General features: G+C 37.0%; 1 protein-coding gene across 1 annotated transcript; it reads left to right on the top strand.

The window, feature by feature from the left end:
- The first annotated feature begins 14533 nt into the window (after window positions 1-14533).
- On the top strand, window positions 14534-55253 carry LOC150080659 (RNA-binding protein MEX3B-like). Its single transcript, XM_090381976.1, has 2 exons — window positions 14534-14773; window positions 53568-55253. The coding sequence occupies exons 1-2, from the start codon at window positions 14551-14553 to the stop codon at window positions 54815-54817; spliced, it is 1473 nt and encodes a 490-aa protein (XP_090238102.1). The 5' UTR covers window positions 14534-14550; the 3' UTR covers window positions 54818-55253.
- Window positions 55254-72089: the final 16836 nt, after the last annotated feature.

Below are 72089 nucleotides of genomic sequence, written 5' to 3'. Positions count from 1 at the left end.
TCCTTGGATGCCTAGGCTACACGAGGGTTCACCCTACCAGAGCTTTCTTCTCTCCTCGTGTGTCTTGGCCCGCCTCCCCAGGGCGGTTATGGAAACTGGGGGTGTTAGTGTCTCTCCAAAGGCCTCCAGGCTAAGTGGTTAGAGGAACAACACAACATACACTAATACTTCACAAAACACACACCCTGGCCTTATACAGAGTATTGTATTCTACACAGAGTAAAAACGTGGAGTTGGGGGAGAACCCTGGTGCCGCCAGACAAAATCACTATGTCACTATGATCGATATCTAATCAGGAAATGGCCTATGTAATTATTTACCTGTGCAGTTGTAGTGGGCAGCATTCTCAAGGTCGAATAAATATCACTATGTAATAGTGATATTTACCTGCATTTACATAGGTCACTTAGGAAAAAACTTTTTGCTTCGGGTTTCATAATGCATGAGGAATATTGTTGCATCCCAAAGAGCAGGACTAAAATATTTCACTGAAATATTTACAAACTATACAAATATTTTAAATATTTACAAATATACAATATTCATTAATATACAAAAAAACGTTACAATGGAACATCAAATGTTATATAGGGAAGCACGTGCACAAAGTTAGTGAACGTTATGGAGGCAGTTGTCAATAATTAATTGCATTTGTAGTGGCGTAATTGCGTCGCCCTCTTCTCCCATTGGCTCGAATAAATATCACTAGGAGGAAAACTTTTTAATGTATAGAGAGATATGCAAATTGTAGACTGTTACAATAGTAATTTTTATAAATTCATAAAGATTACAGGGGCGTAGCAAGGGAGGTGCGGTGGGGGGGGAAATCCCCACCACCACTGCACCTAGATTTTGCAACTCCAGTTGCATAGTTCTATTGGAAAATTTCCTTTCTTTGTATAAGTTGAATTTTTTGGTCATTTGCTGGACCTCACCTTCAATTCTGACTCACATTTCACTATTTCACTTTAAATTCTTATAGTTCTCTTCATGCCGTTTAGAGCTGCATTATCCTTTCCTCTTCTACTCATGATATATATAATTTTGAATATGGTTTTCCAGTGATTTCCTTGTTTTCTCAATTGTGGCTCTCCTTGTTCTCTCAATTGCTAAACGTGATTCACGAATAACATCTTTCTGAAAATCGGAATGATCACTGTCTTCCCCATAATTGGATTGACTATGAAGCCCAAGAAAACGTACAGTATTAACCTGATACCAAGGAACTTTTTATCATGCCATGTGAAAACTTATATTTGTATACATTACGTTTAATTATCTGTTAACGCCAACGGCAAAAGGTTTCTAATTTTTTGGCTTGTGAGTTTATTTTTTTTTAGAATATTTTCTCTTTTATAACTAAGTTAAAAATTCCAAAGTAGCCAATTTGAAATCCTTTGCTACTTGCAGAATCGATTTCAGTGACCCACTCGATTTCGCTCCTCTGTTCTTCTGAGCTTGGAAAAGGTCTGGTTTCGAACTCTGTCTCGACATGAAGAACTATTATCAACCTTTTCACAATGCGTTCGAGTTAGTTGGTCTTTTTACTTGGGTTTCATAATTTAACTCATGGAAAATGGGTTTTTCATCTAAAAAATAACAAACTGACGAAAATTCAAACTTTTACATATTAATACTTCCCAGTCTTGATACTTAATGCACCTCATCACTTTCTGAATATTGCAATATTTTTCACATTTTTTATAGAAAGGTATCCATTCTTCTCTTACTTCTTAAAAGCAACGTTAAGAAAATGAGTACTCGTGAAAAGATCCGAAGCACTTTACTTCTTCATTGGAATACTGTTCAGTAAAAAAATAAAATAAATACAGTAATACAATTGATTTTGAAGAATCATAACTGGGCCATGTGACCATAATCCCTGTTAACATGGAGGATATTACATGCAGGCGTCATCTCTCAAAGTGGTAAAATATTAGTTTTACTGTGCCCTTTTCGTGTAATGAACTACACCTGAAGTGGAAGTTTCTCATTGAAGAAACCAGAATTCTGAGAGGTGGTCCCCTCGGAGAACTAAATATTCAATGGGCTCTCAACGACTATTTCGGTATAGTTGTTGTTAATAGGGCAGGACCGTTTGAGTATTTTGCGAGGGCATTTACAATTTGTTATTTTGCTTCTACAATTTTCGTGGTTTCCTTTAAATTAAGAAAGCTTTAAACACAACCACTGACACCACAACTTAAAATATCTTGTATATTTTGTGTTAAACTTCGCCATCCAGGAAACCATTTTTAGTTATATAAATTTCGAATATTTTTCCTTATAAAACGCATAGGCATTTTACTCAATAGAGAGAAAATAAAATATGTAATATTCTATTTTATCAATAATGATAAAAAGCAAAGAAGATTAGTTGCTTGGTTATTTAAGGGTTCTTAAATAAATCCTTAAATAAGGCTTATTTGAGGCTTCTCTATTTAAGTTCTTCTGCTTGCGTGTTTATTTAAGGGTGCGAAAAGAGCACCGGATGGTGTCAGCGCATAGGGTATGCGAAAGTGAATTATTTCATTGATGCCTTATTAGGACATCCTCGCACTTCTTCAATGTTAGATGTAAAATGTACCAGTGTTGTCACAATAATTATTTCTTACTATTAATATTAATAGTGGTGAATGATACAAGAAAGCAAGCTTATACAGCACCAGCCAAAAAAAAAAAAAAAAAAACCATTTCACTTATCCATTCCCTCCAATAGTTTATTTTGTTCTTTTTGAATTTATTGAAACTATCCACTCCCAAAACAACAACGGATGGGAGAATGTTCTGGCAATCGACCATCCGTTGGCTCAAGGCAAACATCTGCGCATCTGTTCTGAAATCATACCTCCTCAATTTGAATTTATACCCCATAATGTGCCTAGTCTGAGCAAGAGGAAGATCCCATCAGCATCGAGGCTTGCTTAAGCATTTCAGAGCCTTAAACAACTCAGTCTCATCACCTCGCAGGTAATGGCATTCCTTTTTTGCCCCTCACCAATGTCGTTGCTCTTCTCTGTACCGGTTCTAGCAGCTCTACATCCTCCCTAAAATGATGCATCCTGAACTGTATACAGTACTCAAGGTGTGGCCTGACCATTGCCTTATATAATTGGATAATCACTTCTTTATCGCTGCTAGCAACTTTTTTGTACATCATTGACAAAACCCCCAAGAGTTTTCCTGGAAACCTATGTGCAATTCTCAGAGAACTTCATATCAGACTGCGCATTTACCCTCGTCTTTTTTTTTTATTTTTTACTATCCTGAGTGTTTTATCAGGCATTTGATACATTACTCTGGGAATACTGTTAACCATATGCAGTACCCTGCATTTGTCAATTTCCAGCTTCAATTGCCATTTCTCAGCCCATCTGCCTACTTTCTCTAGATCATTTTGCAGCATATATATATATATATATATATATACAGTATATAATCTTTATTGTATACAAAAGTTGCATATACAATAGACCCTTCACAGAAGTAATGCCAGGGGTTTTACACTGGCTGGTGGACAATAGCCTTGGGGGGACGGGGCCCACATAGAAGTTCGGGCTCATCCCCCAGAGCCAACAATAGAATCAGTGTCAGATTATTTACAGAATATTATGCTTTTGACACTATTTACAATGTATTAATAAAGATATTCATAAATACATTCATATTTAAATTTATATTAATATTTATATTCATAAAGATATTCTTGACTTTATTCACAACACATTCATACAGACATCGTCCTTTGAACATTATTTACAATATATTGGACATTATTATGCTGCCCATATCAACGTGCAGTTTGCCTGGCCAAGGCCAGGCTCTTAAGGATCTGTCTTCGGTACCTGCGATCCTTCGCAAACCTACAGAAGTCGCCGTCAATTGATTGGATTCTGGGGAGCATCTCCCTGCTGCACAGTTCCCAGATGTTTGACTCCGAAACCATTCCGGTTGTCATTTTGACAGTGAGAACAAGGCGCTTTTCCAATACAAGATCTGGAAGTCGGGAAAAATTAAGTGAGATCGCCATCGCAGTTGTCCTTTGCTGGAGTGGACGATCTTTATGAGAGATCCAACGAAGAAGTCAGTATTCGGCGGAGTACACGCGCTTGATGTTGGTAGGGGCCACGGATCCCCAAATTTCCGAGGCATGTAATACGACGGAGTATACTGAGGTGTATACTGACGAGTCACATCAAGATCCCTAACGTGGAGCAGTTGTTGTTTTGTGGTCCAGCGCATTTGAGAGAATTTTGCTATGAGCTTGTCAATGTGGGGGTTGAAGCTCAGTTTATAGTCGAAGTTGACTCCCAAGTCCGTATACATTTTGACCACTGGGAAAGGAATACCGTCTAGAGAAGTTTGGATTTCAGTGAGTTGGCGCTCCAGAGAAAAGACAATTCGGGCTGATTTGGCAGGGTTAACCAGGAGGCCAAATTGATGAAGATAGGATCTTAAGTCGTATAACTTTTCACTGATCTTTTTATTGATGTTTGAGATTGTTTGTTATTAATATCATAGTTGATATCTTAATATCATCGGCATAGCAGAGTATGTCTTATCTCTGTTGCACAAACGGAATAATAACTGCAGTGAATAATGCTCTGGAGAGGACTCCACCTTGGAGAACTCCCGCAGCGATATTTCTCCAGTTTGTGTGTGTTGATCTGCTTTAAGAAGAATGGTTCTGTCAGAGAACAGAGTTCTGATAAACCACAACATGTCACCTTTTATGTAGAAGTAGTTTTCTAGGAGATTGGCAATGGTTGAAAGTAATGTCTTCTCTATGAGCTTCTAGAGGCTGAAAGAATGAGAGATTGGCCTGAACTGTTTAATGGAGATTGCAGATTGGAATTTAGGGTGTGGTCTCACAGCATATCTATTCCAGAGAGGGGGAAAGTAGTGCTGCGTTAAGACACAGTTAAAAATTGACAGTAGAGGATCGATGATAAACGAGCTAAGACATTTAATCATGAATTGTGGCACAAAACTGGGGCCTGCAGTTGCAATGGGCGGCAATCCATTTATAGCAGTTATAAGCTGCTTCCTGGTGATGCGAACGGTGGCGAGCATATCAGTAGGAACGTTGTTGATGGGTAAGTTGCCTAGGTGCATCGGGGCCACAGTGTTTGAGAACCGTGCAATGTGGTCCATCCACAGTTCAAGGTCCAGTGTTTTTGGAATTCCTGTGTACTGAGAGTCATAAAACGATTTGCCTTTTCATAGGGTTGCATTTAAATGCTTTTTAATTGCAATTGATTTCTGGAGGTTGAACACTGCCCAGGTTCTGGAGAAGGCAGTACGATCTTGTATGGCGCCTGATTCTTTCCATTTCCTATGCAGACGTTTGTTTTTCTTGAAAGCTGTTGTTCGATGCTGGTGTCTTCATTGCTTGTCATTAACCATCATGCCACGCTTTGTATCATCTGCAAACTAGAGATTAAACCTGATATACTCTCATCAATAAATACAGAAAACAACAGTGGGCCCAGCACGAACCCGATAGGATCCCACTAATTACATTGGTCCCTGAGGAGAAGCGTCCATTGATAACCACTCTCTCTGTGTTCTCCCACTCAACCATCCCTTTATCCTATGGATAAAGGGATGATTAAGGGAGAGAACACAGAGAAAGTGGTTATCAATATCTTTCCTTTAATGCCACACTGCCCCAATTCGTACAGCAGTCTTCAATGCGCAACAGTATCGAAATATTTCCTGAAATTCAAGCATATGATATCAAAATTATTCTTTACATCCAGTTCCTTTGTCAATGCACGGTAGTATTCAATAAAATTAGTCAGACAACATCTCCCCTTAACAGACCCATGCTATGACTGAAGTATAACTTCATTCCTGATTAGATGGTCCTGCCTAAGTGATGTATAACCAGTGACACCATTATTTTCCCTGGAACAGAAGTTAAGCAAACAGGGCTGTGATTACTCATGTCACCTTTTCATCCAACTTTGTGTGATTACTCATGTCACCTTTTCATCCAGTCAATAGGGACTTCCCCCTTAATCAAAGATGCTGTCATAATTATGGCCAATGGTTTGCTTACATCCTTTTATACTTCCTTTAATATACTTGGATAGATTCACCACCACATTTTTCATATTTGATTTCAAAAATTTCCTCTCAGTTATCACAGAATCGTTAACTCCCTCTTAGAGTTTGAAAAACCTCTGGCATCTACTTTCTTAAAGAATTCGCCATATGTAAATGTAGATGCAAAATTCCAATTCAGCCTGTCTGCAACCCGAGCAGGATCATCAACAGTTAAACAATCGATATCAAGTGGACCAATGTAATTCATCCATACCCTTCCTTCTAGTGCTTACATAGGTAAAGAAGCCTTTGCTAAATTTCATGGCATCCTTTGCCACAAACATCTCCTAATCTGCCTTGACTTGCCTAACCTCCTTTGTGACTTGATTACAGATTAGTTTATATCTACTATAGGCTTCTATATCATCTTATAATTCATATGCATCGCATGCATTTTTCTTCTTAGCTACAAGTCTCATCAAGTCATCTGCCATCCATTTACTTTCTTAAAGTAAATAAGCCTGAAATGGTATTTCTTAGTTGGTATGAAAATCCTAGTAGTTTGTACGATTACGTCCAAGGTCGCGTTAACGCTACGGCGAAATCGGCATGGCCGGGGGCCTCATTTTCAGTGTAAATATTTTCTAAAGTAGTGCTAAATTTTCTAATAATAATTTATATATATATATATTAAAGGGACCTCAAATTTAAATATGGCTGGGAGCCTATTTCATCCTCAATCCGGCCTTGATTACGTTCCTGAATGCTTCCCATTTAGCATTTGCTGCCTGCACATTATCAGACGGTCCCCTGTATAGAATTTAAAAACTGTGTAAGACCAATACAGCAAAAGCCCTTACCTTTACCCTGGACAGTAGTGATATCTTTAAGTAAGTAAGTCACACATCAGCACACTATGATGACTGCCACCAACTGGGTCTTTTACCTGCAGCTTTTTAATGCATGAAGAGTCGCTGCTGATAATCAGATCAAGAGTATTACTCTCCCTTGTTGCTTCTCTAAGAGCCATCATGTAACTCCACAAAAGTCTTGCTAGTGTGTATGAGTGACCAACCCACAAGCTCCAGTCAATATCTGGAAAGTTAAACTCCTCCATTTTGAGAAATTCTGATTTATTGGCTCGCTTTATTTCTCTGTACATTTGTTAGTCTTACTTATCACAGTCATTATTCATTACAACGAATTCTGTAATGGATACATAGTGTTTGGGAGTGAGATGTCACCGGTGGTTTCCCACAACTGCACCTTTAGTACTCTTGTGAAGAGAACAGTACTCTGTAAACGCCAGAAGTGTGTGTGTGGAGTGTGGATTTATCTAGATTTATGTCGTGTTCTGTTGTTCTTCTGGCTTCTTGGCAGCGGTGCCTCTGTTGGACCCCCACGTTGCCCATACACATCACTAGGATGTGAGTCAGGCAATAGATTGCTTCTCTGGCTGGTCGCTGCCAAGGTCGTATGAGCTTCCTGGACAGAGACCAAGTTAAGAGACAGAAAAGGGGGGGGGGAATGGATAATGTTATAACGGGATTTCACTGTACAGGACTCTCTCGCCAATCGCTGGAGTCACGTTCCTGAAAAGTACCACATTTGACAAACCCGCGTTTGGCTTGAATAAGGTCTTATATAAAGCAATTTGTCAGGGGAAACAATAATTATGAGAATAAAACATGAAAACATACAGTTTTCATATTATCTGTATCTCGAGTTGGCGGATCGCAACGATTTTTCACGAACTGCGAATAATCTGAACTTAAGCGAATAGTTATTATTATTTTATTTTGCATAAATTAATTATTTTAGTTTGTGGTTTTGTAAGTTCTAATGTGTGTTATTTAAAGAATCGATTGCACTTTATATTAAACGCAACTTTCTTCTTGCTTGTTCTGTCATAAAAGAAATAAAAATATGTTATCGTAATAATTACTTGACATTTCATTCGTTTTTTTCTAAAAAGTGATCTTGACTTCAATGAGGTACAGTTTTCCTAATCTGGACCATCAAGAAAATTAATTGGTTATCTCTTGGTACCTCTGGTACTAGTGTAACAGAGGTACCAAGAGAGTGCATTACTAAGAGAGTAGAATAAATTAGTTATCCAACTTACCCTATGCATTTGGAAAAGCGGATCTACTGAAGTCCAGTGACACAGTTGCACCAACGTCCCTAGAACCGTGGGGGTACTCCTGGAACAGAGCGATTACCGTTGGCCTAGGATTCTGCGGCCTAATTTTAGGGCTTCTAAAATTATGCGCATCAGGATCCACAGACTATCAAATCCGGTATTATCCACTAGGCCTTTGTGAGTAACACAGTGGTTATAATCACCAGCCTCCGCATGAAAAAGGCTTGAGTTCAAATCCCGTAAATGATTCGAATACATTTTTTTCTTGATTTTTTTTCTCTAGGAGACTCGAATATTTCGTCCAGCAAACAGACCGAAGAATAACTGCAATTACAGATACAATATACTAACGCCTCTTAGCCTTAGTTGCTTTGAAGCATAATAACTTTTCGCCCACTATACTCGGCAATGTAATTTACGCAGCAATAATTATCGTTATTATTATTTATTTATTTATTTTTTTTTTTTTTTTTGCGTTTGTTTAAGAACAATGGACCGAACTACGAATGCTTAAAATATATATACAGGGTGTTTAAAAAGTGATGGTCAATAATTTAAAGGTGAACTGTACAGACTACAATATGCAAAAAAAGTTTAGTAAACATGGGTCCTCTCGAGATATTGCACATTTCCAGTTGGGATCCACCACTGACAAGGTGAACTGTACAGAGTTGGGATCCACCACTGACTTGTTTGTTTAGGTTAGGTTATGCTCATTCTCTCCCATTCTCAATGCTCTGAGACGTTGTAGGCATACTAGTACTTGTCAAAGGATAGTCAACATGGAAAGAGGTTACAGCAACGAAGAGTATGCGAACATGCACTTCATGTATGGTAAAGCCAACGGCAGTGCACTCGAGGCTGCACGTTTGCAAGAAGCCTTTCCCCGCTGAAGGCAGCCCAATAATGACACATTCATCAGGGTACACAACGCCTCAGAGAACATGGGCGCTTCGCACATGGAGTACGAGCAGGTATGCCCAGAAACATAACATCTGATGTTGAGGAAAGGGTGTTAGAAAGAATATTTATGATATTAGGGTCTCCATAAATGATTACATCTACCCATATATTTATTTGTTTGTAAATTGCGTGTTCTCTGGTCGATTTGTCTGTTTGCTGGACGAAAAAACTCCAATTTCTGGTGGAAAAAACCTTGCTAACTACGCCTGAGACCGACTAACTCAGCCACGGAGTGAAAAAAGCCCATTAAAATTCCTCACGTCATCGACGGGATTCGCCCGGGCCTTTTCCACCCGGTGTGGGGAGGACAGTGACGATACCACTGTGGCGCGCAGACTATTAGAAAGAATAGAACAAAATCCAGGAATTTCGACAAGGAGGGTTGCTCTGCAAGAGCGTGTACTGAGTAATAGCAGTGTGTGGCGAATTTTACATCGCCAATTACTGTACTCCTACTATATCCAGCGTGTACAATGTCTCGGCAATACAGGCTACCCTCCGAGAGTGCTCCCATAGTCAGTGGAGGATCTTAACAGAAAACGTGCATTATCTCGAAAACGTTCATTTTCGCCCCGATGTTCACTGGGATCTTTTTGCTTATTTTAGTTTGTACTTTTCACCTTTAAATTATTGACCATCATTTTTGAAACACCCTGTATATAAAACCGTATTATTTCAAATCTGTTGTTGGCAAACCTGCCTTTTGCGAGATTCCTACATTAGCATTCCGGTCGTTAATATTTTCGAATTCAAGCACAGTTATAGACAGTGGCGGCTCGTGACTCTGATGTTTGGGGGTGCTGCATCTTAAAGTTACATTGAATTGCCTTGTTTATAAGACATTTAGACATACACAGTAATAATAATAAGCAAGTTAAAAATACTATAAAACATTAACCAAACATTTACCATTAACAGACTTGAACTTTTATTTAAAAACAAAATCCATTTTGCGGTTTTTATTTGTTGAAAATAGATTAATAACTTTTTCATTCAAGTTTGGTGCACTGTTAACCAAGCTTTTCTCTATTGAAAGCATTGCCTTTCCTTATTCAAAGTGCTCCTTAAAAATGTTTTTATTCTTTTTAATGTCGAATGGCAGCGTTCGGGTTCTGAAGTAGTCACCGGAATGGTCAAAAGAACTTTTATGAGTTTTGTAAGTTCACCAAGAACTTCAGCTAGATTATTTTCTGAGATAAATTTCAGAAAGTCAGTTAATTTGCAATAATTGTGTAGATCATATCTGCTAAAGAAAACTTGTAATTCCGTAAGAAGTTTTTCTCTTTTAATCATGGGATATGCTTCAGTAGTCTCCCATACCTCTTCCATGGGCATTTTCGTACGAAAAATAACAAAGTTCTCCTTGTTAAACAATTTAACAGCAATTAATTGCTTTGTAAAAGAATATCTCTCACCTATGTCAACACTTATATAGTCCATTACATCCTTCGCTTCAATCATGAGTGTTTTTGAAGGATTTTCACAGTACATTGAATTCCTGATTTTTATAATGGCATTCTTAAAGTTTCCTATATATTCATGTATTTTAACTGCATCAATTTATCGAGATTGCATTTGATTATAAATAACTTCCACGTGAGGCATTATCTGATGGAAAAGTTATTTTATTATTTTCTGTTTATACTCCGGCACGACAACCAAGTCAGTAAAGTTTACAATAAATCATCAATACAAATATTTATCGTAATTAGTAGTCACGGGCTTGAACCCCGATCACTCAAGGAACGCGTGCTATACACTCTTGCTCCTGACCACACGGCTACGTCAAGCCTGTTTCTAACCAGAACTCGAATTTTTCATTACTGAAGATGTGCAAAGTTACAGTTGCTTCTGAAATCGTCTTACCTGCGTTTGCTGTCGCTTGTAGTTCCTCCATGCACTTTTTTAAGGATTCAAACTTTTCATAAACACTGTTCACGGTGCGTATATTGAAGTTCTATCTTGTAGGGGAAGGTCGGGCAACAAGGCTGTCCATATGCTTTCTGAGAACAGAGAGACGCCGTGGTGACCACGAGAAAAATGTTGGTATGGACATGAGGTTCGTAAAGAATATTCTTGAATCTCGGGTACTACTTGATGCATTTCTCATCATCAGGTTCAGTTGGTATGCATAGCATACTAACTGAACCTGATGATGAGAAAGTTGGTATGCATAGCATACCAACTTTCATTTTTATTTAGTTTGTATGCTATGCATACCAACTGAATAAAAAAATAAAATGTGCATTTTTGTACATCAAATGGCTGAGCAACCAGTTTTTAAGTATTTCCTTCGAGGATTATGTCTAACTGATCTAGAATGCACTTCGATATTTCCGTCTGCCGTTTGATTTTCCGGAGTGAAAAAAATCCCAAAAACGCTCAAAAATGTCTCCATTCACTTCATATCTCAGAATAATTACCATTTGTATATGTTCTGAAACATTTGTTGTGTCATCGGCCATGACAGCTACGTATGAAGCTTCTTTAATTTCTCTTTTTATGTCATCCCGGCATATTTGCAGAAAACAGTCAAGAATATCATCCTGAATAATTTTGAAATGGCTTTAACCGCTGCGTTACTTTCCAAATGGTTCTTTAAATTGGGATCTAATGTACAGGCGAAATTTATTAATCCTCCGAATACTCCTGGATTTTTACAATCGTCTTTTTCGTCATGTCCACGTAAAGGAATTTATAACTGTCCACAAAATTTAATGCAGTCTATTATTTTAGATAATACCTCACAATTCTTGGTAACCTTTCTGTTATATTTGCAGATCGAAAGTCTGTAGGCCTAACTAAGCCGTTCTTTAATATTTACGCTTCCTAAAAGCGATAGTGAAATCACTATCAATATATATTTCTTCGAACTCTCATGTTTTAGAGTTTTTCTTTCATTCTGTTTATGTTTGTAAAGCCACTTTTTGTCCACGTTAAGTCACCTCCGAACAGTAAAAATGGAAAACAAAACAATGCATTTTTAACTTCCCAACCACAAAGCCAACTTTTCCTTTGGTACCATTCAGTTTTAAAACTGCGAATATATTTCTTATTATTACTTATTCCTCGCTGAGAAATTTGAATCTTTGGTGTGGTGCGGCCTTCTTTTTGTAATCGCATTTTTTTTCTTGGAGAGATAATTGTGAAAAACTAAGTTGCTGAATTTGCTGTCACGAGATTTACTTCATGGGGAGCGGTCTGTGTGGTTGACACAGTGGTATCGTCACCGTCTTCCCCATACCGGGTGGTAGAGGCCAGGGTTCGAATCCCGTCTTTGATGAAAGAAACTTTAATGGGCTTTTTTCACTCCGTGGCTGAGTTAGTCGGTCTCAGGCGTAGATAGCAAGGTTCTCCCCCCCCCCGAAACTGGAGTTTTTCGTCTAGCATAACAGACAAATCGACTACACACGCAATTAACAGACATAAGATACACAGCAGGGCAGATGAATTTCTTAAAATAATAGTTTTTTTTTTCTTTTTTTATTTCATGGGGAAGCATAGAGGCCATGTTCGAATCAAATTTCACAAAATCGTGTGTTGCAGAAATAATGTTTTACTTACACGTCACCTCATAACATAACTTCAACTTACCAAATTCAAGCTGAATTCGCAATTAAGCTGTAATCACATAATTACACTGTTGAATGTTGAGTATTAACTTAACACTGATATTATTTAGTTACTTAATGGGAATTTGGGCGAATAACAAAATGACACCGACATTGTGGCTACACACCCATCATGGTCAACCATGAAATCTGCACTGCGCACTTTTACAGTGACAATAAATGTATATTGGCAAGTTGCCAATGGTAACCAACTACCAGATATTCACTGGAATGTAAAATGTGTCACTGCCTGGCGCACAGTGAGGCCTACGGTAATTAAACTTCAAAGTTGGAAATGATTTCGTGTTTTTATTCATTTATTATTGAAATAAACGAATGATTACTGGAAATAGAGGATGCGCATACTATATGCGGGTCCTGTTAATAAAAACATTCATTGCGTTGCATTGTTCTTCACAAAATTTCATATAACTCCGTTCACTGTATAAAGTAAAGTGCAGCCATTATCAACCCACTGCAGGATGGAAGCCTCCTCAACAATTCATGCTGAGGAAAATGGACCATAATCTACCACGCTGGTCCAGTGCGGGTTGGCAGATCGACCGTATTCAGCAGGCAGAGGCTTGAACCCCGCTACTCAAAGAGCGTGTGCTACTGCACTCCCGCCCACCGAGGCGCACTGTATATCTAGATTTAAATACGAGCCGCCCCTGAAACTTATAGAGGAGAATTCTGAAAGATATTTATTCAGTGGAGGAGATGGACCAGCGGCTTCCGAACTACTGAGATCTCCCTACCCCTATACACAGAGTAGTAACATACTTCTCTGTGCCCCTATATATATATATATATATATATATATATAAACACCTATTATTATTATTAGCCATATGGTGCAAGGAAGCCCGAGGCTTATGTTGCACCAGCCAAAAAAAATTCCCAAGCCGCCCTAAGAGAGAGAGAGAGAGAGAGACAAAAGTAGAAGGGAATCGCCAAGAAAGAGAAGTATGATGATATCCAGTTCAGAACCATGAGTGTGCCATATTACTTGACAGTTCGCGGACCCCAGTTTGGGAAACGCTGTTTAGACGATTATAGTAATCGTAGAACGTGCGTCCTTTATTATTTCAATTGAATTATACTGTCAGCACCTCCAGATCCCCAATGGAAAGAGTTAATCAGGCCTGTCAGCACCTCCAGATCCCCAATGGAAAGAGTTAATCAGGAATGAATCTGTTTACAATTGTTATATTTCAAAGAAATACTAGCTTTTGATATGGTACACGATATTTTGGGTACAACTAACTCAAACTTGTCAAGAGTACAGTTAGCAAAAGTCAATTTTGTTATTATAATAGCTAAGTTTCTTTCATAATTACACAAAAGTTTCACTGGATTCATAATTTTTAGTTATGTAGAATAGTAATGTTCTTGGCGATATCTGTTACTTATTATTTAAGCAAAAGATGTGTTTCTTCGGAACAACAAAGATTAAGTTAGAAGTTATAAAGCCGGTTGTTCACCGGAAACACAACTTATGATAGTCCTGCCTTTTATAATACAATCTTCCAATCACATTTGAAAGATTAATCTTACACCCTCCCAGTTCCTCCCAATTCTCTGCGAATCTCGTGTGACGTCACGCTTTGTATTTCTCTGGCTGACGGTTATTTTGGAGCAGTGCGGCTGAAAGGTTGTCGCCGTGCGGGTGGTAATAGTGTTGGTAAAAGTTGTGGCGGAGGCTAATATTTACTAATAATTTTCTTTTTTTTTTTTTTTTTTTTTTTATTTTTACTTCTCATATCTGTTCCTTCGTTGCGATGCCAGCTAGTCTTTTCTCGGATATGGAGTCCACAAATAGCAGTCTTGAAGATCAAAGAGCTTTTCAAGTAGCTTTAGAGTTGTCACTTTTAGGTATTAATGAAAGCGAGAATTTTCATATATCTTATGAGTCAGATGCACGTACTAAAAAGAGCCAAAATACGACGGAATGTGTACCTGTGCCAAGTTCCGAGCACGTTGCTGAAATTGTAGGCAGACAAGGTGAGTTATTACTATGATCCTTTGTGTTACTTCAGTGAAAGTTCTTTGTTCGCCATGACCAGCATGCTGTCCCCTGCGCATGGCGCTTTTCCTTTGTCTATCTACCGGCATGTAACAAAACTTGAAAAGCAATATTTTGTTCTGTGTGGTTGTCAGAATTTATTCGTTGTAGAACGATACGTTTTGAGCATTTGCTGTTCAAAAAAAAGAAAAGTTAATACGTGTATGCTATAACTGGTGAGACAGGAAATATGGAGTATATTTTATTTCCGTTAGTTTTGTGTAAAGTACCTAAACATCTGATCTGATAGTGAACAGTGACATTCGTTTTAGTTATAAACATTTAAATGATAAATAAACGTTTTCATTTAATTTTTGTGCATTATAATAATAATGAGTAAGGTTAGTGTTGTTTCCTAGCACTCAATTTTCTTGGAGATGGAATTGTAGACGTCATTCAATCAATGAAATGCTACTATTATTTTTCATACGGGAAGAAAACTTAGACCTTTTTGTAAGTAAAAGTTGCCTTGGTGCATGTGATAAAAAAAAAAAAAAAACTTTCAAGTTGCACAGTGCTATTCATTTAATTTTAGAGAAGGCATGGAGAGAATAAGTTTGAATCGTGTTTTTCCAATAGTTTGTGTACACCGAACTTGGCCGACAATGTGCGTCTTACTTTGTTGATGCTTAAAGCGGGAAATCGCGATGTTCACTTATTATTTTCATTTCGATTATGCTTTCATTAATCGTGTAGAAGATTCCTACACGGCAAATATGAGAACCAGAAACAGTTGAAAATGAGTAGTTGAATGTAACGAATTGGCAGTTTAAGTACAATATCTTAAACAAATTTGTCCTTCAGTTACTGCAGTGCTAAATTCATGATCCTTGAGACAAATCACCGGAGGTAGTGTCCGGATGGGTGCCACCCCTCGAATATTACACTTTTTTTTCCTTTTTTTTTTTACGTAATGACTTGAATAGAGCCAGCGATATTTAACTTTTTTTTTTCTTTTTTGTTAACGAACTCGTACAGTTTTCAAAGAATACTGATAACTGATATATGCATGTTTACACACGCAGTTACCTCTTATTAACATGAAAACAAACAAACAAAAAATTATGAACAATTATTTTACCGACTAAATTTCAAATTTATTAGTAAGGCGTTAATAAAATATACTTGTGATATTTTTTTACTTCTAATATATCAGCTATAAAAAAATAATTACAAATAAGTATGGCCTATGGGAGAGCGAGCATATACAACCTCCATAAAGAGGGAAGGTTTAAAAAATCACACAGAATTATGTTTTCTCAAGATTGTAGTTTGAAGACACGATGAAAGTCAGTCTTTTGCTAATTTTACTGCAGATCAGACAAAAATCTCCAGAAGTCGTAATGTGATCCTAACTGTATGTATAGGGTGGGTGCATCATCTGGATGACAAACCGTGAATTGTTCAAAAAAGTAATTTAGAATAGACAGTGTCTAGACCGTATGAAAACCTAAGGCAGAATATTATTTGTTGTGGGGGGGGGAAGTTCCAAAGAAAGAGAAATTACAGTACATTTGGTGCTCTTCATAACCACACAGCATAATTTATTTGATTAAGTATGGTAGGAGGAAGTTAACTTTTAAAGAGATTGCAAATATTTCTGGAATACAATATGGTGTGGTCAGTTGTTGCCTGCAGCCCACCGTGGGGAATATTAATATTGGTAACATGCCTAGTAATATAAATATATATATATTTTTGCAAGTCACCTGGAGACTGAATCTTGCTTTTATTAAAAAAGATAAATCCCTGTCCTGGAGTTTTCCCCATGGTCAAAAGATGTCCATAGAATGAGGTAGCCAAGCATTGTCAAAATGTGGAAAATGATGTACAGTTTAATTTTTAAGTTTAACCACCAAGGAGTGGGTATTTGCAAAAACAGTCATCATTGTGATCTTCAGCAGTATCAGAAAAGATTACAGTAACTTTCATCTGTAACAATACACATTTGGGATCACGTGTTTAAATCTTTTTGAAGAAGAATGAGTCCAGTTAATGAATTTTACTTCAACTTAGACCGGGGTTTCATGGGGCACTTTTTTAACGAGTATAGTTGTGGCTAAATTTTTGGTTTTTTTGTACTTGTTTTGGAACTTGGGGGCATGTGAAATTTATGAAAAATTAAGGGAGCTTAAGGTATGTAACCTCTGATTTAGACATTGGAGAGGAACCTTATTAATAACATTGTGATTATGTTCCTCATACCCAGCAATTTAAGCAGCCTGCAGTCAGGAGTGGGAGTGCAGTAGCACACGTTGTACTTGACTGGGGTTCAAGCCCCTGACTGCTAATTACGGTCTATCTGGACCAGTGTGGCAGATTGTGGTCCATTTCCCTCAGCTTGAATCGTTGAGGAGGCTTCCATCCTGCAGTGGGTTGATAATTGCTGCAGTTTTACCCAGCAATTGGCATTATAGTGCTACTTAGCTGGAAATGAGCTTTGTCAGTCCATAAAATTTTCCAAGGACATATCTGCTCTATAGTTTCTGTCTAGAATATAGGTTATCCATCTAGAGCTGCAGTGGCATTGCAGGTGAGATAAAAGCACTTGTAGAGTGATATCCATGGAACATCTAGTTGTGACGTTGCTCTGGCACTAGTAGACAAGAGTCACTGTTGACTACAGCAACAATAATTTTGCAAACAGCTGTCTCAGTGGAGCAACATACTACCATGAATTACAAGATACCCATTTCTTCTTACCATGTCCCTTGGTAAGTCAACTCAGACCATGTTTTGATTTTTAGCTTTGAATTTTATTTCATTAGTTTGCTTTTTTTTTTTTTTCATCAGTTTCCACCAACACGCCCTCCCGTTTGCTCGAAATAATGAAACTGGACTTATCGTACCAGGAGACTCGTTTCCAAGGTCCAGTGCCGATGTTCTTTTGCCCAGTTGAGGCATAGTCCTGTGTCGTGATGTTGGTTGGCAGCTCCCATAACTTATTACGGCTAATGATTGTCTGGTGGTCTTGATGGAGTCGTTTCTGGCACCTCCCTCATTGAAGTCTGTGGTGATTTGTACAACTGTCACTCTGGTTGGCTGAAACAATGCAAGACAGGTGTCGACGGCCACATTCATTCACCATCTTTCTCAGCCCACAGTGCTGTCCACGATGAGATGTTATTCTGGAAATGGCATATTCCCAATACACTCTTGATACTGTCGAACAGGGATAGTGCAGTTTCTGTGCCACCTTCACAATAGAGTGACCCATGCGTCAGGCACCCACTATCATCCCTCTTTCAAAGTCTGTTAACTCATGACATTTATCGAAGAGAGGTTACAGAGTCACATTGCCCAAGAACCAGATATTCCATGAATTCTGGCCTTTCTTATCAAGTGTATGCATCAAGTAATAGCATAACGTAGAATATATTTAAGAGAAGAATGAAATGGGAATTGGAGAAATTTAACAGTACAATAGATTGATACATTTTCACTTCAGTTTAATCTGAGTGTAATGAAATCTAAACCTTAATAGTGTGATGCATTTCTTTGCTTCTTCCAAAATAACTGTGTATGTGCAGCCTAGCCCAGTAACATTCGGGCTGAAATGTTTTCCAGTAAACAGTCCTTTAATTTATATATATATAATGGAATTTACAACGATCAGGGTCACTAGAGTGGAGTTCTATAAGCATTTAAAAGTCATTTGTCAACAGGCAATGTTGATGATCCTTCTCTGGTTGCTGATGTGTTGAATATGTATTTTACATTCACACATGAGAATTCTTTAGGGAGGGGGATGCTAGACATTTAGCAAATTCTAACAGGGAGCTGAATGATTTTGTGATAACTGAGAGGAAAGTGAAAAATGCATTATTGAAGTTAAACATAAAAAAGGCACCTAGGGTGGATTGAGACCTATTCAATTATATTAATGGAAGCAGTAAGAGGTAAGCAAATCCTTAGCCATAATTATTAATCTTTGGGTTCAGAGGAGGTCCCTGTGGACTGGAGACATGTGAATGTATCTCCAGTTCGTATAGGGGGATCAAAGGTTAACATAAGTATTTACAGACCTTTTACCTTAACTTCAGTTCCAGGAAAAATAAATGGAGTCACTTAAAAAGTAATGTAGTAATCTAGAGAAGAGTGCAGTTATACTTCAGTTGCAGCATGGGTTTGTTAAGGGAAGATCTTGTCTGACAAATTTCATTGGATACTTAGATTCAGCGAAAAAAAGAACTGGATGTAAAAAATTAATTTTGATTTATACTTGGATTTCAGGAAAGCTTTTGATACTGTTGCACATAAGCGGCTACTGTACAAATTGGAGCAGTGTGGCTTTAAAGGAAAGTTACTTCTATGGATAAAGGAATGGTCAACTGCATGAAGACAGCGTGGTCATCAATGAACACTGCTCTTCATGGGCTAATGTTATTGGTGGAGTCCCACAGGGTTCAGTGCTGGGCTTTCTGTATATATTAATGATATTGATGTGTATATCAAGCTTAATGCCAAAGTTGGCAGGGTGGTTATGACAGTAATGAAGGTATGCTGCTGCAACATGATCTAGAAAGATTAGGCAGGTGGGCCAAGAAATGCAATTGAAGTTTAACATTGACAAATGCAAGGTACTGCATATGGTAGCAGTAATCTCAGAGTAGTGTATCAAATGCATGGTAAAACGCTCACGATAGTGGAAGGTAAAAAAGACCCTAGGGTAATTGTGCAGTCTGATATGAAGTTTTCTGAGTATTGCAGACAGTTTGGCAAGAAAAGTTCTGGGGTTTTGTCAATGATATATAGGAACTTTGCTAGCAGTGATAACGTGATTATCCCATTGTATAAAGCAATGGTCAGTACTCATCTTGAGTACTGAATACAGGTCTGGAGGCCTCATTTAAGGATGTAGAGCTGCTGGAAAAGGTGCGAATAAGGGCAATAAGATTGAGTGCTCTTACCAAGAAAGTCTGGAGACTAGGCACTTATGAGATGATCTGATTGAGGTTTTAAGGCTCTGAATGGTTCGAGAAAACAATGCTGATGGGATTCTTCCTCTTGCTCACACTATGCACAAGTGATTAAATTCAAATTGAGGAAGGATGGTTGCAGAATAGATATGCAAAAGCTTGCCTTCAGTCAATGGGTGGTTGATTGTGAACAAGCTTCCATACATTGTTGTGGAAGTAAATCGAATAAATTCAAGGAAGAACTAGACAAACTATTTGAGGGGATGGATAGGTGAAGTGGGAAATTTTTTTTTTTTTTGACTGATTCTATGCAAACTTGCTTTCTTGCATCATTTTCCACTATTAATGCTAATATCAATTTGTTAACTGCCCTCTTTTCTCGCTTTCTCATTCTATACTCTATTGCCCATAATATGCAGTATACCCAACTGCTTGGGTAAACAGTGCATTTCTTAGCCCAACAGTACACTCAGAATGGGTGGAATTTTATGAATTCGACCTTGGCCTGTTAGTAGAAGTTCTCTACTATATATAGCACAATTCTTCATCACTTTATAGTGATATAAAGGTACTTGCATCTAGAATGTAAAGATCAGTATAGTGTTCATTGTGTAAGAATCATTTGATTTTATTTGATCTTTTCTTTGTATTTTTTACATATAAGCCTTTTGTTCCTTTCTCTGCCTTCTGTTAGCAAATGATTTATTATACTTGGCAACCTAACAGTTTCTTCTGGTGCTATTGTGGATTAACTTTTGATTATATCAGTAAGATTGTAATGATTTTTTTTTTCCCCCATACCATTTTCTTTATCTGAAGAACATGAAATAGTTATTGTTAAGAAACAGAAATTTAATGCTTGAACTATATTGTTGAGAAATTCATACCATAACATGTTCAATGTGCTCTCCACATTTTTCAATAATATGTCATGTTTGGAGTGTGAAGTTGCAAAGAATATGCCTCAGCATTTCCTCAACACAGAATAAACTTCAATCATTCTTTAATGCAGGAATAGTTAGTGAATAAGAAAGGATCCTTGAGATAATCTCAATAAATACACCGATGAGCCAGAACATTGTGACCAGCGAGTTGTTATGCAAATCGAAGTAACTGCAGATGAACTACTGCGTGGGTTGGGGACAGTATAAAAAAAATCTGATACTGAGCTCCATTAATCAGTGTTACTCTTGTTCTTCAGATGGGAAAGGCAGAGGACTTAAGCAAGTTTGACAAAAGCCAAATTGTAATGGCCAGATGACTGGGTCAGTGCATATCCGAAATGGCACGGCTGGTAGGGTGCTCACGACCAACAGTGGTTAGTACCTATTGAAAGTGGTCCAAGGAGGGAAAACCTGTGAGGTATTGGATGACCACGGCTCATTGATACTTGAGGTGAACGAAGGCTCTTCTGGCAAAAGAAGGGTCACTGTGGTGCAACTAGCTGATGATGGGAGTGTCATGCTAACCACGGTTCACCATCAATAGCCCCTACAATGGGCACGTGAGCATCGAAACTGAACCTTGAGTCATTGGAAGAAGGTCGTCTGGTTCAATGAATCATGTTTCGTGTTTCACCATGTGGACAGCCAGATACATGTGCATCATTTACCTAGGGAAGTGATGGCGCCTGATGCACCATGGGACGAAAACAAGCCGGTGGCAGTGGTGTCATGCTTTGGGCGTGGTTCTGCTGGGATACCCTGGGTCCAGTCATCCATGTGCTGAGCACTCTGACATCTACCACCTACTTAAACATCATTGCTGACCAGATATGCCCTTTCATGGCAACGGTTTTCCCCTCTGGTGGTGTCGTCTTTCAGCAGGATAATGCGCCATGCCACACCACCCAGATTGTTCGAGAGTGGTTCACGGAACATTAGGAAGACTTCCAGGTATTGCTCTGGCTTCCAAATTCCCCAGATGTCAATCCCATCAAGCATCTGTGGTTTGTGTTGGAACAGCAACTCCAATTTGTGTCATCTCAACTATGGACCTTACAGGAGTTAAAGGATCGGCTGGTTACGTGTTGGTACCAGATACAAGACACATTTAGAAATCTTGTAGCATCCTTGCCTTGCCGGCTCTGAGCTGTTTTGGCTGCACATGGAGGACCAACATCATATTAGGTAGATGGTCATAATGTTTTGGTGTAGCAGCCATGAGCAGTAATACAGAAAGACAAATGATACTGAAACTGAAGAAAAGCGATGGTGTACATATAAACAGCAGAGAAGGCATAATTCAAATAGCAGAAGACTACTATAGAGAATTATACAAGGAGCGAGGGAATGATACCAGCAGTGGGGAAGATGGATTGCAAAGTAGCAACACATACGACCCGACATACCCGATATTCTTCCTGATGAGGTATGCATTGAAGAAAATGAAGAATCGGAAAGCCCCGGGGAAAGATGAAGTTACTGTAGAGTTGTTAAAATTGGGAGGAAGAGACATAACACAAAAACTGGCAAGGCTCTTCACAAAGTGCATTAGAAAAGGTGTGATGCCTATGCAGTGGAATAATGCAATCATAGTTTTGCTGCATAAGAAAGGAGATAAATCAGAAATTGGAAATTATATACCAATTAGCTTGCTATCCCATATCTACAAGTTGTTCACAAGGGTCATTACTAACAGATTAGAAAGAATACTTGATGAGAATCAACCAAAAGAGCAAGCTGGCTTTCGGACAGGATTCTCAACTATGGATCACCTTCACGTAATGTCACAGTTAATGGAGAAAGCAAATGAATATAAAACACCATTATGCCTGGCATTTGTGGATTATGAAAAGGCATTTGACTCCATACAGCATAAGGCAATGTTTCGGGCACTGGAAAGACAAGGCATAGATACTCCATATATTATGATTTTGAAGAAAATATATGAGAGTGCTACATCCTTTATTAGACTAGACAAAGACAGTAGCAAATTTAAAATCGAGAAAGGAGTTCGACAAGGAGACACAATATCTCCGAAGCTGTTTACTGCTGCCCTTGAGGAAGCTTTCAGAAGATTAGACTGGTCGCAGAAAGTAGTCAATGTGAACGGAGAGTACCTAATCCATTTACGATTTGCAGATGACATTGTGGTCATAAGCCACAAACCCAAAGAATTAGAGGAAAATCTTAATCAGTTATGCACAGTTAATAAAGATTTTGGACTAAAGATGAATATGGCTAAAACAAAAGTAATGATGAACAAGTATGCCACTGAAAGGGAAATAATGATTGAAGGCGCAGTAATTGAAAAGGTGGAGTCATATACTTATCTGGGACAAGTTATTAGCTGTAATAATGATAAATGGCTGGAAGTCAAGAGAAGAATAAATTTTGGATGGATAGCATTCAGGAAATATAGTCACATACTGAAGAGCAATATCCCAGTTTGTCTGAAACATAAAATAATGAATCAATGTATACTCCCCACCATGACTTATGGAAGTGAAACTTGGGCACTCACCAAAAGAATGGAAGAGAAGCTAAGAACTACACAGCGAAGAATGGAACGAATTATATTGGGAATCGGACTGTTAGATAAGAAGAGAAACACATGGATTAGGCAACAAACTCAAGTAAAGGACATTCTTATCAAAACTAAAGAACTAAAATGGTCTTGGGCAGGACACATAGCTCGAAGACATGATGACAGATGGACTAAGAAAATAACAGAATGGTACCCAAGAGGAGCTAGAAGAAAACCTGGAAGACAAAGGCGGAGATGGATAGATGAAATTCATGAGTTTTTGAGTAGTAAATGGATGGCCAGTGCTCAAAACAGAAGGAACTGGAAAGTTGCTGGAGAGGCCTTCATCCTGCAGTGGATTGAAAATGGCTGAAGATGATGATGTATGTGCGTGTGTGACAGTGACATTGGAGGCCACACACTATTCCATTGCCATATACCTCGAAATAATGATTATAAACCACTCCTGTCAAATTTCATAACTGGTATGCAGACTATTCAAAATTACTGCCAACCAGGTCTTCAAACATTTTTCTAGAGTAATGATGTTGGTACAAAAAAAAGCTGAAGCTTGTGAAACTGCAAAGAAAAGAAATAGTATAATGAATAAAAAACCATCTTGTATTTATAGACACTACTGCTGACTTACCAAAAAAGCAGTATTGTGAAGGCATATTTATTTCTATTGTAGAGCAAGTACACGTTTGATTTGAGTCAGTGAAGTTTCCAGTGCATAGGATTATAATTAATTCCTAAATAGTTCATTAAGTTTCCAACAGTGAAATAGTTCATTTGCTTTCCAATGTTGGAGAGCAAATTTAAATTCTTCTAAAACCAATGGTATTGCTTGCAAAAAAATATATTCTTTAGCAACACACCCATATTTCTAGATGTCCTCGTTTGATTAGCTATCTTCCAATATTTGTTTTCGTAAACCTATCACATGATTGTTGTTTGTTTGTTTCGGGATTTATTGGGCGCATTGGCAACTACGACCATAGTCCGCTTCTTTTTTTGTAGAGACAATACATTTGAACAGAAATGCTGCAGGGATAAGAACAAAAGTGTTGCAAGAATATTTTCTGATTTCTCTGAGAAAATGTAAATATGCATTTCACTGATGACAATCAAATAACACTTGCACACAAGTTTCAAACTGCACATCTATTCATATGCAACAAAAATAGTGTTAAATCACTAAATAAAGTAATGGTTTTGTGAGAGCTGTGTGCATTTCTATTTTTATTAATGCTATAAATGTTTGTTGAATATTTAAAATGTGTTTTGCCATTAGTTAGCGAGCTTTTCATTTTGTGCAAAAAAATTAATATTATTATTCCCATATGAAATGTAGATGTTGGGATAGTGGGCAGAGGAAGATTGTAATACTGAGATGAGTATAATATACAGAGTGACTGCATACTTTCTTGATTTTAAAAAGTTAGAATTAAAAAATATATTAATATTGATTGTTGTTCACTGCATTTTTTTTTATAATACATTTTTAAAATCTGAACAGTCATAATTACCATATAAAGGAATTTGAATGAATCACTGTGTGAACAGTAATATTCAAATATATAGTATAAATTTGGGATTGATAGCCTTTTTCTTTGGTGCCATATTTGTATATTACAACACCAAAAATCTTTGTGCATGCCATTTGGAAAAGTGTATCTGAAATATATGTGAAAATTTAGAAAGTATCATACCACTAGTGGCATGGGGTTGCTGTTGCCTGGTATAAATAGTAGTGTAAAATTGATAAATATAAAACAAAATATTTCATATAGATCAGTGGTTTCCAAAGTGGGTTTACCTATGGGGAGGCAAAGAAGCATGGGGGTGGTAGGGGCATTCGAGGCCAGACCTTCCCGACTGTGTTGATTGCTTATTTACTATTGTTCAGGTTAGTGCATAGCATGAATATTTGATAAGTAATTACACAGGGTGTCACACAAATGGTGTGTAGGATGATGATCTGCAAGTCTTTTGTGACCATTTGGATATGCTGCATAAAGATGAACGTCTGAACTATTTAAGAATCTTCTTTTGATAGAAATTGGTGAAGAATCCATTTTTAGATATTGAACAAGTTGGATGTATTAGAGAAAGAACTAATTGAGTTACAAAATGATATTAAGCTGAAACAGAAGTTTGAGAAATCTTATCAAGAGTTTTGGTTACAGTATAGTGATCAATTTTCTGATCACTATACTGTACTATGGACCTTGGCTAAAAAGCTACTTATTGCATTCCCAACTTCATATTTAGTAAAACTTGGTTTTATTGGTCATCCAACTTATCTCCAAGCAAAGAAATAAACTTCAGATTACTATCCTAGTGATTTAAGACTCCTAAGCAACTTTAAACTGGACATTGAGAAACTGGTATTGTCATCAAGCCCACACCTTGCATTAAAAATTTACAGAAAAATGAACTTGTTACTAAATGTAGTTGTAAGACTTTTGTTAAATGATCGTCAGATTTTCAAAAGCTAGAATCACTAGTCCAGTAATTTCAATATGTTGAATTAAATAAAATAAAACTTTTATTGGATTCAAAATAAATGTGCAATTAATTATTACTGTTTTGAATTATATTTTTTAGTTATCTTCCTCATTGGGTCATGCAATCTGCCACTCTAAAAAATATTTTTATAAGTTAGGATTGGGGATGCATTTATGGAACCAAGGGGGCAGTAACTTAAAGTTTGTGAACCACTGACCTAGATGATATCACAGGAATCTTTAGTGTAGTAAGGAGTTACACACGGATGAACGTTCCAGTTATTGTAAATTATAAGAAAATATCAGTAAAAAGAATTTTTCTACAAGGAGAAAAGATATATATATATATATATAGTTACCATTATGCAGTTAATTGAATAATAATTGCACTTGCGGTGAAGTTAGTAAAGAAAGCCAACATGAGAACCACGTGAAACTTACTGGGCAAACTTGTTTCCCGCTACCACAGTTTCTCCCTGAATTCGCAGTAAGCAGATGGTGCATGTTATCAATAGTGGCAGTAGTGGGAAACAAGTTTGCCCAGTAAGTATTAATTAGTTTTTTCTCATTATTAAAAGCAGATTGTTGGAGTTCATGAGTGTAATGCTTTCGCCGCTGAAATTTACTTACGAGTGCACTCTCCAGACTGCCTTAGTCTTAGGGTGTTTATCTCCCCTTCCCGCTGTTTAAAATAGGAAAACAGATGGTACATGTTATCGGTAGTGACAGTAGAGGTCATTTTCCTATCGGGTTAAAACAGCGGGAAGGAGGGATAAACACCCTAAGACTGAGGCAGTCTGGAGCGTGTACCCATAAGTAAATTTCAGCCCACTCACGAACTCCAATAATCTGCTTTTAATAATGAGAAAAGGCTAATCGGTACATAGTTGTCGACTTCTACTGCCACTACCGATAACATGCACCATTTGTTTACTGAAAATGCAGGGAGAAACTGCTGTAGTGGAAAGTGAGTTTGCCTAGTAAAGTTTCTCGAGTTGGCTTTCTTTACCTTAGCTGCACTTGCATTTAAATTTGTTTATGAATAGCTGAAATCAAGTGAGCAGTTTTATGACTATCCACGAGGTCAACAGAAAAAGATTCAAAGAATAAATTTATTTTCAATTTGAACATCTCTTGACTGTGGAAATCACATCTTGCCACGGAATGCTGTTCCTAATCTAGAATGGTGCCTGATTCCTAAACTGTCTGAAGGGAGATGCAGGGTATATTAATATCTTGTTTCACTCCCTGTTACACAGAAGTTAAGGTTCTGCAATGTGTATTTTCTAGAGATATTTCCATGAGCACTATTCAACTACACAACACATTTCACCTCTTTCTTACTAAGATAAAGGTGGAATAGCTGAAATTTCACCTTTCTTACCAAGTCATTGTATCCATAACTAGTCAACATCCATTTGCATCAACTCTAAACTCAGACTACCTTCCTCATTTAACCCTTCTACTTCTGTTCTATGGAACAATATTCTTTATGTATTTACTAAAAATTAGTTTGAAATTCAAGCCCCAAAAATACAGTAGCATCAGCAAGTTTTTTTTTTTTTTGTAGGTTCTCAATCTTCAGTTGATTCACACTATTAATGTACTATATACAGTATTTCAAAAACTTTCATTCTTTGAAGTCGCCATTTAAAAAAAAAAAAAAAAAAAAAAAGTCTGGTGTTTTTCACATACTTTATTCTATGTGCTAAAAATGAACTTCACCAATAGTGGATTTAAGTCCATATTGATATATTTGGTATTTCAATATAGGAAAAACAGCATGAAAGTATGTCACAAACGTGATGGTAATCTGGAAGAAAAACATTTAAAAAGAGATTTGTGGAAATATTCCCTGAATCTGTCTTTTACAATGTTTTTCTTCCATAAAAATATTCAGGAAATATTTCCACAAATCTTGTATGCGCACGCACACACATGCATTTGCCATATTCTACTGGCACGACATATAAACTTTATTCTTTTTTGCTATTCTCGGTTGTTTGATTAACTTTGTGTTGCTTTGTATTTGTTTTGTTTATACAATCAGAGGATGCCATTATATACAAGTGGAATTTTGTAATTCTCTTTTTTGTACATTTCCCCTTTCTTCTCACTGAAGGAAAGTGGTAATAAACTGAAGTGTTGTAGAAGAGGGATGAAGGTAGGTATTTAACAACTTTCTGAGTATAATGCTTTTTTTTATCCCATACACTACTTATGAAGCAAATTTTAACTTCATTCCATTATTTGAAACAGCAGATATTTTGGATCCTTCATGACAATACAGTACAGTGATTTTGCCACTTCTCATCAAAATTATTCAGAGGTCTTGAGTTTTCCTTCATGGTTGGAATTCTTAGAGGCTTCTTCAATCTTGGTTGTAGTTAGTGTCAAGCTGGGGAGAAGGGTTTGCAGCGAGTTGAAGTTTTTCAGTCTATATAATGTATAGATATACACCGGCACAGATGTAATGCAAATAAAATCTTAATTTCACAGAATTTTCTCATATATCGTTATATAGTTAATGCTTTTTAGCACAGCCCTATATAATAATTATTATCATTCTACTTCAATACCCTGAAATGCCTATTATAGGTGCCTCAGTTTATGAAGGGTCCTGAACATAATTCTCGGGCTGCCAGTGAGTGGTTGCTCGTTGGGACAAACTTCCATCTGTTGTTGTGAAAGTGGGTAGTTTAAATAAATTCAGAGCTAGGTAAACTTGGAGGGGGGGAAAGGACAGGCAATGTGGCCTTTTTTTTTTTGCTGATGCTTTATTATTATTAGCTTGCTTTCTTGCATCATTTGCCACTGCTAATATTAATATATTTTATACATTCAACTTATTTTGCTTAATACTTTTTTAAAATTACTCTGAACATTATTTTTATTATAATTATGTGATAGTGAATGCTGTGAAAAAAAAAGCTGGATTTTTTTTTTTTTTTTTTTAATCTGAGATTTCCATTACTTCAAGAAGTCTAGGGCCTATTCTCACTTCTGATAACTGGGGTTTTACTGTACATATAAACCAACCTAGAGCATATGCTGTTTGCAGGCTTAATATTAATGCTTTATTAATTGCCTTGGTGCTTACTTTAAACAGATCCAATCGGACTTGTTTATTCATCTTTCATCACTTTACCAATGAATGATCGTAAGTAGCCTGCAAGATAGATTTGTAAAAAGATTGACACTTAATTGAATGTTTCAAGGATGTCCAAAACATGCTTTGTGCTCGCTTATTTTAGAGATTGTAGGTCAACCTGATCCTGTTTGCATTGGAAACTACTTTTTTTTTTTTTTTTTTTTTTTCTGACTCATCGATAATAATGAGTGTCTGTAAGCTTCATAGTTATATGACTGCTAGTCCTTAAATTTTGCATGCATACTAAGAAAATCGTTAGGGGTGTGCATCTGTGTTAATTTTTTTTTTAGCACTAATTATGGGCTACTAAATTTCTAATTGAGAACTTTTGTAAGAGGTCACTATTATTGATTGAACAGATGTAAAGTAATAAATAAATGAAACATTTTGTAATTATTGCTTTAAATCAGTTGTGGTATACATTAATGTCAGTTTTATAAATGAGTATTGTTGTTTAATATTGTTTTCAATTGACCAATGCAATGACTATCACCTGATGAACATAGACAGGTATCAAAAAAAGCTTTAAATTAAAACTGCTTAATTCATTTCACAAATAAATATATATATTCTCATTTCCAGTCCAGGTTGTGGTTTCACATACAATCCCATTTACTTCTAACAGAATCAGTTGCCTCAACTGCCACCCATCTCATTTCAACTAATTGTTCACTCTGGTTCCTTTTGCTTTAAAGGTGGTATGGTATTTGCACATATATCCACTTTGATATTTTTTTGTCAGGCTATTATTATCCTGTTCTGTCAAACTAATTTGTTGCCTCTATTGTTCTTCAAACTACAGATCACATGGAACTTTTTCACTGTGATTCTTTTAAGCAAACTAACTTCCTTAACAGCAAAGTAATTTTTTTTTTTTTTTTTTTTGTGATTTTAATGCTCACAACTCCAGCTGTTAGAGATGCAGGGGCTTTTTCTGTTACTAATGGCCATACACAACTTGCTTGTTTATTCCATTAGGATAGCAGGCAGTCCTAACCACACAGCTGATGTTCTTTATCTTTTCCTCCAACAACCATTCAAAGCATCAATTATTGTTAGTAATCCTTTAGCTGACTGCATCTTGGTGTCTGTCTTTTCTTGGGTAGACCCTCTCATGGACATTCTCAGCCTCGTTCAATATCACAGGAGTGTAAAGCGTGAAATGAGACAATTTGCAATTTCATTTCCTTGATTGGATAACTTTTAAATCTTCTGACTTTAATATTTGTTCAGAATGTGCCATTGAAATAATTTTGTAATGATCCACATGAAATCCTCAAACTTGTTTTGATCAACATGCCAGAGCCTCAGTATGAGGAATTGCATACTTCATCAGTTCTCTGCTTACCATCTTAGTACCACAGAACTGCAAATTTGTACTAGTATGTTCCCAGAAATTCTGGAAGGAAGTGCTGAAGTAAGCAGACTAAATAGTGATGCAGTTGATAGTTGGGTCCTACCATTATTCTTTTTGCAGGCACATACATATGTTTTTCAATGTTATTCTTAAAGTACTTTTCAGATCTTCTGGTAATTGCTTCCATTGTACTTACCTCAACTCTTTCCAAAATAATGTAGAAATGGAATTGCTATCTCTTACACTATCTGCAGACCTTCCATCTGATTAAAGATCATCAGGGATGTTCTGGCAAATATTTAACAAATAACTTGCATAAGCTGGAATGAGCCTGCTTGATTATACCATTAGGAATAAAGCCGTTTTGCATCAATTCTGTTTTTGAAATACTGATAGGTTATTCAAATGTAACACTTAGAAATTACTTGTTTGATCAATAAATAAAATCATAATTGGCCAACAGCTATTTTTGGCAGATTTTACTAAAATAGATAATGCTTCTAATATTTATACAAAACTTGAGGCAATTAGCCAACAAAATTCCATATGTAAATATTAAAGTTAATTAACTATTTTCCTGAACAAACATAAAATAATCAAATGTTTGTGATTTATGTACTCAAAAGTAGGAATGTCTGTTTGATGAATTTGGATCAGTCCGGGTGATTCTTTATTCTGTGATGCAGACTGAATGCCCACATCATGGACTGGGCATATTAATTAATGTTTTAATAGACTGATATTAGCAATATACAGTAATGTTTAATAAACAGTCTTTATGAGCCAGCTTCAGTACGTTACTGATGATTGCCAGTATGGATTCAGTTATTAATCAGCCAACAGTATCTTAGTTTGTTACCCATCTTTGGACAAATTCAATGGAAAGCTTTAAAGAAACTTAAGCAGTTGCAAAGTTTTTGTGTGTGGCCTAAAGGGCTTCTAAATAAACTTATGACATGGCTTCTGTTTTTTGCAGTTTGAGAGCCAGTTTCTCTCCCCACCCCACCCCACCCCCAAGTGCTCAGTGTGGGTTCTGATAGATGGTTGCTGTTTTATACCTTATCTACTTCTGGTGTTCCTTAAGGTTTCATTCTTTCTCTCGCTCTTTTCCAGACCTCCCACCGACTGGAAATTCTGTCCATAGCCTTACAGATTGCAAATTCTATAACTTTTGATATCATATTTTTTCCTTATCTGATAGGTCCCACCCCTAAACTTCCAATTTCTAGACTCTCCAAAAAACGATAGTCAGGTTAGATTCTTTAAACTCCACTCCCTTGATAGGAATTATAGAAAAGAGCCTTTCTGTTGCATGCCTTTTTTTATAAATATTTCTGATGAAAAATTCGTTGCCCATTGGAAATAAAATTCTTTCAAGTCCAGCATCAGCAAGCATCTTCAACTTGGTACCAAGTTGTAAATATTCTAATACCTCGTGTATACACGATCACTATTAAAAACTGCTTGGAAAATTTTTAAAACCTTTTGGTATGATCACTGCTCTATCACATGTGAAAAATAGAATAACTACTACTAAAGCAGGATATGAAAGCACGACGAAACAAATGGCCCTCAGTCCCCAGCAGCTTTCACTCTCCCTCTTACGGCAGCGAGAGGATTAGAGTGGAAGCAGAGGGTGCTAAGAATCTCTGGGTACGACCAGGCTGCCATGCACGGAAACTGAACTTGGCCTGTTATAACGTAAGAACACTCATCGGTGAAGACAGGATATTAGAGCTGGAAAAGGAATTAGAAGATGTGAATTGGAATATCATCGGTTTGGCTGAAACAAGAAGAAGAAATGAATCACTTATAAGTTTATCAAGTGGAAATCTGCTGTACACCAATGGAAACAGTGAAAGGAGTGAAGGTGGAATTGGGTTTCTGGTCCATAAAGATTTTAAAAACAACATTTTGGAATTCAAAAGTACATCACCAAGAGTGTCAAGACTAATACTCAAGATTTCTAAGAGATACAAGCTAAAGATTATAATGATTTATGCACCAACATCAAGCCATGATGATGAAGAGGTTGAAGAAATGTACACTGAAATTGAGAGTCTTCTAGATGAGCAGAAAACCCACTACACTATTATTATGGGAGACTTCAATGCTAAGGTTGGAAAAAGACAAAACAGCACAGAAAGGGGAACTATAGGAAATTTTGGAATTGGTGAAAGAAATGAAAGAGGTGAAAGACTTGTGGAATTTGCAGAATCTCAAGGACTGTCAGTAATGAACACTTTTTTCAAGAAAAGGGTGAACAGAAAGTGGACATGGAAGAGTCCAAATGGATTAACTACTAATGAAATCGACTTCATCCTCACTAATAGGAGATATATTGTGAATGATGTCACCGTCCTGAATAAGGTAAATGTTGGAAGTGATCACAGAATGGTAAGATGTACACTTGATATAGATGTAGGAAAGGAAAGGAAAAAACTGACTCGAGTAAATAATACAAAGGTCTTTGAGATAACAGAAGAGGAGAAAAAGCAGTATGTACTGGAACTTAAGAACAGGTATGAGCTTCTGCAGACTGCTGAGGACCAAGATATCGACGAGGAATATTACAACTTTTTGAAAGTGATAAAGCCCAAGAAACCTATAGGGAAAAAGAAATCCAAAGAAGAAAAAAATTAGTCAAGAAACACTTGTCATGATGAACCGAAGACGACAAATGAAAAGCAAGAAAAACACTGACAGGGAGAAAATTGAGTATACTGAGTTATGCAAAGCCATTAGAAAGAGACTCAGAGAGGACATAAGAAGATTTAACACAAGAAAAGTAGAACAAGCATTAAGGGAAAACAAAGGATTTAAATCAGCAGCCATGAGCAGTAATACAGAAAGACAAATGATACTGAAACTGAAGAATAGCGATGGTGTACTTATAAACAGCAGAGAAGGCATAATTCAAATAGCAGAAGACTACTATAGAGAATTATACAAGGAGCAGGGGAATGATGCCAGCAGTGGGGAAGATGGATTGCAAAGTAGCAACACATACGACATACCCGATATTCTTCCTGATGAGGTAGAACATGCATTGAAGAAAATGAAGAATCAGAAAGCCCCGGGGGAAGATGAAGTTACTGTAGAGTTGTTAAAATTGGGAGGAAGAGACATAACACAAAAACTGGCAAGGCTCTTCACAAAGTGCATTAGAAAAGGTGTGACGCCTAAGCAGTGGAATAATGCAATCATAGTTTTGCCGCATAAGAAAGGAGATAAATCAGAAATTGAAAATTATAGACCAATTAGCTTGTTATCCCACATCTACAAGTTGTTCACAAGGGTCATTACTAACAGATTAGAAAGAATACTGGATGAGAATCAACCGAAAGAGCAAGCTGGCTTTAGGACAGGATTCTCAACTATGGATCACCTTCATGTAATATCACAGCTAATGGAGAAAGCAAATGAATATAAAACACCATTATGCCTGGCATTTGTGGATTATGAAAAGGCATTTGACTCCATACAGCATAAGGCAATGTTTCGGGCACTGGAAAGACAAGGCATTGATACCCCATATATTATGATTTTGAAGAAAATATACGAGAGTGCTACCTCCTTTATTAGACTAGACAAAGACAGTAGGAAATTTAAAATTGAGAAAGGAGTTCGACAAGGAGACACAATATCTCCTAAGCTGTTTACTGCTGCCCTTGAGGAAGCTTTCAGAAGATTAAACTGGTCGCAGAAAGGAGTCAATGTGAACGGAGAGTACCTAAACCATTTGCGATTTGCAGATGACATTGTGGTCATAAGCCATGATCCCAAAGAATTAGAGGAAAATCTTAATCAGTTATGCACAGCTAGTAAGGATTTTGGACTAAAGATGAATATGTCTAAAACAAAAGTAATGATGAACAAGTATGCCACAGAAAGGGAAATAATGATTGAAGGAGCAGTAATTGAAAAGGTGGAATCATATACATATCTGGGACAAGTTATTAGCTGTAATAATGATAAATGGCTGGAAGTCAAGAGAAGAATAAATTTTGGATGGATAGCATTCAGGAAATATAGTCACATACTGAAGAGCAATATCCCAGTTTGTCTGAAACGTAAAATAATGGACCAATGTATACTCCCCACCATGACTTATGGAAGTGAAACTTGGGCACTCACCAAAAGAATGGAAGAGAAGCTGAGAACCACACAGCGAAGAATGGAACGAATCATATTGGGAATCAGACTGTTAGATAAGAAGAGAAACACATGGATTAGGCAGCAAACTCAAGTAAAGGACATTCTTATCAAAACTAAAGAACTAAAATGGTCCTGGGCAGGACACATAGCTCGAAGACATGATGACAGATGGACTAAGAAAATAACAGAATGGTACCCAAGAGGAGCTAGAAGAAAACCTGGAAGACAAAGGCGGAGATGGATAGATGAAATTCATGAGTTTTTGAGTAGTAAATGGATGGCCAGTGCTCAAAACAGAAGGAGCTGGAAAGTTGCTGGAGAGGCCTTCATCCTGCAGTGGATTGAAAATGGCTGATGATGATGATGATGATGAAAGCAGGATAACTATGATTTATTACACTGTATAAGAAAATAAAAATATTCTGTTTAATTTCTTTGTGATTTTGTATATACTGGTTATGAATATGCTTTTTTGTCTGTTGTATTCCTAGTATTTCCAGAATTAAAAAAAAGTTTGTGGGTAAATATCTTGCCCACAAACTTTTCCATGTTTAACATTTTCTCCAGTCACCAGCAGTAGGTTCAAATCCTATTACTGGTGAAGAGAAATTCTTAGAAGTCTCTTCAATCAGAACTTCACCTAGCGTGTACACACAACATGATATTTATATGCTATCCTACCAAAAGTTGTAGAACATGCCTCTGCAGAAAATTTTGAAATATGCTATGACATTATATATATATATATATATATATACACACACATACACAGAGTGTTTCATGTAAAACTGGCCCCAGTCACTGGCAAAATAATTAGAGAAATCTAAACAGGAGTAAAATGAGATAAACTCAGTCAAAAGTAACTTTATTTATTCTCTCTGAGTGTACACACAGTTATAAGAAATGCTGAAAATGATGTCCTTATACACTTTTGTGCATGTGTAATTATATTCAAGGTGACCTGATGCAAAACAGTGACATCGATAGCCTTTATGTTTCTTTGATTGCCAGACATTTTGCTGCATCAGGTGGCAGTGATTCTTGGACACACGTCACGTGATAGAGTTTAGATTTCGGTTAATGAAGCACACAAAAACAAGAAGTTGGTTTTGCTCCAGTTTGTTGCAACAATTTCTTGATAGATTTCCAGGACTAGCTAAAATTCTCTTTTGAATGTTCAGCACCACCTCTGGAGCCCTAACAGAGGGTAGGTGATTTCTCTGTGCATTTCGATGGGCTAAGAAGTGGCAACTGAAGTTCAACCTTGACAAATGCAAAGTACTGCATATGGGTAGAAGTAACCCCAGAGAAACGTACCAACTGTGTGGTACTACACTTAAGGTGGTAGAAAATGAAAAAGACCTGGGAGTAATTGTGCAGTCAGATATGAAGTTTTCTGAGCAATGCAGACAGGCTGCTAGGGCCGGTCATGGGGTTTTGTCAATGATATATAGGAATTTTGCTAGCAGGGAAAAGGAGGTGATTGTCCCTCTGTATAAGGCAATGGTCAGGCCACGCCTTGAGTACTGCGTACAGGTCTGGAGGCCTCATTTTAGGAAGGATGTAGATTTGCTTGAGCGTGTACAGAGAAGAGCAACACGATTGGTGAGGGGAATGAAGGGATTCTCTTACCAAGAGAGGCTTAAGTTCTGCAAATTACAGTTGCTGGAGACTAGGCACCTGCGCGGTGATCTGATTGAGGTCTATAAGGCCTTGAATGGGTTGAGCACGCTGAATTCTGATGGGATCCTTCCACTTGTCCAGATTACGAACCTACGGGGACATAAGTTCAAATTAAGAAAGGACAGATGTAGAATAGATGTGCGGAAATTTGCCTTTAGCCAGCGGGTGGTTAATTGCTGGAACAAACTTCCATCTGTCGTTGTGGAAGTTGATAGGTTAAATAAATTTAAGGAGGAACTGGACAGGTATTTGGAGGGAATGGTGTGATTTTTTTTTTTTTTTTTTTTTTGGCTGATGCTGCATAAGCTCCTACACTTGCTTTCTTGCATCATATGCTACTACTACTACTATTTACAACGGAACCCGTTGTTTGCCATTTTGCAAGTAAGCTCTGAATTGTACTCTTAGCTTGGATGGTAGCAATAGGAAATTTCTCAGAAAACAATTCATGTGTTTCCTTAAAGAGCCCGTACATACATACATAGGCTTCCACTATACAAATCCTTTCTTGCAGAGAATTTGGCATCTTGATGATACTTCCACACACCTATCACTTACAAGTGCCAAATGCTGACTGTGTGTTGAGCAACACAAACTGAAATGATTTGGCTAAAATTCATTCTTTGAACAACTTCACTTGGGAGTTGTTCAAAAATTGCACTAGTATGAGGCCGGCTGGTTTTACGTGGAACACCCTGTATAATATGAAATGTGATTATCAGGTATGCAAACACTCTGGCCTAGAATGGTAATCAGGTATTAGCCCAGAATTAACACTCATGTATATGTGCCAGCTAGAATTCTAATCAATCCATGTAACCACTAAAAGGTTGGAGTGGATCAGTTATTGTAATAATTTTTTTTTTTTTATTTTATCTTAACATAAAATAAATTTTCCTCACTGTTTTGAACATTCCTTGTAGATTTTTTTTTTTTTTTTTTTTTCACTTCCAAAAAAAAACTCTTGGAGTTTCTCAAGATACCATACAACTGCCTGGAGGTTAATTTCAAATGTGAATGCCGAAAGTCCCACGGGGAGAGTTAGTTTAAGAGAATGATAAATGTCGTGTGGGGAAAATGTTTGTGTGCTGTTGATTAAGAATTAACCATTCCCAAATAGTCTGTTGGTAATGTGCTGAAGAAATGAGGCCAGAGGTGGTACTGAGCCTAAGAAATAACTAAGTAGGTATAAGATACTCACAGACAGGAGCCAACAAACCTTCAGGTGGCCGATTGCCTCATCTTTCTCCGAGTTTAGAGTTATGAACATCCACAGGCAAATCTGTGTTTTCCCCAGCACATTGGGCTATATGCTCTGAATTTCAAATAAAGCTGTAGCTTAAGAGTCCTATAACACAAACAAATGCACACTGTTGATTGGCATAGTGCAATGTATGCCCAACCTAGACTAGATCAGTAGAAATCATATTGTCATTCTTTGGAGTGACAAGTTGTGCTGCACACTCTTCCAGTCTGATGGGAATATTTGGGTATGAGGTTCTTGGAAAATATTTAATACTTGAGTTTGTTACTCAGTAGAGAGTCTTCCATGACATATTGAATTAATCATTGCAGCCAAAGTGTGCCAACATGCCATGAATTTCTCTGAAAACTTATGTTTTTGTAACTGCAAGTGCCTGATGATTTTGTAGAATAGTAATGCTTAGACCAGTGGTTTTCAACCAGGGTGTCGCAACAACATTCCAGAGCTGCCATGTAATTTGGGTTTAAGTTACTTAAACTTATTATTATTTTTTTATTTATATGTTTATTTCATTATAAAAAAGTGTACAGTATCTTTTTAATTTTGTGGTGATCTATAATTGATGTTTACTGAGTACCTCTATATAAAGAAAATTATATTGTGTATATACATATAATTTGTATTATGAAACGTAATTTTTATAACTATATTATTGTAATAACTATCATATAACATATATTTTTTAATATTTTTAAGACAGAGAGAATTGGATCTAACAGGCAAAAAATTGAGTAGGGGTGCCACAAAACAAAATAAATTACTTAGGGGTGCCGTTATTAAAAAAAAATGTTGAAAACCACTGCTTTAGACAGTTGGGAATGAAAGAATTTTGTTAAAAATGTTGCTTATACAGGCAGGTGTATATTTGCATGTACTTGGCCTATGGTCTGTAGTGGGTACCTGTATGGAAAGGCCATGGTGTCCTGTTGGTGATTTGTCAAACAGTATCCTGTAGACATAGGGAGGTCATAATCCCACTGTCTAAGGCAATAGCAAGACCATATTTGGAATACTGTGGCCAAGTATGGAGACCTCATCTGAAAAAAGACATTGAGCTTCGTGAAAGCATCCAAAGAAGGGCAACTTGTATGGTGAGATTGGCAAAGGGGCAACCTTACAAGGAAAGACTGATTATTTAGGTATCTCAGAGAGGACCTGAGGTTTATAAGGCTCTGAGAGGAGTTAGTAAAATTAATGAAGGTGGAATTTTCACTTATAAAGAATTCCAGAAGTTGGATTTTACAGAAAAGCCGTAGCTCACAAGTCTTATGATGTAAACAATTGCACACTGTTGATCGGCATAGTGCAATATACCACACCTAGACTCTGGATCGATGGAAATTATTTCTTTGGAGTCACAAGTTGTGTGCACACTCTTCCAGTCTATTTGGATATGGAGTGCCTGGGAAAACACTTAATACTTGAATGTGTTACTTCTGTTAATTTGGGACGAGGTGTCATGGTATAGAATAAGCTCCTGGCCACAGGATTGAACCACAAATGCTGAAACTAGGCTGTTTTCTACACTACAGCTTTCCTGACCTGCTCTAATATTTCTCAGGATGCTCCACAGTCTTCATTCACCTTCCACACATCAATGCCCTCTGTAAAGGAGAAGAATATAGTTACAAACATAATCTGTGAAGATTGGCAATATTGTCTTTCATGAAAGCCTTTGTAATCTGTATATTGGAGCTGGAAACTTCTGAACCCCCCCCCCCCCCCATGTATATTTGTGAACAGATATTTTCACAGATGGTGTAGAAACTCATGAGCCTATATGTAATAATTAAAAGAACTATTGTTCATTCATTTAAGTTATATGATATCAACTGAAAATGGCAGGTATGCATCCTTTGCTAGAGTATCCACTTCTAACGTTTCCTCAGGTGTTGAGGATATCATGGAGTTGTCCTTACAAATTTTAAATTTTTAAGTTCCTTTGCAGTTGGGAATTGAATTACCCAATTTCCAGCTAACATGAATTTGGTTTAACAAGGGTTTTAAAGCAGGTCTGGATTTTTTGAATAACTGGATTTCTCCATGATTGTGTGAAATGCTTGGTAAAAAAGCAACATAGTTATTTTCATATTTGGTTTAGGTTTGTTTCGGAAAAAGCTGTCCAGAAAAGCAGACATCTCAAACAAATGGCACCAGGATTTAGGGAGACAGAAGATCACATGATCAAATCATTCCTTCCTGTTCATTGGGATTTCACAAAAAATGAAAAGGGGTCCTGGAAGAAAGAAAACATGGATTTCAGAATTTGTTGTTTTCATAATTTGCTATCATTTGGACTTTTAATACAATTGGAGGATGCTCCAGGGCATCCTCCATACATTAAAGTCTGTCCATTCTCCAGCCAAAGGACCAAGATATGGTCTCATCATTTAATGCTTATTACTGTAGAAAAGCTTGCCAACTTATAAAAGAATTTTGGAACCTTTTCAATGCTAAATACGCCATGGATATCATAGCAGAAGCCTGAGAAGGGTATCTCAGTCATGCACGAATGGTGTTGTGGAAAGTATCCTCAGTATACAGGGTGATTCACTACCAGTGCGACAAACTTGCAGGAGGTGTGGGGGGCACAAAGACGAATCAGAATCACATAGCATTGCAGGGTCCGAAATGCCTTCATCGTAAGGTAGAGGACGTTGAACGGGAGGTCGCGTGAACAGCGATCCCGCTGGAAGTCAGCATTTGCGAAGCGTTTCTGTTGAAGAAACCAAGTAGCAAAAGTCCTCCGGAGTGGATAATCTGCAGGCTCCAATTATTAGATGTGTTGCAGATGGTATGAACTCATTTGGTTTGTTGATAGTATCCTCCATACAGTGGATTGGGAAATACCCAATTGTTGGCCTATCGCTCGAGTACTCGTACTCGGATTGCCTTCTGCAAGACGTAGGACATTCTCCTCATTGTCTGGCGTCCTCATCGTTCGCTCTTGATTCATGGTACCTCTTGTGAAACAACCAGTCTCACGTAACCTTCTGTGCACACGTGCAGGGAAACATTCCTGGTACAAGCGCAGAGCAGCGCATCCGTTATAGTCCGCAGCTCCATACGTGAGGTGCATGTCGGCCAGTTCAACGTTTGAATACTCATCCATCCTACTGCCTTGGGAACCGGTTCGCAAATGCTGACTTCCAGCGGGATCGCTGTTCATGCGACCTCCCATTCAATGTCCTCTACCGCATGACGAAGGCATTTTGGACCCTGCAGTGCTATGTGATTCCGATTCGTCTTTGTGCCCTCTACACCTCCTGCAAGTTTGTCGCACTGGTAGTGAATCACCCTGTATATTTTCAAGGCTATAAACTAGATAATGTAGTGAAGAAAGTTCACTGGCAATGTGCTCAACTTGCCAAAGAAATTAGCAGTAGAGATAGCAGATATGATGAATTGTTGGAGTCACACAGATAACTCTCAGATTAAGACTTAATACAACTGCAGAAATAACTGATTTTTGATTGAGACAAATTTGAGGAAGAACATTTACAATATCTGAATGAGTTTTGACAGGAGACATCAGTAAGATTGAAGAAACTTTAAACGAACTCTCAGAATAATTGCCAAATTGAGCATTGCTGAAATACAGCAGTGCTAAAAAAATTGCATCACCTCATTTTTTAGGTTGTTTGTTGTTATTCAGCTAATCTTTTAGAAATAGCTAAAAGAATATAAGTAATAACAATTTGCATTAAACTATTAATTGTAGAAAAATTTTACTTTTATGCCTTATGGGCAAAAATAGAATGAAATAAGTACTTTTCTCCAAAATAACAGCATGTTACTTATCGTTGTTGATTCTGCTCTGTGTCATATGTCAAAAAAAAGCTCAGGGCATATCAGACGGTTTTGGTGCAATACATTAGACATTGGTCTTATTGCCCTGCACGTGCTATTAGCCCATCATATACAACCTGTTGGGGAAGGTAGAACTGGCTATTTTGATTACAAAGGCACCATAATCCCAAACTGGTATTTTTTTACATACAAGTAAAAACAGCGGTATCAACGATGTTATGGTTCACATAACAAAAATTCTATGAAAGCAGTCCCCCCTCCTCCACCCATTACTTGTCTCTTACAAAGACAACAGGCAGCTGTATAACAAAAACAAAAAAAATAAATAACAAAATGCACACTAATAGTTTGTTGGCCCACTTCCCTTGCTTTGACAACTGCTGCACATCATCGTGACAAAGACTAGATAAAGTTCTGAATGTATTCCTTGGAAATACCAAACACAGATTAATCTCTTGCAGCTCTTTAGTGTTTTTGATTTCTTTTGCCTTACTGAAATACCTGTTTTGTTTCCAATAATTTTCAAATGAATTGAGGTCTGGACTATTCCTTCCCAGACCATGTTATTGTGTGGATTTATCCTTTAACCATTTTTGTACCTCTTGACAGTTAAAAACAGCAAAAAAATAAATTAAATTACTTGGAGCAAGCGTGAAATTTCATAAATTTAAAACTTGCTAATTTTATGAAGTAGTACTTATGGTTTTGATTCTATGACATGGAGCAGAGTCCTGAAAAATGCAACTGGCAGCATCCCCATAGTGATCCCTAATTGTGTGAAGTAATTTTGTCTCAAGACATCCTCGTACACCTCGGCATTCACTATGCCCTTCACAAATTCAAGGCAACCAACTCCTCTACATGAAATACAACTGCAAATGATTTGAGATGCAGAATGTTTTGCTGCACAGATATGGTCAGGATGAAATTCTCATTGTCTAACAGTCTGCTGGCTCTCTGTACTATGCAAATTGAATTTTGATTCATCAGAGAAAATAACACATTTTTCACTGATCCTCAGAACTAGCATGCCCTTTTGCCCATTTAGATGCTGGATTTGAATTTTTTTTTGCACTAAAAGTGGCTTTTTCTTGGGCTAAGAGAAAAGGCATCTATTTATTATAGCAATACTTGCATTTACTCCTGTATTCTCCTCCTATTCTGTTTTGAAATTTGTTAATGAGGATCATCTGTTCCAGAAATCTGTCCTTTGCCACAGAAGGTATTTGTGGACACCACTTCCTTTCTTTCTGTTTAGACTGCCAGTTTCTGATAATTTTTGTAAAAAACATACATTATTTACTGAATACAGTGGATCCTTTTAGCTATTTCATGCAGAAAATATTCCTCTGCATTAAGCATTAATGCAGCAGCAACACTTTTAGTGCATGGTGTTAATTGTGAAAATTGTGGTCATTGCAATAGCACAATACTGGTGTGGCTTGTAGTATATGCATTGTTTTTATACTGCCACTAGAGTGCAAGTGATGCAATTTTTTTGTATGTATATGAGGTTATGAAGGGCATAAAGCAGAGATAGCACAAGACTGTAACAGGCTCCATGGATAATACTTATGAGGAGGAAGAAGAAAGGGCATAACCTACTCTTATGCATTGTTTTGGTATAAAGGAGGGTAGCAACTCACAGCTGCAGCTTTGACACCTTGAAACATTAGAGAAAGAAGACAACTTACAAAGTTTTAGATGAATTAACTCCAATTTACATCATTCAAAAAATAAATGTTAGTGTTCTATCAGTGTAAGTAAACAGTATTGTGTATTATTCAAAAGTTTGTTTTTTTATAATTTTTTTACACAAGTGAATTATATATAAAGTTATACATAAACAAGCAAGAAATGCAAACATTAATCAAAGTATAGTCATAATTAAAAAATTAAATGTGACAAATTGGGTTAGGGTTCTGTGATGTACCCCTCCCACCCATTTGTTATATCTTACAGGGAATTTGTGTCCAGGCTAGCACAAAATTTTCAAGAATATATCTTGTTAGCTGGTGACAGGGTGCATACATCATTCTACCTGTTTTGGTGTGTACGTAATTGTCATTAGGTGTGCATACCTGTATGTGTTGTGGATTAATTTTATCCAGGAATTAAGCTATAATAGTTGAGTATACTGTGTTGGTTATTACTGTTGAATACACAACCCATGTGTCTTGTGAGAAAAGTAGCTTCTCACTGTCATTTTATTGGTCCTTATAGTATCCTCCAGCAGTAAACACCTGATGTGGGGTTGTATAATTTGTTTATGGTGAAGCATGATCACTCCCTCACAGGGAAAATGGAGTGATTGTTAAAGAGCTTTTTTTTTTTTTTTTTAATCAGATTGATACATTCATAACAAATATTCACTTTTATGTGAATGGTGTTAGAGCTGGCAGGCAGTGTACTTGGCATTTTTTTCAACATGCAGCCTTTGAAGAAACAAGATGTTTGTAGAAGTCCTCAGTGTGGCAGACATCATGGAGAGCAGCTCATCAGTTCCTACATAAGGTAGGTTGCTATGAATATTATGAAAACTGAATTTGTGAATGATTCAGTATTCAAATGAATTGCTACCACAAAGCAAACGTTATATTGGAAAGGGAAAAAAGATATATGCTTTCCATAGCATTCATTATGTATAATTGGAATTAACTGTAATTACAATATACTCCAATTGCAATTATAATTCCATTTATACTTGCAGTTAAAGAAAATAATATTTTGTAAATACGACAGAAAACAATAGATTGAAAATCCGTGTACAGTTGTGCCCCCCGTATCCACTAATTCAGTTACCCGTGGTTAACCACGGTAAAAAAAAAAACGAAAAAACTTAACATGTACTACTTGCGTGTCCAATACGATGCTTCCCTTTATTTTTTACGATGTTACATATGGCTTGATCACCAACATTATAATGGTTCTTTAGAGATTTAATGGATACACTGTTTTCAAACTTGAATAATTTGAAGTTTTTGTTTAATTTGAAAGCACAACTGTTGTGTTTGCCTATCATTTTCACTATTTCTAAACAAATAAATTCCGACATCCCTGACATAAATAACGAAACAAAATTTGTCCTTTTGCGGTGCAACGGAACACAACAATCGACGCGGTGCATTAAATCAAACCAAACATTGGTCTTGAAGTGTCCCAGTAAATATATAGAGGCTGCTGTACTTTATTATTACCATATTTAATGTCGGTAATGTCATACTGTGTGTTTAATTTATCAATTAAACTTTATTATACGTATGTATGTACAAGAAAATCACGTTATATGTGGGGGTCAGCAGGTGTTCGCTTGTATCCACGGCTTAGCCATCCACGGTAGGTCTTGGAACGTATCCCCCGCTGATACTCCGGTCTTACTGTATATAAATATGTAGATGACAAAGTAAGTTGAGTATGTCTAGGCATCCAAGGTTGAAATTTTATTTTTGCTGTAACGGAGAAACTTGGAATAAGCAAACAAACCAAATTTATATAGTTTTTGTGTTAAGAGAAATGCTAGATATTCAATTTATAACCATGTTCACTTTATAATAAGCTAAATGGAATTTATATCTGTGTATGTATCATATGCTAACTACTTTTGATAAAGACTAATATTTGTGATCTTTGATATTTGTTCAGTGAAAGGCTGAATGTCATTAGTTTACTTTTAAACTTTGCACATTAGTAGATTAGTTTAAAACCAAATCTGTTGTTTTTGCATGATTAGCCCAATAATAGTGGCTGGCCATGCAGAAACTTGCAATTACTTTGCAGGAGAAAAATTTATCTTTTATTTAATATTTCAGTTGTATATTTAGGGTGTTGATATCTATGCCCTGTTCTTCTGTGCTAATTGATAAGGCCAGGAGTTTCCTATAAGTAATTAGCAGAGCTTTGATAACTATTACAGGTGCAAGATAATTTGGAATACAACAGTTAGGTGCACAAGGCAGTTGATGCCTACAGCAATTTAGTGTATGACACATAAAGACCAAAAATGCCAACTTTTAATTTGCCCTGCTTGTAAATTGCTAATTAAGTAATCATGGTATGGGTCATATTTTCAACAGCCCACACTAGCCATCTGTTTTTTTTTAGGCGTGTTGGAATGTATGCCTGTTGTCGTTACCATGTCTTATCTGTCTATGTCTAAAACTCCATTCCTAATGGAAAAATTTTATATTTGGCTCATTCAGAAAACTGTTGATTCATTCCAAATTATATCTTTGTCTGTGGTCCACCTCTAATAATTCTACTCCCAGTGGATGAAATTTCAGTAGAAATCATCTGGCAAATATTTGTTTGTACATCCAAATGTAATAACTCAGCTCTCAGTGGATGGACTTTATGAAATTTTATATTTGACTCTTTTACAAAGATTCATCAGTACAACCCAAATATCACTAAAGTTGGACCAATAGAAATCTGGAAATTATTTTATTATTTTTTTTTTTCATATGTATCACATTGGCAATCTGTACAGTAGGATTAGCAAAGGCACATAATGCAAGAAAGCAAGCTTATATATAGCATCAGCCAAAAAAAAAAAAACACTTATTTCACCCATCCACTCGCTCCAAATGTTTGTCAAGTTCTGCCTTGAATCTATTTAAGCTATCAACTTACTTCTACAACGACAGATGGAAGTTTGTTCCAGCAATCAACCACCTGCTGGCTAAAGGCAAACTTCTGCACGTCTTTCCTCAATTTGAATTTATGCCCTCTCAGGCAGATTATTCTGAGCAGGAAGAATCCCATCAGCATTGAGCATGCTCAAACCATTCAAAGCTTTATACACCTCAATCAGATCACCTCGCAGTATATTGTTTGTTGCCACATTGGCATTCATTTCTCAATGCTGATTGAGTAGTAGTAATAGTATCAGAAAAGTTGGAGCTGGATATGTATGAGCATTGATTTCTTGCTGTTTGGCATCAAAGAAATGAATAGATGCCCTAGAAACAATTAAAACTTGGGGAATCAAGTTTCTAGTAATCTGCTAGGTCAGAGGTTCCCAACCTTTCTAGGTTCAGTGCCCTTAGTGTCCCAGTATTTTTTTTTTTTTTTTTTTTTTTTTCACGGCACCCCTAGGCCAAAAGAAATACCTAACACAGTGGTTTTCGACCTTTTAATATATACCTATATAATAATCTTATTCTTTATATAGAGGTACTAAATAAAGATCAATTATAGATAACCACAAAATTAAAAAGATACGGTACAATGGATATTGTATCCTTTTATAATTAAATAAATATATAAATTTCAAAATAATAATAACTTTAAGTAACCAAATTACACAGCACCCCAAGAATGTTGTTGTGACACCCAGTTGAAAACCTCTGTGCTAGGTGATTGCGCTCCAGATTGCGGCCTCAAGGAAGAATTATCAAGTGCAGTTGCTCTGGTTCAATGGAATACTTTTATTGGGTGACTCCATCGTTAAGGGGTGTAAAAAGAGCATTATTGACATTAAGCAAAGAACCAATGCAAATTAAAATGAATGGCAATGTGGTAGATGAGTAAAAATCAAATGTCTGTGTGTATAAGTTGTTTTTACCCCTATTTTTATTTTTTTTATATAAAATAATTATTTGCTAATAAGCCTGAAATAACATGCTTTTTAGAGGTCTTGTTTTAAAAAAAAAAGCACCACAGACAGGTTAAAGATCATAAAATTACTTTCCTTTTAATTACTATTTTTGCTTCATAGATTGTATTTTTAAGCAATGCATATGGAGGTTGGTTGTTTCAGGAAACCAAGGGTACAGATCATTAATAGACACTGGCTGATTAATGTGTGTTTCCGACGTGTTTTGCAACCTGCATTATACTTTTTATTGAACGTATAATTTTCTAAATTTCTGCCTTCCTCCTGTCTTAATGACCAAAATTTCTTTTGATTTCCCAAACCTTTTACATAATTGATTTTTCTTAATTTCTGATCTGTATGTGATCCAAATTGTCATATACAGTGAAATCCACCAAATTGACCCATACACACACACACACACATTGATCCCACAAATGGGATCAATGGGACTACGTTATTAAGCCAATCACTACTCCACAGCTATGGAGTAGTGATTGGCTTCAGCAAGGTATCAAATTACATTGTAAACATAGGCAAAAATGATGTGCCCTGCGTTGATTTATTTCGTTAACCTGACACAGAGTGCATTAATTTTCATGTGACAGCTGAATGAATAGAGCTAGTAGCTGTTCTCAAATCTAAATGTCTGGCAGAAGTGGTCTGATAAATGTTCTGAGTTTAGGATTCTACAGAAGGAAGAAAACTTGTTCTGTAAATTGAAGCAGCTGAAAATTAAGTATGCATGGGAACATAAATAGAAGTATTAATGGATGTAAAAGGGTAGAGTAAACTAAATGGTGGCGGCATGTTTTTTTGTAGGTGACATGTACAAGGGGACATTCTTAAATTGAATAAGGAGGGTTGTAGAGTAGATGGGTGGAAAATTGCTTTAGACTGTTGGAATAAATAAACTTCTACCTAGTATTTTTGAAGTAGGTAATTGGAATAAATTATTAGAAGGAATGGGTAAATTAGGTGGATATTGAAGGGGTTTTTTTTTTTTTTTTTTTTGGTAGTTGTTGGTGCATAGGCTTCTGTGGCCATAATGCACCTCCCAAGGTTTTTGCAGTACTTTGATCCAAACCCGAGGCGGGAATCGAACCCGCGACCTTTAGGTTGCCAGGCAGGCACTTTACCCACCCGGCTAGCCCGGTCGGCATGCTTCTTTGTATCATTTTCCCAATACTAATACTCACCCAAACAAAACAACCTAAATTAGTTAATGTAATGGAAGAAATGTCTGTGTAGCGGGACAGTATTGTGGGGGGGGAGATATTTATATTTTTGAAGTATAAAATCATGTTTTTTTATAGTGCAATTCAATGCAAATATTCTTATTGCTGGCAATTTAAAACTTGATATTTTGGGGCTTACTATCTCTCCCCCCCCATATGCCTACTTACAGATTGTAGTTTCTATTGCAGAATTCTCCTCTCTTGTTAGTGTTATGAAAATGAATAGATACCTGATTTTGTGTGAAAATCATATATGTTACAAAATTAGTTCAGATTATATCCTCAGCAAAACTTTCTTCTGGTTTGAAAATGGTACAGGTCATGGACAAATACATTTTCAAAATAAATGTGGCGAGTCTCCTCTGGTTAAAGTCTAATGTTAAAGTAATGAAGACATAACAGGTGGGGCACCTCCGTAGCCAGATGGGAAGGAGCAGCAGCGCATAGCACACACTTCTTGATTAGACCGAGGTTCAAGCCCGTCACCATCAAATGCGGAAAGGTCAGGGAATGACCACTGCATATTCCCGGAGCAGTATGGCCTTAGTTGCTAATGCTCCTAAAAAAACGAACAACATCAACAGCACTCACTTGCCACCGCCTTTAAGATTATAGGATATATGCCATCAACCACAGGAGCCTTACTCGCCTGTAGACTTAAATTTATTCCACTCCCCACTTTGTGGGTCGTTTTGCAGTTCATATCTGAGAGAGAAAGAGCTCTTCTCAAAATACATAAAATTAAAACCAGTTTAGTTTTATGTATTTGAAGGTTAGAATTGGAAAATCAAGTGAATCTCCATTAGATTATCAACTCTGTAATTAAAAGGAGTTTAAATAATTAATGTCTGACTTTTGTTGTCCTATTTAGTTGGTTATAGAGACTGAATTGAAGGGCAGTGAAATATTTAGATTCACAAAGTTGGCAAGTAAATGATTGTTAAGAACATTAGAAGAAGACTTTGCAAAACCATTTGATGGTTGCTTTATGTCAGTGGTTCATTATTTGACTTCAATTTTACTAAAATATGAGTTTTGTAGTTAATGTAAACTAGACTATATGTTTAAATAAGGTTCCAGTGAACGTGAGTTCACTGGGACTGGAATATGACTTCACTGTAGAAGACAGTGGAATTTGGCCAATTTGATTCTTGGTTATTTTACTTATTTAAATTCCTTTAATTTCTTCAGAGTTGATGAATAATAAAAATGTGCCCTTTCCCAATTCTAACCCATTACATGTTTAGTAAAACTCCAAGTATACAAAACCAAACAGATTGTGAGGAGAGTTTAATTAACACATCAGTTGCCATGAGACTGTCTCACTGTTTTTAACCATTAGGCTGTGTGACCTAACATTTGTTGCGGTTCACTCTACTGTTTAAGCAGCTGGTGTCACAGAATATTCTTTAATGTGAAATGAATCTAAATGGAATGACATATCTAAATACACTTTTTATTTATTTATTATTTTGATTTGTATGTTTGTATGGTCATTGTATGTTTATCACTCTATTGGCCCATAGTAATCTTTTTAACATTATGGCAGTTAAAAAAATACTCCAGCACAATCAGTAGGTTAGAGGCATTTACAATTAATCATTTCAGCAGTGGATACAATCATTAACCATATTTAGCAGTCATGCAGGCTTGAACCATGGTCCACTCAAATGTGTATGTTGCTCTTGCCCTTGACCACTTGGCTATGTCAGGCTAATGAGTTGTAACTAATATTCCATCAGTTATAATTCATTAGCTTTAATAATCATAAAAAAACCAATTGTTTTAATTTATGCTGTGGAACTGCTAACTGTCTGAATACTTCTTGTTAATGTTAATTAACATTAACAGAGAACAGTTTTTGTATATTTTATTGATGGAGTGAAGAAGTGGCACTATGCCATGTTTAATTTATATTTTTGCTTTTTATCATATATTCGTATTGTTAATAGTAACATGAACCTGTTTAGAAACTGGAATTGAGATTGACTACCTCCAGGATGAAAGCTGTGGCAATTCATTATGATTAAGCATAAAATTGTACTTAATTATAATCAATTTTGAGGAGACTAGGCTTTATTCACTGTGACCAAGTTAGTCTGTCTCTGGTTTGCAATTGCTGGATAGAAAAACTTTTTCTCCAGTAATCTGGGTTTTTACCATCCAGCTATGAACAACCGCTTAATGCACATTTTGAGTCAATGTAAGCATGTAATTTTATATTTTTAAACAAAAATACACATTTTAATAGGATATTTTAGCATAATTTTGTACACACAGCAACCCATATTTAAGAAACCAATCTGAGCTCTAACTCTGTGATGCAGGTTAGCAATAGATATGTTACTCATGAAAATTAGCCTCTGAGCATATTTATGCATATGTAATACACAACATGCCACATAAACTAATGTGCTGAAAATTTACAAGTATATGTAAAATTCAGTGTTTTGGGGAAAGTAAGGAATACGGGTAAGTGGGACAATTTGTTTTTTTCCCAGTGGACAAATGTGGGTTCAGTTGTCTTTTAATGGGGGTATAATATATACAGGCTTTGGAACATACTGGTAAACATGGGATCTCTGTCAAAGATTCCCACTATGTCCTATGGCTCTGCCAGAATTTTCAAGAATTCTTGGGGTTGCTCAGAACAACTTCACAAAATGCTGAATGTTCTGTCATTCTGCTTAGTTATTAGAAAGAGTGAGAATACCTTGAACTTTGGTCTTGCATTGTAGTGCTTGCTAATTTCAAGGTCACTAAATTTTATTAGACACTAGAGAAATTCTTAGACTTCTTGTTTTTCAGCCCATGAACACATTTCTACAGATAATACATGATGTAAAGATTGTATGAACTGGCACTCTAAAATCAAAGTAGTTTATGCACATTAAAATTCCCCAAATTGTCCTTTGCTCCAAAAGATGGAGGGGGGGATTTTCATCCAGCAAATTGACCATAGGAATTTGCATGCAATTTATGAACACTATGTACCAATGCTTCATAGCTTTGGCTCTCTCCAATGGAGCCAGTTGTATCAGAGCACTCTTACTAGCAGAATGAGGAATTATCTATCCAAATTAGATAATTCCCTTTCTCTACATAACTACACACTTTGCAGTCCTGTGACATTATTAAGCTCTATATATGTAATTACCAATTGAAGTAACTTTAAATGAGAAAAATTTGTTAATTACAATTAATTAGTTCTTAAATAAATGTAACCTGATTCACAAATTTGATTAACTACTAAGAGGTCATCTCAAAAGAACTGGATGCTAGATTACTTTGTTGATATCATATACTTAGATTTCAGTAAAGCCTTGGATACTATAACCACAAGTACAAGTGTGTGCATGCGCGCACAGATACTTGTTCTCAATACCTGTTTCCAAGCTTGCATCTGTCCTCTGTCACCTTTTTGCACTTTCTATTCCATTGGTGTTTTTCATTTTGCTTGGAAATTTGCCCATATCCAGCCACTTCCAAAACAATGACCAATTGCTTTCATCCAATTTATCATTCCATTGCTGTTGCCTCTACTGTTTCCAAGGGAATGGAGAAATCCATTAGCTGCTAACTTCTAAATAATAATAATAGACCGCTTTCTATCTTTTAACATCTCCATTAATCCTGGTGTTCCCCAAAGTTCAACCCTTTTTCCCATATTTGAATGAATAAGGCTAAACCTTGGGGAACAGTCACCTTGCGTGTGTTGTCTGTAATAGTCAGGATGCCATCAGCATTTAGTTTATTCATTCTATTTAAAACAGTGATGAGCAAAACATGGCCATAGGCAGCCTGCTTAGGTTCAAAATGTGATCTGCAATCTAATTGCAGGAACGAGAAACAAAAATTAAAGTTGGCAAATAATTATTATATCCCTATAATAATATTTTAATAATTACAATAAATGTAATAAAATAATTAAACAATATTACATTGTATTACTTGTAATATAAATAATAATTATAATTGTAAACACCTGTTGCAGTATTTAATAGTGTTGCTTTGGTTTGGGGCAACAACAATGGTGATGTAAATGTAGGTTCAGTTTGTTTGGTTTGGAATTTGCATTGGTCATTTTGTAATGCCATTTTTGATATTACAAGTAGTAATTAGTATTGATAGTGGTAAACAATGCAAGAAAGCAAGTTTATACAAAATCACCAAAAAAGAAAAGAGCTTTTTATCCCCTCCATTTGTTTGTATAGTTCCTTAAATTTATTAAAATTACTTGCTTGCTGAAGGCAAACTTGTGTGCATCTATCCTGCAACCATGCTTTAGTCAGTTTTAAACTTTCAGCAGAAACCAACAAGCTCATTCATGGTCTGAAATTCTTTCAAGTAGCCTTAGTGGAGGTTCAGATGATTCCTGCTAATGTCTGACATGCTCAACAAGCTGGTGGAAGATGAAAGTGAAAAAAATTCTGGTTTATTGTGAAAATATTTGAACTGATGTTCAGGGAATGCTTTCCGCTATTTCTGAAGTTCATTAAATTGAAGTTTGAAGCGAGAGTTTGCTGGAGTATTTATTTTTTTCTTTTTAAGCTTATCATTTATTCAACATGTGCTGCCTTTTGACTTTTTACATATAAATACATTTTCAGTTTTTCCTTACTGGGTATCTGTATATGGCACTCTGTTAAAAGTTGTGAAAGGATTACTGGTGCAAGGTTTCAATAGATGAATTTAAAAAAAAAATCTACTTTCAGAACATAAACAATGCAGCTAATTTTAAAATACTTTATTGCATTTTTTAACTATACTTATAATTTTTCCTGTGGTGTATGTCACTTTAATATTAGTAACTTTCCCATCATTTGCACCTTCAATTTAAGAGGTTCGCTTGGCATCCCTTTTTGTTTTGATTATAAACATTTTTTTACGATTTGAAAATAGTTATCTGTTAATTATGATTTGCTAAACTATAAAAATATTAAATGAAAATAAACAAGAGAAACCAGTAATAAATTTTTTATTGTATTTTTTAGAATTTAAGGTCACTCATCCCTTGGATTGAAAGACACTTGTGTGGCATCTGTATTTTTGTAAGCTGTTCACATTTAGCCAGTGAACCCAAAGCTCTAGGGAAAGGTTACACTTGTCGCTGGTGTCTTGTAGATGCTGCATGGTGGGAATGGGGAATTGCCTAGAAGGAAAAAGATGCTTTTGATTGCCTGGTGCCTGTTAAGTGCCACACAAAATTCTCATAATTCATAGTGTATCAAAATGAAAACGGAAAAGACTGTAACTGGTTTAGAGAATATTGGTAGGTTAGAGAGTACACGGGAAGATTAGATTTCACCTACAAAAAATATAAATATAAAAAAAGGTGCCTTTTGACTGGGCACCTGTCTGGCTCCCAGTGAAATCTTAATCATTTGGAAGAAAATTTGGTTGCCAGTTCAGTGCATTCCTTCCAAAAGTTAACATAGCTATATATCTGGGAAAGTAATATTTCCCTAATGGTTTCGGTTTTTACATATATTAAAACACTTGTGACCATATTGCTTTAATTCACATTATATATTTTCATTTACATATGTATTAGTTATAATTGTTCATTATTGTTATTTCAGGTTGTAAGATCAAGGCACTCAGAGCCAAGACAAATACCTACATCAAAACTCCTGTACGAGGAGAAGAGCCAGTATTTGTAGTTACAGGGAGAAAGGAAGATGTATGTGCTGCCAAAAGGGAAATTTTGTCTGCTGCTGAACATTTTAGTCAAATTAGGGCCCAGCGGAAAAATAACATGACTGGATCTCTAGTACCAGGGCCAAATTCTAACATTCCTGGACAAACAACAATTCAAGTAAGGGTACCTTATCGGGTAGTTGGACTAGTAGTTGGACCCAAAGGTGCTACAGTGAAAAGAATTCAACAGCAAACTAATACATATATTGTTACCCCAAGCAGAGATAAAGAGCCCATATTTGAGGTTACAGGACTGCCAGACAATGTAGAAAATGCTCGTAAAGAAATCGAATCGCACATAGCCATGAGAACAGGAGGGGTGCTGGATTCATCAGAGGACGATTTCCACACAAATGGCATTGATCAGCCTTATTCAGGAAATCTTAATACAGCTAACTTTATCAATTCTTTATACAAATCTGAGATCATTCCTTTCCCTTGTGATGGCAATAACCTTCTTTCTCAATCTGAAGACATTGTTTCTTTTCCTCCTTGTAGTGGATCAACAAAGCTCACAGACATATATTCCTCTGCTCCGGTTTTCAATAGTAATTTTAACAATGGATTTGGACTTTATGAAGATGAAGGAATAGAAGACACATCTGCATTTGAACAGTCCATATTTCCTGTTGCAAGTAATGTTTGGTCAGAATTTACCACTTCACAGAGCACTGTAGCTACACTTCTTAGTACAGCTTCAACAAGTACTACTTTATCAACATTGCCCCACAGGAGCAACAGTTTAGGCAGTGCAGATTCTGGTATTTCTGATTCTCTGATGTTTGATCATCCACCAGCTAGACGCATGCGAAGTGATCCATTAACTGGAATTTCAAATCTCTCTACTGTTACATCTAGTTGTTCAGCATCTAGGCTAATTAACTGTTTAACAACAACAACATCAAGTGGAAGCTGTAGTGATTCAAGCAGCCCCACAGACTCTCTAAATTCTATGCGAAAAATAAAACGTGACTGTATTGTATGCTTTGAAAGTGAGGTAGTGGCAGCACTCATACCATGTGGCCACAATCTGTTCTGCCTTGAGTGTGCCAATCGCATATGTGAAAAGCATGAGCCTGAATGCCCAGTTTGTCGCCAGCCAGCTAATCAGGCCATTCGTATCTATTCATAAGAGACACATAGGGTGCATTTTTCCCCCTTCCTGTTGGCCATTTTTCTAGTTAAACATCCTGCACTTCATTCTCACCCTGCCCACCGATATTCACTTACCATTTAGCCTAGTGAATAAGGCTTAACTTAAGCTTAGATATAGATTCTTACTGTTCTCTTGCAATCTCAAGTAATTACAAGAGTATTATAAAGATTTTATTCTTTGACACAAGATTTATATAATATATATACATAAATAGAAAGTAGATAATTGTTAGCTGGATAAATGAATTCCAGTAAAGAATGTTAGACCTGTTTATAATCGTTTTGATTATATAATTGCACATTTTGTTTTGTTACACTTGAATGTCTGTGAGAAGTCCATAAATTATGTTTTGAGAATATTTGTAAATTAGTTTTTTATAGCATTTTGCTGGACACATACTCAACTTGTGATCTGTCTGGGGACTCTTTTAAAATAGCAAGGAGCAGCTTGTGCAACATTGCATTTGTATTTCTTATTTTAAATGTTTACAGTTTTTAAAAGTATGTATAGTTTTATTTTTTAATCAAAGTATAGATTACTATTTCTTGTAAGTGTAAGTTAATGAAGTCTAATTTCTATTGTTATATTTTTTCATTATAATCATCCCCTTGTTTCAAACACTTTTGAATTTTTAATCTATGCATTCAATTTTTTTCATATATCCTATGAAATTTATATATCCTATGGATCAGTGTTTCTCAAACTGTGAGCTACCAACTCCTGTTGGTTCATAGAGGTGACTCAAGCTTATATTACTTGAGTTTTCTTAAAAATGTATAAATAACTAAATTTGTAGCAATGAAATAACTTTAAGATTAATGGGGGGGTCTGAAAAAAAATGGAGGTTGGGGTTTTGGGGGGGCCTTAAGTCTCAAAAGTTTGAGGATCACTGCTATAGACCATGTAACTAAACTGCTTGCACAGTAAATATTCAAGTTGCAGGTTTGGCACAGATCACAATTCTACAATATGCAAATTTTTCTATATATGCCAGTTTTTTATTTATTTTTTAAAATATATTGTTTTAGCTACAAATTAAGTAAATATTAAGCAAAAGTGACGAAACAAGAGGATTTAATATTTTATCTTAGTTATGTACATTATGATGTAATAGAATGCATTTCTTTTAAAGGGCACAGACTGTAATGCTCGCAATATTGTTTTGTGTTAGTATTGCTACTGTTTATAAAAGATGCTAATATAATGTTGCCTTATCAGGGAATCTATTTATGTGGCCAATAAACTTTATTACTTTTCTTAGTCACACAACATGCCATAAATGGGTGGAATATTGCTATAGCAGATATGTTGGTGTACAGAGAGAAAATAATGAAAGCCCCGTTTAAAATATATAATATATATGTGCATATATATATGTATATATATATGCTCAAGATGTTGAATATGTTCTTGGGGGTATTTAATTGATTTGAGTATGAGCAGAGATTCAGATTCTTTCCAAAGTGAATTGAAGAGTTCCATAAATTATTCTTCATATATTTTATTATTGAAGTTTTAAATATCTCTGAACAAAATGTATTTTGAAGTTTAAATAAATAATACCTCTTGGTGTGAAAAACGTTTTTCTCTTTGTTGTTGGTCTCAAGCATTCTTTTTACATTTAAGATTATATATAGTAAGCACAAAAAGTTTGTTTTTTTTGGAAATATTTTTATTTTTTTTTATTTTCACAATTTCGTTCTCACAGACAATCCGTGTTGCAAGGGGGTGCTGTGCACGTTAGTGATATGAGTAATATATAGCTACTATATATTATAGTATATGTGTGTCTGTAGACTTTGCAAACAATTTAAAATAAACTCCAATTATTTACCTTTTGGGTTGAAATTTGACTATTTTATTTTTTAAATATCAAGAGGTTGCTGCTTTAATATATTTTATATATACATACAGGTGTGTGTGCACGCACAGCATGTATAAATTTTACGCTATCAACCCAAGGCATTAGTCATGTCTCGATACTAAAGCTGTATAACCAATCAGATCGTTTTGGAAAATTGCCGAGGCTTCTTCTATAAGCAAAATTGCACTAAACGATTGCAGTTTTCATATTTAAAAAAAAAAAAGTACATCTCTTATGATCATGTTTAATTTTTAAATGTTTCAATTGATTTAGTTCCAGTGATTCAGTAGAAAGAACTTTCTGGAATTGTGCTCTTTCCCCTTCCACTAATTACCAAAGTAAATTCATACTTCTTTGCTGGTAATTTTTCAAATAAATGGCAAAACAAATTTATAATACAATGCTATTTTAACAAAAATATGTGCATAAGATCATATGAAGCAAACAACAGAATATCATAAACAATAGGTATTATTATTAGAATTTATTTTTCCTGTTGAATGACAGTGAATTTGAGTAATTACTACATAGATGATTTTTGTACATTAGCATCGTTATTGTAACGTCTCATATCCTGAAATCCTTCACAGTGAGGTCCCCTCCTTATACTTCAAATAAGTAATGCTTACCCATTAGAGGGCTACTGTTGCTTATTTTCAGTGGAGTACTACCACTCAGACAGCTGTTTCAAAGCTATATAGTAATGATGCAAATGTACTAACTAATGTTGTAGTTTGAGGCTTTCTGCCCCAAAATATTTTGTTGATGATATGTATCAAATTAAACTAATATTTTAGAATATATTGCAATTGTACGATGCTAAAATATATTTTGGCATTGTGCAATTGAGTGTTGTTATGCAAATATGAGTATCCTACTTTTGATGATATATTGTCCTGATTTCAAGATTTGAAAATTTAGCAACCTGTTTACTAACAAAAATGTGTACAAATCACAATTGTTGCATCATACGTTGTTTTTAGCACACATAGAAATTACAAGTAATATTTTATTAAATATTATTTATCAGTATTAAATATAATATAAATAAATATAGGTATAACATTTTTGTGACCCTTAGCAAATCTGATGGCAACCTCACAGGTTGGAATCACCAACCTAGGTTAAGTCGCAAAAGGTAGGCTGTGTCATTCGAGCTCACCTGTGCATAGTCTTCAGAAAGTGACTAATGTTGTGGGACAGAACCTATGACTGAGTCCATGTATTGGTACTCTCTTCAGTCAATGGCTACTGCTGTGAGACAACTAGCAAGAAGAAGAGTCCAGACAAAAGATATATTTTGCAATACTACCAGAACTGCAGATGTCTTGCCCACTGCATACACAAGTCAAGAATAGCAGCAATGGTCAGTGATTGACATTACTCATGATTAGACAAATTGCAGTACACACTGTTGAACTCTGCTGAAAGTAAAGAAAACTAAACAGTTGGGGGAGGGTGCGATTTGTATATCAATGTCTGCAATGCAGCTATATGAAGCTCTGCCATATCCTGAATGAAAATCACATTGAGAATATGAAGTCAAATGACACATCCAAGATAGGCCTCTGCAAACAATGAATGAGTGAATGTATGTACTGTTACTGAATGAGTATAGAAAACACCTATGTACTAGTTCAATCCATATGTAGAATTTCTTCAAACTCTACAGTACTGTAGCATATTACTTCACTTAAAAATACACACATTGAATCTGTGCAGAATTGCCTTTGTTACACAGTCAAAAGTGGACCTTCTTTGGCCACTTTAATTCCATATTGTGAAATGCCAACTATTTGTTTCAGTAGGTATCAAGTTTTCTCTCTGACCACTTGCACAAGTGATGGTGAATGGCTGTCTTCTAACTTCTCCACTGATGTTAGTGTTCTTAAAGTTCAGTTCTTCCACTTTGTTTTGCCTTTATATTAATGACCCACTGACTGGTAATGTTATCGCAATATGAAAATCTGCCCTCCAATTTGAGGAACCTGTGCAAACAGCTTAGACTTCTTGAATGGCCTTATATGCCAATCTGCAAGTAATTCCCCAATTGAGCAAAGAGAATCTGGTTAATCTTAATTCTGCAAACTCTGTACTATCTTTATTTCTTGCAAAGTACTATATTGCTCTTTGATATGCAAATTTCTTGATAAATCCTCTTAGGGATTACATAACTTCTAATCTCTCGTGATCCAAGCCCATTAGAAGTATTGTTTCCTCTGCATCAGAATGGTTTTATTTTTAGCTCTCGGCATTACTTTTCTTCTGAAAGACTTAACTACAGATCCCAAATCTGCTTTACCGTGGGGTATTGTTCCCACAACTTGTTGAAGCCCACAAAACTTCTAACTCCAAAAGAGGCCAGTTTGGTTTATGAACCATCTATTACAAAGTCTAGAGGTTCTGTTTTTGCTGCATGCATTTTCTACAAATAAGTGTGGTATGCTCCACAAAACCTCAGGCTTCTGGACTCCAAAAGAAGGCAGTCAGATTAATTAATGACCCATCTATGGCATGGGCCTCCGTAGCCGAGTGGTCAAGAGCGGGAGTGCAGTAGCACCCGTTCTGAGTAGACCTGGGTTCAAGCCCCTGACTGCTAAATACGGTCCATCTGCCAACCCGCACTGGACCGTGGCAGATTATGGTCCATTTCCATTCAGCATGGATTGTTGAGGAGTGGGTTGATAATGGCTGCAGTTTACTATGCCATTCTAGAGGTTCTGGTTTTGCTGCATGCATATCCTATAGATACTTCCATAGGCACTGTTCTGAATTGGTATCTGTAATTCCCCACTCTTACAAACTGGTACACAGTGTTCCAAATATGATCTTACAGTTGCCTTATACAGTGGGATTATGATCTCCCTATCTTTGCAGGACATTGTTCAATAAATTGGTCTTTTTTGGCAGGCTGTTTACTATATGTGGCATTAATCCCACGTGAGGCTGAGCATTTCCTTCAAAATATTGCAGATTTCTTTTGCCGCTGCATGATGGCGTACAAGTTAGTGCAAATACGTCATATTAGTATGCAGCAGACTCTGAATTAGCAAGAATGGCGTTGTTTTGGTTAAATCTCATTGTGAATACGTTCACAGTGAGTGTTTAAAGTCAGCTTATATACATGTTCAGAAGTTCATAGAAATTGGATATTTGAGGAATTAGCAGTCCAAAAAGAGACTAGTATGTAATGTAGTTCTAAAAAAAGTTTTAACACTAAATTATAAAATACAGTAGAAACTGTCGAAAAATCTTCAATGAACACTCAGATGTGTTGTTCCAGAGAAGCCAATTTACTTTAATTGTAAGTTTTGTTTTAATATAACTTTCATAAATTTCTTTGTAGAAGTCAAACGAAACATATATATTGCATAGAAATATGTTTTAGGAAACTTATCGAAGTGCTACAAAACTAGTTAAGCTTCAATGTCTGATAATGGCAAACCTCTTTAAAATGGTCACCTGCTTTCCTTGTTAAACTCTCAAACCACTAGCTATGGGCCGACTGGAAGGCACTGCCAAGAGGTCCTGAAATAATGATTATGTATATGTACAGTTACCATTGTTCGCTACAGGCTTGCCCTCGTGTATCACAGTTGCTATAATCGCTGTCCTCTCCACACGGCAAAACACAAGTTCAAATTCCTTCAGTAATGCGAGGAATTTTTATGGGCCTTTTTCCCAACATGACTGAGTTAGTTGGTCTTGAATGAGGATAGCATGGTACTCTCGGAAACTGGTTTTTCTTCCAGCAAACAGCAAAGCGACCGTGGAAAATAGTTTTCAGATATATTATATCCAGCGCAATATGGCCATAGGCTGATGTGCCTAAAGCCCCACTACCAGCTTGACTTATCTTATTGCACCAAATCAAAAAATCACTGGATTGAGCTCAACTAGATTGTGGAGGGCTGAGATTTTTTGGGCTTCCTTCTCTAGGGCTGAATTAGGTGATCTCTGGCGAAGGTTGCTTGACAAAATCATTTGATTCTTCTGGTGACTGGAAGCAATGGTTGTTCTTAGTCAAGTGATTTTTTTTTTTTTTTTTTTTATCCTGGTAGATTAAAAACTCTTGCATCAACCAATAGTGAAAATGTGATGTGCTAAATCCGTACACTACACTAGATTTTTATGTGCATCAGCAACAGACCATATTGTGCTGTTATATATTAGGTTTGTACATTGTGTGTGTTGCCAGTTTGCATGTGCGGACTGAAAAAAACCCCAATAATACGGTTGCTGATTCCCCCTGCCCGCTTATAATCAGCTAATTACAGCTTCAGTTATACAGGACTTTACAAATTCCCCAGTTATAGATGGAAATCGAACTCTTCAACCGAGTGGCAAAACCACTATGCTGCACTTTACACAATACAGTCAGTCTTTGTATAGCATGATAGTTGTGTTCCTAGAAACCCTCGTGCAATATAAATAACAGGCCCTATGGGAAAAATAGGGTTATGTGCCGACCACCCAAGATTAAACACACATTTGTAACCAAAATATTACCAAACACAATAAATAATCTTAATAAAATACGTATTTTATTACGTAATAAAATATTGCTAATGCTTTTGTTTCTATTGTAAGCAAAGTTTTTCTGTGTTTGATTTTTCTATCCAAACAGCTGACAGCCATCTTTTCCAATTCGTTGTCTTGATATAATGGATTTTTTTTTTTTTACACTTTGAGTTGTTCCTGCTGTGAAAGTGTTTTTATTTTCTCTGCATTATTTCTAATTCTCAGTGTTGCCTCATTTAGGCCTGTAGCACGTGCAATATCACATGTTCTTTTTGCTCAAAGCATTTCAGAATTTCATATATTTTTTTCCCCTCTACGGACAGGCTATAAGCCTTACCTGGGAAACCTCGGAGGCCAGTGTGATTTTGGCCATAAATGCTACTATGAGGCTGCCACAAATTTTCTCAGGTAAGAATTTTTGATCCAGTCCACCTCTGTGTATCCATATTGCTTTTCTTTTTCTCTCTAAATCTGTAGTGTCTTCACCAGGACGCTTCCTTTTCACACCTTTTAAATATCTTACTCATTTTTAGGGAATAAAGCACAATTACAAAATGAGGAGGCAACTGTTTTCCAATCCTCGATAGTCCAATGCTGGTGTTGCTGTGCCCACAGGAGACTTGCTCTCTTGTTCATTAATAACAAAGGTATGTGATGTGGCCATCAGCTCTTGTAGCCCATGTGCGACTAGTGGTCCGTTGCGATATTTTGTTCTGCACACCAAGGTTGTATTCTGACGTGATATGCAACATTGTGGCCCATCTGTTTGCTTGCACAAATCTAGCCATCCTCTAACCTCTTTCATCAAGCGATTTTCTTCCACAAGAGTGCCATTGAGAGGATGTTTTCTGTTCGTTGCACCATTCTTGACGCACCCTTGAAACTTACATGAAAAGTTCAGAGATGCTTTGTCTTGCACCTACTATCATGCCAAGTTCAAAGTCTGTTAGATCAGTCCTTTTCCCCATTCTTGCTACGGTTTGTACGCTTAACTGATAGTAGAAAGGTTCTGCTGCATTTATAATCACAACTGTGGATATAAATGTGCACACAAATGGTTTGTCCCATTTGTGTGCACACCAGGGGTGTACCTAATAAAGTGGCAGAACAGTATATATCTCTGTGAATGAAATCCAATAAAAAGACCACCTGATATACCTAATTGCCAAAGTATCTTCCCAAAGGGTAAAATGCGTAATTAATGGAAATATGGGAAATCATTCAAATGGCAATTGTGACAACCAAACATATATTTTAATGCATTGACAAGTTAAGGTAATAGTATTATGTACTGTAAATCAGCAAAATAAGTCCTCAATATGTTGTTCCTCCTCGAGCTGCAGTTACAGCCTTGCAATGATCTGGCATAGAGTTAATCTACTTCTGGATATACGGTTTCCCAATTTTGTGGTACCACGCCCTTACAATCGTCTCTTGCAGCTGAATCTTGCTTCTGACCAATCTTAGACGACATTATGTACCAGCTATTTTCAATACGGATTAGATTTGACTGGCTGGTCCAGTCCAACACTAATACCAGCATTTTTGAGGTATTACTGCAGCTTAAGGGAGAAAAACGAGGGAAAACATTGGTGTAAGTATGTTTTAACCCTTGTGAGACAAGAAATCAAACTCATTAAATCTAAATAGCATAAAACTTACCAATTTTGCTGTGGCAAAGTGCTGAGTTCTGTTGAAAAATGCAGTTTTGGACGTCTGGCGATCCCTAATAATGGGTTTCAGCCACTCCAAGATAGCAGTGTAGGTTTCTGCATTCAACGTTCCGTTAAAAAACTTAATTTGCCCCATCCCTTTGCTTGTTATGCATCCCCAGAACATTCGACCGGTGGGGAACCTTACAGTGGGTGTTATGCAGTCAGGATGGTATTCCTCCGATTTTCGTCTTCTGACATCGCTTCCCATCCATGCCATGCTGATTGAATTTCGATTCGTCAGAAAAGATGGTGTCACATTGCTCTTTTGTTCATGAAAAGTGTTTTAGCCCAAGCAAATCGCTTCTTCCTCATTTGTTGGGTCAACAAACACTTGTTCTTGAGCCGATAAACAGACCACATTCCGAAAGCCATCTTTCGATAGTGCATTCACTTGTTTCAACACCAAAGAACATCTCAAAGTTCAGTTTTAGATCAGGAGCACTAGAATGGCGATTACGAAGGCATAGCTGTTTCAAATATTGATCTTATTAAGGCGTCACTCTCTTACGGCCTGATCCTGGTCTTCTCTTCACACCACCGGTTTCACACTTTAATTTCAGCACCCGGGATACTAGTGGCAGCCTATTTTATCAGCGATAGCACGCGTATCAATCCCTTCCTGGGACAGAGCAACAGCTACACTTTTTTCTTGTCAACGGAACTTATGGAGCCATGCTTACACCTCTGCAAAATGGCCTGAGCAGAGGCCTGCCGGCTAAATGGCCAGAAGAACAACAGTACACAACATTACTCATGTACAATATCCATACACTTTTAAATCTCTGGCCTTTACAGCGTACTGTATCACGACAATGTAAACTACGCGGAGTTGGGGGAAACCCCTGGTGGCGTTACCCCAAACACACTACACTTACCTCTGCAAAACAGGATAGTAATGAGCATGTATACCCTTCCAACGCCGTATTTGTAGAAACGACTGATGCAATAGAAGGGTTATCTGATGAATACCTTTGCTTTGTGACACTTCATTCGTTTTTTTAATTAACACATGCCTGTATGTATGTATGTACATTCTCAAGATGCATATTAATCAATTTATATACATGCTGTTATATATGCTGTAGCCCTTGTGTACATATGCATGTGGGTGTCCTGATATGAAGGGTGGCTCCTAGACATAAGCCCTTCTCCAGCTATTACTCCTTTGATAGCTCAGGACCTCTGAAAAAAAAAAGTGTCGGGCCATTTTGCCACCAAGGATCAACTATATAACCCACCAGATGAAGGGCTATACCGGTAGGTGCCAGCGATCTGCCCCCAAGGCTGCCTTGACTTGAAGGTCAATGGGGGAAAAAAATTCCAACTAGACAGTACATTTGTTGAAGCAACATTATACAATTATTTACATGCAAATACACAAGTCACTGATGAGCCAAAAAATTACGACCACCTACCTAATATGACGGTCCTCCACGTGCAGCCAAAACAGCTCGTACCAGGTGAGGCATGGACACTACAAGATTTCTAAATGTCTTGTGGTATCTGGTAAAAAAAAAAGTAAAGTGCAGCCATTATCAACCCACTGCAGGATGGAAGCCTCCTCAACAATTCATGCTGAGGGAAATGGACCATAATCTGCCACGCTAGTCCAGTGCAGTTTGGCAGATCGACCATATTCAGCAGTCAGGGGCTTGAACCCCGGTCTACTCAAAGAGCATGTGCTACTGCACTCCTGCTCCTGACCACTCGGCTACGGAGGCCTCTGGTATCTGGTACCAACACATAACCAGCAGATCTTTTAACTCTTTTAAGGTCCATGGTTGACTTGCTGCAGATCGGAGTTGCTGTTCCAACATAACCACAAATGCTCGATGGGATTGATGTCTGAGGAATTTGGAGGCTAGGGAATACCTGGAAGTCTTCCTCTTGTCCAACGAACCAGTCTCGATCAATCCGGGTGGTGTGGCAGGGCTCGTTATCCTGCTGAAAGATGACACCGCCAGAGGGAAAGACCGTTACCATGAAAGGGTGTACCTGGTCAGCAATGATGTTTAGGTAGGTAGTAGCCATCAGAGTGCATAGCACATGAATGACTGGACCCAAGTTATCCCAGCAGAACATCGCCCAAAGCATGACTCTGCCACTACCAGCTTGTTTTTGTCCCATGGTGTATCCAGGCACCATCACTTCCTCAGGTAAACGACGCACACGTACCCGGCCATCCACATGGTGCAATATGAAACGTGATTCATCGACCAGACGACCTTCCAATCACTCAAGGTTGAGTTTCGATGCTCGTGTGCCCATTGTAGGCATTGTCACTGGTGAACTGGTTAGCACATGCATACACACTCTCGGAGCAGCTAAGCAGCCCCATTTTCAGCAGGGTTCGATGTACTGTGTATTGTGACACGTTACTCCTGTCACCAGCATTCCAATTACCAGCGAGCGAGTTGCGCTACAGTCGCCCTTCTGTTGCCATGTACCACCTCGAGCATTGAGCCGTGGTCATCCAACACGTTGCCTGCGGTTCATGCATTTTTGTCCTCTGACCACTTTCGGTAGGTACTAACCATGGCTGACTCTGAGCATCCCACCAGCCTTGCCGTTTCTGATGCCCTCTGACCCAGTCTGGCCATTACAATTTGGTCTTTGTCAAACTCACTTAAGTGCTGATTTCCCATCTAAAGAACTGATTAATGGAGCTCAGTATCAGGTGTTTTTTATACCCGCACACGTGCCATAGTTCACCTGCAGTTGCAGGCGTTATGCAAATGCAGTTGCATTTGAATAACGACTCGCTGGTCATAATGTTTTGGCTCATCAGTGTATATACACTTAGAATGACATTAACTTAACAAATGCAAGCCTACATTTGGGTATCCAGAAGCAGAAGATAAACTCTCACTATAATCCAAAAACATCCAATGAAGATGACTGTACAGCAAGTATTCTGTCCTCAAATGTGCGGCACTTCCATTAATTGGTATCCTGCAGTAGATTTCCTAACTCCTGTCTTTTAAAAACTTTGGCTGAGAATTTCTGGAGCAAAGCAAAGATGTCCCAGCTCTGAACCAAGAGAGGTAAATTATTCTCTATTATGTTTGGTAACCTATTTAGTAATTCCTGCCTGTCTGAAGCATACAGTCCTCATTCAAGGATGACATGTCTCCAAGATTCAACCTCACTGCACAAATAGTAGGAGTCAAATTCCAATCCTCTTTCAAATAGTTTGGCCCTTAAGCCATGTCCAGTGATTAATCAACTCGTGGTCATGGTGGGAGCAAACAAAGATGACACCCTCTTGTTCACTGCAAAGCTTACAGCTGGAATGAACCCTCTTGTAATGGTTCCAAACTCACTCACATCCCAATGTTGCTGCCAGCAATTCACAAGCTAACCCCAAATTCTATGTTTTTCCTCCTTTATGTTATTTGGATTAGAGATGATATTCAGTATTTGTTACAGCCTCCCCTTCTTTAAGTTATATATAATACCTCAGAAAATAATGTGTAAATACAAGGGGATGGTACCTGCAATAATCTGCAAGGCATTTGTCGACATTGTGCTGGGAGCACGTTTAACTGTAAGCAACATTATACGTTGCAGGAACAGAAGTTTAGCTTTAGTTGTGACCTTGGTAGCAGCCGCAAACCAAATACCAGCACGATAAACCACAATGGGAAGAAATATCGTCTTGTAGTACAATTCCCAGAGTTTTTTTTTTTTTTTTTGATAAACCCCATTCCTTGCGGGAAATTCTTACAACTGCAGCTACAAACTTTGTCATCGATTTTAGTGACATGTACATGAAACCTTAGACAATCATTTAAAGTTAAGCCCAAATACTTGATGTTCTGTACATGTGGAATTTGAGTACCATATAGGGTTACCTTTGGCGGCCTCCCATAATCGAAGTGGTGTTTAAATACCATGAAATTGGTCTTGGAGACAGAAATCTTTAGTTTATTTAAACCCACCCATGCCAATAAATCATTCAAAACTGACTGAATTTTTTGTTCGAAAATTTATCTTGATCCTCCCTGCACAGTCACCACCAGGTCATCTGCATATGCAACTTTGATGAACCCTTCACTATCCTTTGTGAATCACTGGTCTATCACTGGATTCCAGAAGAGAAGTCCCAAGGATGATATGTCTCCAAGATTCAACCTCACTGCACGAACAGTAGGGGTTAGATTCTAATCCTCTTTAAAATAGTTTTGCCCTTTAGCCGTGACCAGTGAGTATGATCCCACCATAATGGGATAAAACATCCAACACCCACTATATGAAGTGTTATACTGGTAGGTGCCAGCAATCCCGCCCCTAGGCTGCCCACACTTGGAGGCCAGCAAAAAAAAAAAAAAAAATTCCAACTAGAAACAATTCCAAGTTCCTGGATTTGTCAAGCCCAGGGTTCTGAGCTGGATATCATCATTCTTCTCTTTCTTGGTGATTCCTCTCTCTCTCTCTCTCTCTCTCTCAGGGTAACTAATTTGCGAATTTTTTTTTGGCTGGTGTAGCATATGCCTCAGGCTTCCTTGCACCACATGGCTAATAATAATAATAATAATAATCCAACCAACTGTATAAGTTATTTTGAGGGGGCTACTCTTCCCGAAGTGCAAGACCTTGCATTTTTGCTGCATTAAAACATAGCTGCCACTTTTCTGACCATTCTTGCAGCCTGTTCAAGTCATCCTGAAGGAGCGCTGTTTGGTATTGATCATTAACCAGCCTACCAATGTTTACATCATCCACAAATTTTTACATTTTATCATGTCAAAAATTTGTTATCATGAAACGGAAGCTTTAGGTTACCACGACTGTCCGGCAATGTACAGAAAGTCTACGAAAGCTTATTCTGGGTGACCAGAGGTTACTCGGAAAAGTAAGGTGCCAGACAACCTCTTCAGACATCCCTAAAATACATTACAAGAGGTATACTAACCTAAAATTAAAATTGGTTCATTGCTAGAAGAATTTGAGTCACCACAGAAACGAGTGCGTTCATTGAATCATAAACATTAGAGGAAGAAAGGATCTGGGAGTTACAATCTAGACAGATATGAAAGTTCTCTGAGCAGTGTAAACAGGCGGCTGGGAAAGGGTATGGTGTCCTATCGAACATTATTCTGTAGAGATATGGAAGTCATAGTCCCACTGTATAAGGAAATTGTATGACCATAAGAATGGAGACCTCATCTGAAAAAATACATTGAGATTCTTGAAATGATCCAAAGACTGGAAACTCACATGGTGAGATCGGCAAATGAGCGACCATACGAGGAAAGACTCTGAATGTGTGGGCTATAGAGCTTGGCAACCAAGCATCTCAGAGGTGACCTGATTGTGGTTTATAAAGCTCTGAGGGGATTAGTAAAATGAATAAAGGCAGAATTTTCACTGTCATAGAGAATTCAAGAACGCGGGGGCATAAATTCAAAATACAGGGAAAGAGGTTTAGACTAGATTGTAGGAAGTTTTCTTTTAGCCAGTGAGTTGTGCATTGCTCTAACAGGTTGCCTTCACAGATAGTTGACGCTGACAGACGGAATAAATTCAAAGGTCAACCGGATAGTTACCTGTGAGGAGGGAAGCAAATAATTTGTATTTTCTCATCTACTTTTTTTTTTTTTTTTTTTTTTTCTGGCAAGGCAAAAGCCTGTGGCTATTACTATTACTTTAACATCGCCGATATTTAAAGAAGTCAACAATTGCACGTATTGCTAGTAATGTGACATCATATAATAACACCTCTGTCGAAATTAGTCAGCTCGGCCATATGTGCCATGACCAGAAGTGACTTTTGCATCTCGTACGCCTTTATACTGTATATCCGTCTGAGTCGCTTGTTTATCTGTGCCTGTCCAATGTCTGCGCAGTAGCACAGTGGTATCGTCACCGTCCTCCCCACACCGAGTGGAAAAGGCCCGGGTTCGAATCCCCTCGATGACGCGAGGAACTTTAATATTTTTTTTTTCATTCCGTGGATGAGTTAGCCTGTCTCAGGCATAGATAGCAAGGTTTTTCGCCCAGTGAAACAGGCAAATCGACCAGAGAACACACGCAATTTAAAGACATAATATATAAACGGGTATATGTAAGAAATTACGGGCGGCCCTAATATAATAAATTGATTTGTGCCCCGTCCAATGGACTTTTGTTAATAGGGATTTCCGGATACTTTTTTGGAGAGTAATATACACCCTCCACCATTTCCATAATTACTTAAGTGGATAAGAAGACAATATTAGCTTCACCCTTAATTTTAATATAAACAACTCCCGTTTGTTACGCTTTTCAGACTTTTCCATGAACGTAGAGAACAATGGCATCAGCACGACGTCATTGTTCTGATGAGAATGAGATGCTGGCACAGTAATAAATACGAAATCCAACTACCCTGAGTAGTGTTCACATAGTACCAGAAAAAGCACTACCCTTGAGCCATTCAGTTGAGCAAGCATCTGGATTGGGGATTGGGGCACAGCTGACACTAGCAAAACTTTAATTGAAGGAGCCATTTAAAGATGATCGGCTGCCTACCCTAATAAATGAAATTATACAATTTGAATATGGAATTTGTTGAGTACTGTATATACGTTTTGATACCTTTCGTGTTTGGGATTTTAATAATAAAAGGGGGGAGAAGCCTGTTTTCCATACACTAACGTGTGTTAGTTTTATTTCTCTTTTGTCTTAAATATTTAAACGGTCATATAGCAGTTTCTGATTCTGAATATGGTATCCAATTTTCGCCAACACGTTTTTCAAAAGGTTTACTTTTTGTGTGATTCGTTGTCATTGAAATCCGATCACATTATTTATTTTGATTTAAAATGCTAAAAATCACTGGTTCTCATGGGTGAAAAAAAAAAAAAAAGGAAAAATTTACGAAAAGGAACGCTTGTTAATAAAATATAATCATAAACTCTCCGAATATCAAAGTTTTTGTGTAATTTTAACAGCAAACTCCACTCGACTTGTTCAAAATGTGCTTCTTATACTTTTTTTTGAACAAGTGCTCCTACAATTCGCATGCCTCGGCTTCACAAAAAAACACCTCGCAGCAGCTGCTTTGTTATTAATTTCATGGTTCGAACAGGTTCACTGATGAAACGGCGAGTGCGAAACTGGGGCCAAACTGAAATATTTTGCAAAAAAAAAAAAAAAAATTGGTTCGATGACCTCTTTTATAAGTAATACAGAAGCAAGAAGGCTACGCAAAGTACCTATGTATGTTTTTGGAATACCCTAATGATAATAAGCACCAGCGATTCGGATCCCAAAACAAAATAGTCAAGCGCATACTGCTCTGACTGAAGGAGACTTCGTTTTTTTGGGAGACTCTGTCCTCAGGAAAACATGCAACATTTTTTTTGTAGTAAAAATAGGACCAGGGTGATTTTGCTGGGAGCAATAATTTATATTACCAATAGATTGTAGAACTGAAGTGGGGGGGGTAAAGAGAGCATTATTTTTCATGCTTAATGCTATATATGCGTTCATGGTTTCTCTGATGAAGCTGGACAGACTGATAGCGCAGAAAAAGTTGGTGTAAGAAAGTTACAGAGTGATAAAAAGTATAAAAGATTACAACAGCTACAAGTTGTTCTGTAATAGTACCACAGATAAGATTAGGAAGGTGAAGGCTAAGTATGAAAAAGCAAAAAATGGAGATAAGGAGTTATTCATGTATGTGAATACAAAGAAGAAGAAAACGAATCAGATCGGACCCTTGTGTACCGAATGTGGGAAAGTCTTAGATAACCCAGCTGATGAATTGAATAGCTACTTCGCATCGGTCATAAATAAATAAATTTTCTGTTTATACTCTGACACGACAACCAAGTCAGTAGAGTTTACAATAAATCGTCAATACAAATATTTATCGTATTTAGTAGTCACGGGCTTCAACTCCGGTCCACTCAAGGAACGCGTGCTATGCACTCTCGCTCCTGACCACTCGGCTACGTCAGGCCTATCTCATAGGCTAACTCCAGTGATAGGGAAAATCTTGGAGGCAATGATTAAGAGTGCAATCCAGGAACATACAGAGAAATAGCATTCTGAAGGACACACACGATATGGATTTGTTAAGGAAAAATCAAAATTTAACTAATTTGACAAGAAATTTTACAGTTACTCATGAGCTGGAGTAGGGAACCATTTCGACATAGCTTATTTGGATTTTAGCAAGGCATTTGAGTGGTAACTCCTGAGAGGTAACTGTATAAGCTGGAACATGTTGGGATTACTGGGAAGATTCTAAGATGGCTGCAGGGCACAAGGCAGAAGGTTGTGATTAATGGATATATTCTTCAGATTCGTGTAAGGTCAGAAGTGGAGTCCACCCAATTATTAGTCCTTGTACCACTGTTTTTTCTGATTTTCATAAACGACATTGAAGAAGTGATAAAGGGCGTGATTTCAAAATTTGCAGACGATGTAAAGAATGGGTGAGTCGTTACTGCTCGGTGCTAAGTAGCGCTCCTTCAAGATGACTTGAACAGGCTTCAAGAATGGTCAGAAAAAGCGACAGCTACGTTTTAATGTAGCACAATGCAAGATTTACACTTCAGGAAGAGCAATCCTAAAATAACTTATACGCTTGGTTGGACTGAATTAAACTGCTAGACAAAATTAAAAGAACAAAATGTTTTTCATGACTATTTTATTGTGAACAGTATCGCAGAAGTTAAATATTTGATATAATAGTCGTGCTAGCATGCAATTTCCGAATATATAATAGAAATCAATCTAGCACCTTGCAGAAACGCATATTATTCATGCCAACAAAAACACAGGTTGCAACCACTCACTTCATTCCCGTTTTTTTTTTTTTTTTCCCCTCTGTGGGATAGCAACATCTCCAGTACTTAGGGAGGCAAGTGATCCTTTGAGATGGCGAGCTGTTGGACGACTTGAGGCCAGCAAGTCGCAGGTGGAGGTGGCATGTTGGCTTAATGTGTTACGCAGTGTTGTCTCAGCACTACAGAAGCAGTTTCAGGCGACAGGAACCATTAGCTCGTCCGAGGGCTATGTCAACCAGAACAGAGCACAGTCTGGCTCTACAAGACTATGACGTCCTGTCATCAACTGTCTCTTGAGGTTGCTGCGGTCATAGGTGAAAAATTTCCAACCGGAGTGTGTTCAGAAAGCTCAATTCAAGTAGACTGTA

This window comes from Mastigoproctus giganteus, chromosome 9 (assembly GCF_048544385.1).
Source record: "Mastigoproctus giganteus isolate SK-2022 chromosome 9, ASM4854438v1, whole genome shotgun sequence".
NCBI lineage: Eukaryota > Metazoa > Arthropoda > Arachnida > Uropygi > Thelyphonidae > Mastigoproctus > Mastigoproctus giganteus.
This window is presented reverse-complemented; position numbering and strand designations above follow the sequence as displayed.

What these genes read in the sequence shown, in the direction of transcription:
- LOC150080659 (XM_090381976.1), top strand. Translation starts at nt 14,551, where the DNA reads ATGCCAGCTAGTCTTTTCTCGGATATGGAGTCCACAAATAGCAGTCTT. An exon ending in TGAAATTGTAGGCAGACAAG is followed by an intron (nt 14,774 to 53,567) that starts GTGAGTTATTAC and finishes TTGTTATTTCAG; the next exon opens with GTTGTAAGATCAAGGCACTC.